The sequence below is a fragment of the Hippichthys cyanospilos genome, chromosome 14 (assembly GCF_059441005.1).
Source record: "Hippichthys cyanospilos isolate Australia breed blue-spotted pipefish chromosome 14, RoL_Hcya_1.0, whole genome shotgun sequence".
Taxonomy (NCBI): Eukaryota; Metazoa; Chordata; class Actinopteri; order Syngnathiformes; family Syngnathidae; genus Hippichthys; species Hippichthys cyanospilos.
Window position 1 is genome coordinate 10,621,966 of NC_142382.1, and position 61,539 is coordinate 10,683,504.

At 39.9% G+C, this 61,539-nt stretch overlaps 5 protein-coding genes across 8 annotated transcripts in view; 1 reads left to right on the forward strand and 4 right to left on the reverse strand.

The window, feature by feature from the left end:
* Positions 1-2,606, reverse strand: part of tmem260 (transmembrane protein 260) — a 30,269-nt gene extending 27,663 nt beyond the window's left edge. Inside the window, exon 1 of the mRNA XM_088433501.1 lies at positions 2,385-2,606. Within this exon, the coding sequence (XP_088289627.1) occupies positions 2,385-2,493 (109 nt within the window). The 5' untranslated portion in view covers positions 2,494-2,606. The remainder of the gene's footprint in view (positions 1-2,384) is intronic.
* A 10,068-nt stretch (positions 2,607-12,674) lies between these two features.
* On the reverse strand, positions 12,675-28,232 carry peli2 (pellino E3 ubiquitin protein ligase family member 2). Its single transcript, XM_088433623.1, has 6 exons — positions 27,917-28,232; positions 21,691-21,820; positions 18,568-18,669; positions 17,943-18,140; positions 17,567-17,755; positions 12,675-15,122 (listed from the first exon to the last, which is right to left on the reverse strand). The coding sequence occupies exons 1-6, from the start codon at positions 27,991-27,993 to the stop codon at positions 14,544-14,546; spliced, it is 1,275 nt and encodes a 424-aa protein (XP_088289749.1). The 5' UTR covers positions 27,994-28,232; the 3' UTR covers positions 12,675-14,543.
* Positions 28,233-30,691: 2,459 nt separating this feature from the next.
* ktn1 (kinectin 1) lies at positions 30,692-48,253 on the reverse strand. Of its 4 annotated transcripts, none has more exons than XM_088433104.1 (36): positions 48,014-48,253; positions 44,023-44,726; positions 43,498-43,647; positions 43,284-43,394; positions 43,079-43,209; positions 42,893-42,997; positions 42,101-42,241; positions 41,801-41,907; positions 41,512-41,656; positions 40,974-41,070; positions 40,675-40,859; positions 40,399-40,488; positions 40,263-40,300; positions 40,070-40,160; positions 39,929-39,997; positions 39,813-39,850; positions 39,603-39,693; positions 39,426-39,494; positions 39,223-39,260; positions 37,866-37,956; positions 37,415-37,527; positions 37,259-37,334; positions 37,141-37,181; positions 36,957-37,047; positions 36,304-36,390; positions 34,938-35,027; positions 34,775-34,861; positions 34,620-34,709; positions 34,457-34,549; positions 33,588-33,656; positions 33,431-33,514; positions 33,030-33,113; positions 32,313-32,396; positions 32,129-32,224; positions 31,501-31,605; positions 30,692-31,414 (listed from the first exon to the last, which is right to left on the reverse strand). In XM_088433104.1, exons 2-36 carry the CDS (start codon positions 44,723-44,725, stop codon positions 31,385-31,387), a joined length of 3,810 nt encoding a protein of 1,269 aa, XP_088289230.1. In that variant the 5' UTR covers position 44,726; positions 48,014-48,253; the 3' UTR covers positions 30,692-31,384. The 4 variants fall into 4 exon arrangements, with proteins under 4 accessions (XP_088289230.1, XP_088289229.1, XP_088289232.1 ...); XM_088433103.1 differs by having other exon boundaries at positions 43,489-43,647; XM_088433106.1 differs by lacking the exon at positions 36,304-36,390 and having other exon boundaries at positions 43,489-43,647; positions 48,014-48,252.
* Positions 48,254-49,433: 1,180 nt separating this feature from the next.
* On the reverse strand, positions 49,434-57,982 carry msh4 (mutS homolog 4). The gene is made up of 20 exons (XM_088433046.1): positions 57,507-57,982; positions 56,588-56,746; positions 56,349-56,512; positions 56,166-56,276; positions 55,965-56,080; positions 55,704-55,877; positions 55,436-55,608; positions 55,287-55,354; positions 54,776-54,850; positions 54,625-54,689; positions 54,380-54,549; positions 53,459-53,586; positions 53,086-53,189; positions 52,625-52,749; positions 51,235-51,435; positions 51,042-51,160; positions 50,835-50,963; positions 50,535-50,709; positions 50,374-50,462; positions 49,434-50,005 (listed from the first exon to the last, which is right to left on the reverse strand). The coding sequence occupies exons 1-20, from the start codon at positions 57,712-57,714 to the stop codon at positions 49,817-49,819; spliced, it is 2,742 nt and encodes a 913-aa protein (XP_088289172.1). The 5' UTR covers positions 57,715-57,982; the 3' UTR covers positions 49,434-49,816.
* Positions 57,983-58,079: 97 nt separating this feature from the next.
* On the forward strand, positions 58,080-60,362 carry vcpkmt (valosin containing protein lysine (K) methyltransferase). Its single transcript, XM_088433047.1, has 5 exons — positions 58,080-58,339; positions 58,454-58,567; positions 58,651-58,723; positions 58,818-58,937; positions 59,040-60,362. Exons 1-5 carry the CDS (start codon positions 58,083-58,085, stop codon positions 59,151-59,153), a joined length of 678 nt encoding a protein of 225 aa, XP_088289173.1. The 5' UTR covers positions 58,080-58,082; the 3' UTR covers positions 59,154-60,362.
* The last annotated feature ends 1,177 nt before the right edge of the window (positions 60,363-61,539 follow it).

A 61,539-nucleotide genomic window follows, 5' to 3' on the forward strand; every position in this document is an offset into this window, starting at 1 on the left:
GCATTGAGGACAGCGAGCATGCTTAACGTATTTACAGAAGTAGCTGGCGATATTGAAATGGCGGTCCGAGCGGTGGCAGAATATTGTCAATCTGTTCAATTTTAGGAGTAAATCAATGATGGGGAGGGGAATTTTTGTCATGCCATTTTGTGCAGTGCCAGCAACGTCTTTCTCACTTGTTCTGAGCGAGCAGCTCACTCGCTCTGAGCACATAAGTATTTACTATGCAAAAGAGAAAGACAGAGACTAATTACAGCATGCTCTTGCTTCATTGAGTTATCTTTGCCTCATCTGCTATTGTTTTGTTTTTTTCAAACTGCTTGCATCCTGCATCCCAAAAAAAAACATCTGAATTGCACATTAAGTCCTGAAGCCCGAGCCTAGCTAAGTTACAATTATGTTTCAAAGGTTATCGCAACAATATTTGCTGACCTAAATTGTACAAATTTGTATGCACTGTATTGCATGCAAAATAAGACATTTTACTAAAATCGATTGTTTTATCCTAACATGAACATATCAACATACAAAAAGTAAGAAAATGAAGAAAAAAAGGCCGATGGCGCACAGAAAGACACTCATATTTTGCGACCTCACTGTTACAGTGATTTAATGCCTACATCTGGTGCCACACGAGGATCCCTAACTCTTATCAGTCTAATGGAGCATGAAGTCAGAACTCCTCCACCTGCACGGCTTAAACACTTTCCAGCTCCATTTCACCTGGCACGAGCATCCGGTTTCCGCATTTGCTTGTCCTTCGTCAGCTTCTCATTTTCCCTGAGCGGCTGGCTGCATACTTTTTTCCCCCCATTCAACATAAATCAAACTGGGTGAGCAAAAGCATCTTGCAGCGAGGCAGCTCTGCATCCCGTCTCCCCAAAAACTGGAAGATATTGACTCAACGGGGGAGCAGCGAGGTTGCCAAGAGTCTTTGTGATAGTGGAGCATGGGCACCCACACCGGTCTTCCCGTAATCCCCATCATTTCCACACTCCACATTCCTAGACAACAGTGCGCCCGCGGGGCTGTGCTCAAAACTTCTCCAGGGCACATCACACCTAAAGAGATTAGGACACGGAGACGGAGACCTGGGGAATTCAGCTGGCACTATCAGAGCGGGCATCCTGCACCGTCCCTAAACACTGTGGAGAAGGGGCTGGCCATTTTTTCAAAGCACCCCCCACTCCCATTTTGCCAACCTCATTCATGAGAGCAGGCAGGCTAGTCGCTGCTCTCTCATCGTTCCGCATTCATATCTGGCTCAGCTTTTCATACCCTTGCAATGTGCAAATGTGCGTTTCTTTTCGCAACTTGTACGCCAGACCGCTGCTAAGCTAACAAGAAGCAGAGCATTCATTTGGCCAATTTAAAAGTCTGTAACTTGACAATCTCAAGTAAACACTCTTTGCAAATGTGCAAGGTATTCTTTCACACACTGCATTACAGAGAATGTTGGAAGACACGTTGGCCTACACAGCATGAAGGTAGGGAGTGAAATACTATATATGTAATTAGACATGCACAGAATAACAAATTGGTATTTCATTGTGGAATTGACAAAGTTCTCACATTGCAAATGCAACATTTGCACTTTGCGATTTCACTAATTTTTGGATTGGGCAACGTGTTTCGACTTGCCATAATGTAGGAATTTCAGCAGTTAAAATGTTATTTTTTTGTAATCTATTTTATAATTTAATTATTTTACAAACATAATTAATACCTTTCAAATTGCATTTTGCCACATAGAACTGACTCAAAATAGCGTCAAAGTTTCTCAGAGCTCAGGTAATGACAGATCAAGGATCACCTTTTTCCTTGGGTTTGGTCTTGTGATGTTTGCAAGCTGAGCTGTGATTGGTTGTTACCTGAGCCCTGAGCACATTTGGTGTACTCAGTCGACAGCAGTGGTAAAATGCATTTTTAAAAATATTAACTGTACATGAAAAATATTGATCAATTAACTTGGCCATGAAAATGGCGAGATTAGTAACGTATCCCTCAAGAGTTTTTTTTTTCTCTCTACATTTACAATTATGAATAAGGGGGGCTTAATACCTACGATATGCAAAATACTGTGGCGATCGTTTTCGATATTTTCAAAGGTTTAAGTGGGCATGAGTTGAGATGTCCATGTGAATTTTGATATCGACTGGTCGTAAATTTCTCAGCCCGACTAATTTACAATGAGCGTTTTAGACTGTCCCCAACTGCGTTATTTTAACCTATGGGGGGAAAATGTACAGTGTAAAATGTTTCCTTAAATTTGAATTTTGTTTCAGCACAAAAACGAGCAACAGGATGGGGCTATAGGAAACGCAACAGACCCACGTGACTCGAAACAAGGAAGCTGTAGGATGCTGACTAGCATTAGCACCAACCTGAATCTCCGCCGGGGACTGTTCTCTGCACACACGGCACATAGAGAGCGAGTACACAGGCGACGGTAGCACCAGTCAAAATCCAGCTCGTTTTCTCTTCCGTTGACATTGTTTACAAATGCCGACGGTTTCACTTGAATAAAAACGCGTTGCACTTGCACGCAGGAATAAAGCTATCCGACTCGATTTACTTGAAAGTCTCATTGAGCAGAAAGCTTTCAAAGCAACACCTCTTTTCCTGGTACATATTCGCGCCAGCGAGAAAATCTCGCGAGACTACAGCAATTATTTTTAAATAATGATCAAATAACAAATTGTAATTTTAAAATCGTTATTCGAATAAGTTATTCAAAACAAGCTCAAATAGAGTCATGATGAAATGTTTTTTTTTTAATTATAAATGTTTAATTGTAAACGCTTGATATTGTTGACAGTCAAACACCCAAACAAAAACGTTTTATCATATATTTCTAAATCTAAAATATTACTTGGAAATATAAAATGTGCCATTGTTCTAATACATTTAAAGTTTTAAATATGATGATGTGGCAATGACACAATGATGCATAAAAGGTGCAGAAATGTCACAAGTTTGGATGCTTAAATCTCAATGACTCGTAAAGTTTTTGGTGTACTAAAGAATCAAGCATTGCAGAGGGCTAAAAATGTTTTAAAGTCTTGAAAAAAAAAAAAAAAGAATGGCACTGGTATGGTGGTCTGTCCAATACTACTTGTTAATTGTATTTAAATATGGGGAAATGTCTCATGAACCACTTTGGATTTTTTTTTTGCGCCTACAGATGGCACTCTTAGTTAAAGATAAACTGTAGCGTAGTATCACTTCATCTTTAACCAGAGTCCCCTCTAGAAGTGGGTCATGAGCCTTCACTTTCCCATCTATATAGTTGGTTAGTATTTTATTTTTATTTAGGTGGAGCATAAAAAAATCAATATCAGGGTATATTCCTCCTCAGGGCAACCTACAACATCTTGTCATACCCCAGAATTTTAAAACAGTTGCATCATTTCAACCACACATTGTGTCACGCTGAATGCCAGTCTAAAGCAATTGGTGTCAGGTTGCAGGACTATGCTTCCAATATAGTACATACAGTACTATATCTCAGATTTTTTTCCCAATTATATTTCAGCCTCTAATGTGCTGCCATGTGTTTCTCATCTGGTGGGACTAGAAGGTGAAATAATTCTACATTGAAGGCCCGGCTACCGAGGCGATATCTGCCATCGGTATTGGCTCGGCATCCTCAAATGTCTCCATATTGTCCCCATATTTCACAGGTTGAAGGGTTACTGTAATAAAGATATGGCCCCATTGAACTGATAATACATAATCCCCGCCCACCATAAATGAGTCTGATCCGTCAGTAAATTGAGCCCTTGGTGAGGTGGAGTGGTGTCAGCACCTATAGCCAACTCTCCAATGGCTGCCTAATCCTCGCTTCCCGCTCGCTGCCACCCTCGCCGTCTAATCAGCCTCCAACACACACACACACACACACACACACACACACACACACACACACATCTGACACACACCAGAGTGCTCGGCCTTCCTCGCACTCAGCCATCTCTTCGGTGTGATGTCACAGCTAATCCATGCGTGGTTATCCGCTGGGCTGCAGCGCTGGCTGGCAGGAGGGATGCGGGGAGGAATTTGGGAGCGACGGGGATGAGGGCAGTGTAATCAGGCACGTCATAAAGTCGACTCTCCAAGCACACTTCGAGTACGCCATGCGGAAAACGACGTTCAGGCGCAAAGCAGTTGCATGTTAATATGCACACATTATTTAAGCTTTGAATTGAAGCTAAAACTATAAAAGCATGATATAGTCATATTATCAGAGTGTCTGGTGGATTAGACCTACTCTCCTCCTAATGTGGCCTTTTTATTGGCAGCTTGTCCAAAAAGAGGAATTACCTAAAGTGCCTCCCTCCATATGGCACTAAGTTATTAACACACATTAGTTGACTGTAATAGCTATGCAATTCATTAGAGTTTCAGATTAAATGTGATTATATGTGAGCCCGTGTACACATGTTCCATATAGAGCCGAGGTTTAACGCAATCCATTTTGGGAAATTGGTTGACCTCTGAGTTGAGAACTTGGAGGGAGATGTGCCGAACCAGGGGTGATCCAATTGCCGATCGCAAAGGTGGTAATCGTAGATCGCATGACAATGATGACAATGTCTGGCATGCAAAAAACAAACAACATCCCCAAAGGTTTAATTTCTTTGCTGCGCTCTCAGCACCAACCCCACCCAATCTGAGAAAACGCCGGGTCCTCGCTTTGTCCGCTTGTTGACATCAATAGCTGAGGAACACCTTTGTACTGCCTCCGTGCAGACTAAACACACCCGCGCGCTCATAGTAGTAAAAACTGGACTATGTCACGAAAGGATTGTGGGAGCCGCATGGTGAGGTGCAGGCTTCAAGGAAACTAACCGCTTCACTTCCTGATTAGAGCGAGAGAAAAAAAATAAATAAATTAAAAAAAAAAAAAAATATATATATATATATATATATATATATATATATATATATATATATATATATATATATATATATATATATATATATATATATATATATATATGTGTGTGTGTGTGTAGGAAGGCCTCCTACAACTAAATAACACTTGATGGCTGCTACTGTTTACCGTACACCTACAAACACGACACAAAAAAACACACTTACATGCAAGCATGCAGAGGCAAGTGGCTTGAAGGAAAAAGGATGAGTGAAATTCAATCTATCAGATTTAGCATTTTCCTCAGTTACCTCATATCTGTTTTAATCTTACCATAAGCATCCTTGAAATGAGGTGTAATCCACTTAAGCCCTTTTTTTGAATGTGCTTCACAGCCATGTTGCAGCCATTCATAACCCCACAAGCATTCATACCCCTTCTAGACAGAAGATTTAATATTGGGAATTTGACATTGACTTCAGCGAGTGATGAAGTTATTACATAAATGAGACACTAAGTATTGTGGAAAATTAACTTATTGGTGGGTTGCACACAAATAGAGCTGTGTTGTTTTGTTGAATGCGCAGATTAGCGTTAGCTAACAGTATTAGCTTCTAGTATTTCGGCTCTTGATTGCTTGTGAAGTTGTCCGTTGATATGGTGTATGTTTGTTTGTGTTCTGCGATGCATCTGTGTGACACACACACACACACACACACAGTTTAGTGTCTGGAGTAATGTTGAATGGCTTATTGTCAACAAAGTTACTGTAGTAGTTGCAACATAAAATTGATTCATCACATGGAACTCTTTTCCCAGTTCACCATTTATTTGCCTAGTATTTTTTAGGTGGAATCTATGCTAAGCTATTTGCACTAAATCTCACCCATTCACATTATTTTTGTGGTCTTTTTGCAACATCCTCAATGACACAAAATGGCACCAGGAACTTGGCTTATAGAAGAATAGTAATTGTTGCCAAGGAAGTATAGTTGACTTGATACATCTCCACTGAGAATCAAGGTTATGCTCAAAATTATGCATGATGCCAACTTCTGATTTTTTGACTTAAATAAAAACATGTCAAGAGTCATGCGTCTGTGAAGTAACACGCATACGCACCTAAAACGATGACATTGTTTACCAAATTAAATATGATGCAATATTCTAGTCCTGACACATTTGTTACAGATTCACTTATAGAATTGAACACCACATTGGCATAATAGTTTTTGCAATATTTATTGTATTGTTTACACCAGTGATCCTCAAATTGGGATACGTGAATGCAAATCTAATTTAACGCTTTTTTTATGCCTGGATGGGAAGAGTACAGGTTTTCTTTTCAAATTAAGTGTCAATTAATTGGAATATGAAGAGTATAATTGTTAAATAAAGCAGTTGTTTGCCTTTATTTTGCTAGGTTTTCTACTGATTGTCATTATTGACACAAACTGTGGACAGATCAGCTGAAAAAAACAGATGATATTACACAATTTATATTCTGGAGCTGCTCAATAAACCACGCTGAGAGAAACCACTACAATTGTAACTCCAATCCAATGTTTTAAGTGTTTCTTTAAAAAAAAAAAAATGTATGCTGGTTAATTGCTACTTGCCTGAAAAAAGTATTTGACAGCAGGCACATTCTTGAAAAAACGTCTGAGAACCACTGATTCATACTATCAAAATAGACAAATACACAAAGCTGCCTCCTTGAAACGAACTCATTTACAAGAAACCTAAACATGCGAATCCAATTTTGCTGCATGCTCTATGAAGTGTCACAAGGTCCTGAATGAGTCCACGTGTCTTCAGACAGATTAGTTCTCCTCTATGATCTGCTTCTCATTACAAGAAGCGGGGGACTCAAACACATCTAATAACAGGGCGGACCGCTGTTCCTTTGTAACATGCGGCTACCTAAATGATCCCGAGTCAGATAGATGACGAGGATAAAGCGAACCGTAATCGGCATTTTGCACAATGGAGCATAATGGTCCAAAGAGGGGCAACATAGAGCGCTGGTGCTCTCATGGCCCCGAGCAGCACACCTACTAGAGAGCAATTAAAATGAGAGGATTCAATTTTGTCAAGCAACAGGACGCTCAGATAAATCGTCTATCTCGATTCCCAGCAGAGGGCACTCCCTCATGCCGGACATGGCGTTTGATATATTTACTTGGAAGAACCAGCTGGCTATTGACAGAGTGTGTAAAACAGCCCCCTTCCTCAATTATGATTATCACAATCATTTCAGTGGGAGACAAACAGGAGGGAGGAAAACATTCACCGTGTGGGAGCAATGCAGTTACTTTTGAAGTGAGAAAGATTTAATTAGCGCAGACTACATAATTAAAGTAACTTGTTTGGATGAGTGGCCGCAAGAGTTGCTGTACAATGAATGCATTTCCAACTTCTCTGTTCCTGTTGTCATTACTTCCGCCAAGCATAAAATCAGAAGGGCAAGAAGTCGGCGTTATGTTTGGGGTGACTAGCTTTTCAAAAATAAAAACGATGCATTCACTGAGAATAAAATGCACCATTAATTATCATTAGGAAATAATTCAATCCTTTAGTTTGTCAAATAAATAATAAAATGTTTCTGTTCAAAAGCATCACGCTGCATTGTGCTCAAGGACAAGTCATTGCTGTTGGTGCAATGAATTAGCATATCTATTGATATTAGATATGTCCTACTGTGTGAGTGGTCATTGAACACATCTCCAATAAATTGCTGTCATTTTGCTTCTCACGTAGCTTTGCAAAACTTTGTTCATAATACTGAAATCATTTGGCACAAGATATCCCACTGTCACACATTGGAAACGCGTCACCAGAAAGGTCAACTCGTCAGATTTCCTTTCCCATAATTTGACGACAAGGAAAAAGGAAGTAGTTCTAGTTCCGGTAATGACGTGAGTGTAAAAGTAAGCAGTTTCAATCCTTTTTCAAATTGGTTTGTTGTGTAAATCAAATCACCATGACAATTGTGCGTGTTAAGAAGTTTCTGATTATACTTAACGATTTCGTGTTTGTATTGTTATGTTATTACTATTTACGTCTGGACATGTTTCTCCTGTGGTCATGTGATCTTCCTAGCAACCGCCTAGCAACCAATCACAAGTTGTGTTTCATTCCTCCAGTACCAATCAGGACTCTGTGTACACTATCATAGGTTGTTTTGCTCTTTCACCGGTCAGTCGGCAGGTATCGTTGTAACGGACAGTCATTTTTTCTGCTTTCAATCATTCTGTGGATTATCTCATTCCTTTCATTATTATTCCGTGCGTCCATGAGAATAGACCACACACACAATCAATAACACATCCACAATCAATCAAACATAGAACACACACACACACACACCAACCCAGATAAATAAATAGAACATTATATACAAATAAGAGTGGCATGAGAGTGTGCATCATCTTTATGTTCTGGCCGGACAACCTGATAAGATTGAGGATCCTCTGAATCAGTCAAATACAGTCCTTTCAAGGAGGTCACAAGTTTGGGCGCTATTCCGACACCTCCATTACAGTGCGATTGTCAAGCTCATGACCCAGACAAGTGAGTAAAAAAAAAAGAGAGAGAGAGATGTCAGGATGCAATTTACTGAAAATCATGACAAAATAGGGCCTGCGAAATCTGTCAGGACATGGAACACACGGCTCAAAATTGTGATTGTCCTGGTTAAAACTAAATATTTTATTGCTTTTGGTTAGCTCGTTGGCACGATTAAGCAAAAAAAAAAAAAAAAAAAACTACAACAATTTTCAAAAACAGGCACAAAAAATAATCTTTTCATTTTTGGTGACAGTGTAGATGGAGGAATTTATTTTCTCACTGAACTTACATTTAGCCATTCTCCTCAGAATTTGGTTAGGACTAGACGTGTTAGATTCACATACGTATGGCACATAACACCATATTCATGAACTGGAAGGTAATCTGATAACATATCCACATGGCTAGACAAACGCAAATAAAGTGTTACCTAATGTTTTTTTTTTCCATTTTAGTTTGAGTCAAGAAGCCCACAATGCGGTGCCAGTGTCAGTTCCATCTTTTCTTGAGTCATTTCATATAAACCAAGAAATAACATGATATGCTATGCTATGCTAACATACAAATAAGGAAGCCCACTGGCTATTAACTCTTCAATTTGCCAAGGTTGGCATTACCTCGCAAAAAAACCCTTGAACATTACAGGGAGCATTTTTCGAGACGGATAACACATTTGTCGTTGCCTTTTATATTCGTATATTTCAGAAACTAAATTAACATTGCAGTCAACTGGAATAAATGTCAAAAGCTTGGGAGCAGCCCTAAGTGGGACAAAGTTGATGACGATTCCAAAGGCCCATGACAGTGCCATGTGCCCTAGAAAATAGTATTTTCAATATTGGCAATGAAGCAGTGGGGTCCCTAAATGTGAGACAGACAGAATTTAACAGCACAGAGCAACACGTGTCATCATAGTCCAACTTGCCTGCAGATAGTACAACACGGCCAAGTTTACTATATTAAAATCAGAGACATAAATGCTGGGTTGTCGCATCGCGTGTACTCACTTCGTGCAGGGGGTAAAGAGCGCTATCTGTTATTTTCAGATCTGCAAATAATTAGCTTCAGCTGCATGCTGTGTAATCGAGGTAAATATCGCAGCCATCAAGTTGCCAATGAAGTGTCCTGTCGTCAGCTTGCTGTGCAGTCACCTGTCGCACATTACATGGCACAATGCAAACAACTTTCCATCCTTTAAACTTCCGATCGATTCCCTATTTTGCTCATTACAGTAGTGCCACTTCTTCTCGTAACGGTTTAATTACTAAAAAGCAGATTTGATATTAGTACCAACCACTATAGAGTATTACTTAAATAAAAATGTAGCCAAATTTTAAAAAAGTCCCGAAAAATTAAATGCCAATGGAATACACAAATAGGATACAGTTGTGACTTGAGATATAAGTGACCTGACAATGAGATATGAGCAGTTTTTTGCCTGTTTTTGTTTTTGTTTTTTTGCAAGCGCAACCTGGCAATACGAGCTCTGCAGGATGGCAGTCAGTGAACTCACCTCACACCATAATTACACATTGTAATAAAACCACATAGCTCAGCATTTAGTCTGATATCATAATGAAACGACATATGCCAATTGGCATTGATACTGTGGTGTTATAACCCTGTAAGCAACAGATATTTGAACACAAATGGAGCAATAATACATGTAGACTATATAACTGTACTCAAGTCATATATCCTTTATCCTCTGCAAAGAGCTACAATTTTTAGGCAACATTCAGACAGCAGTTGAACTGACTCTACAATTTGTTTTTGTACGTGTATCTGATCTTTAATGGCATTTTGAAGGACGTAGATCTTTTTTTAACAAATGCAATACAGGCCACATGGGTATGTAGTCTTTAAACCAATCCATATCCAATTTTTTGTCATGCGACTTCAGTTCGAACGGCCAAGTTGCATTCATCCAACATGCACGTGGCCAACAAGTGACAAAGCGACATGGTCCTTTAAGCTCAAAAAGGCAGAAGCAGCTTGTAGACCAAAAAAAACCCAAAACAAAACATAAACATAATGGACGAACAAGACACAGACAACACTATGGGGGGATTGCATAATGGTAGAGTTTGTAATTAATTATTTGGGATCCAGCATGACAGCCATTTTAGCATTGCCAGCATCTCAATCCAGTCATCCATTGTGGTACTTCCGTGAACATTAAATAAAGTGTATTTCACCCCCGAAAATCAGAATTGAGCATTAAGCCCTGCTGTGCAAATGTAGCTTCAGAGCCACACTGAGGACCTGAGAAATGACATTGCTGACACTATTTCAACCAGTCTGTCTCATACTGCCCCCAGGCGGCCAAGGTGGGCACACCAGAAGGAGCAACCCAATGGTCATTCGGTTTGCTCAAAATGTGACAAAAACAGATTACCGGTAATTCTTTTTGATTATGTCGATACTGCATGCTCTCACCACAAGTATGATACTAAAGTTATATGTCTTGTTAAAAACGTGCATTAATTTCAATGGGGCAAGATTATTTGAAATACCAGCATGCTTTAAAAAATACTCACAGCACCCTTTGCAACTGAAATTTAGTTGGGCAAATATTTTTGTACTAACCGCTAGAGGGAACCCCTACGACACTTTGAGAATCACGATCATCACCGTGCAATCACAAGCTTGCTACGTCATTATTCGTTATTGTGCATAAAGTCATGAGAGGCTTCGTTTAGATATCGAAAATGCATGTTACGGCATGATCCTTTTTATAATCCAGCAACGAAAAGCCTTTTTTTACATTCATTCTTCAACATCGACCTTCCCAACATGTCGTCATCGCCAACATCCTTTAAAAAGGCAGATGCAGTACAAACAAAAAAAAAAAAAATGTAAAAGCACTGACAAATCAATTCGATGGGTCAAATGCATTTCATGATTGCATTATTAGCATCACGATATTAGAACACCCAGTTCCTCTTTGTGTCTGCGAAAGTACTCTGGTTCCTAGTTCTCAGAAGGAACCACCGTGAATACATTAGGACTAACATCATGATTTTTTTCTTATGTGTCTGGTTCACTTCCTCCCCTGATGCTTTGATGCTGCAGGATGAGGGCAATAGGTTGACGACCAGAAACCTGAGCACCCTTCTTTGAGTCACTGTAATGGAAGTGCTGCAAATTAAGAGCTGATTTAAAGTAAAGCAGCATGAGATAGGTTAATTGGGATCACGAAGGTGAGGCTGCTCGCGCTATCATCCAAGCAGCGTCACTAAAGCACGTCAACCTTGCTTCCATCTTCACTGAAAAAAATGTTGCATCAATTCACTTTATTTGCATAACAGTGGCCTGCTTAAGGAAGGAGAGCCACAGAGATGGAAATTAGCATGCTGTCACCTTCTGTCATAAAAAAAACCGAGTAAAAACGTGAGGACTCATGAACTCCTCTTTCAGTAGGAGCGTTAATTAGGAAGCAAGGGATCTCACTGACATGGTGTGCGTTTAAATCCTTGATGCTCCCTTATGATGGAGGCCAGATGTCACGTGACCGAGAGAGAAAATTTTAAGGTCACAGCATTCCCCTTAGCAATCTTAAGTGGTTTCTTATGGCCTACAGGCTGTTATTTGGATTCTGGGAAAAAAAGTGAGGAAGGATATTTAAATTTGGTAAAGTATAGATAATAGAAGCAATATGCTAGATGTATTTGTAATCTTGGGCACGCGGCTATACACTAAGCTAATGAAGCCTACTCAGCTAATTTAAAACGTGAACAGTGCTCATTTTGTAATCATAATGATAATAATTTAAAAAAAACACGAAAAGGTATTCGGAGGTTTATTTTAACTAATGCAGGGAGTGATGCCCATTTTCTAACATTGTTGAGGAAACAGTGCCCTCCTGTGGCTCAATCTGGAAACAAGCAGCGGCAGCTCATGCAATAATTCTCTACGGTGAATTTTGAGATGAGCTCGATACGAGATAAAAAATAAAATAAATGATACATCACAGAACGTGACTAAAACAGACTTCAAGTAAATGCTTCCTCCAGTCTTATCTCACCCAAAATTCATTTTGGCAATGACGATCCCAAGGAAATACACATGAGGAAAATGATGAAACATAAATGCAAGCGTGCGTAACCTGATTGCTATGTGGTACAAATATTCCCAGTCTATCAAATTCTTAAAAGAATTCCCGTCAAGTGTAAAATTTGATATGTCAGGGCTAAAAAAAAAAAAACGGGGCGGAGAAAGACATTGCTACGGGTTACCTTTAAAATATATTTTATTTTTCTTTGCATTGAGAGAAGTACTGTATCAGCGCGTCCTATGGCTTGTGTACACACTTCATGTGGAGACAAAATCGTGAGCAAGCCCTTGAGGCCCCACCCATGTTTACCAAAGAGGAATGTTTGAGGCAGCTGTTGGGAGAACACGCAACGTGCAGTGGGGAATGCTGCTGCCTGGCAACATGGCAGAAGTAGTTCTCAGCCCCGCAAAAACTTTTGATTTCACGTGACAACATGGCGTGCCCTCTGAGCTGAGATGCTTCAACTTTTGAAGGAAGTTTTTGTTTGTTTGTTTTTGGAGAAGAGAACATTTTGGGTGAATTCAAGGTGGCTTTGCCCCTCAGTCATCCATAGTTCTGGAAGACAACTCGAATGCAGCAACTGGAAGCAAATCACAGTTTGAATGCTGGGTATTGTTTGCGAAGGAAGCAGAATCAACACTTGCCAATATTCTCCACATATGGACACAGTCTGTTAAGCTAACATCACAAAAAGAATACAGATTTGTCCCCGATTTTTTGAGTTTCACTTCATCCGCTAGTTTGTTTTTGAGTCATCCGCGCGCACAAAAGAACAAATTTGGCATCATGTGAGATAATATCATTATTCCCATGGAGCTGGTGCATGCGACTGGAATCCAAAGCTGTCAACATTGCGGTCCGGGTTTAAGGATTGTTTACAGAACCACTTTTGCTTCGTGCGTGTGGGGAGAAAATAGCTCCTCCTTATATTTGGTATAATCTCTGCAACGCTGCTGAGACGATGCCCAGGTTTCTTGGCGCTCCAGTGGCTGGAGTGACGCCAGCGCAGAATGAAGCCAACAACAGTGCAGACGGCGTACAGTACACGTGTGGGACTGGGACACACTTATCAGTGATGCATATGCTCGCTATAGTCTCGGTTCTTATCTCTCTAGTCTATCAAGAGGCTGTAATCCAGTACAATCATTGTCAAGCCCTGCAAGGTTCTCGTCGAGCGTTGGCTGGTGGGCTGAGAGATCAGAAGGGAGGCTTTTTGGGGTGAAATCATGTCAAATAAAGCCCGTAGGCACCCACAGCGTCCCGCACGCACGCACACACAAAACATTCTCACACATATTATTTATGCAGGAAAATATATTAACATTTGCATTAGAAAACAGTGCGAGGGCCTCAGTGTAGTAAAATAGCTCTTCTGTCAGAAACAAATGCGAAGATGGATCGATGTGGGCTGTCGTTTCCTTACAACAGTATGCAAAGCTACCTCCTCACTCGCCTTCAACTAAATATCCTTCTCTCATCTGTGAAATATATTCCCACTGCTTTGTGGGATTAGAGGCACTGAATTCTGACTGTGTTCATATGAAAGCCACCTCCGCGGGGTTAGGTGATGCCGTTAGGGGGTTAAGGTCCAAATGAGAAGCACCAGACCCCAGAGCTTCTCCAAGCCGACAGTCCAGCTGTCTGGCTCTCGGAAACCTCTCTGATCCACCAGCAGCTACACTGAACCTTGCCTAGACATGCACATTGTTATCAAGTGAAAAAGAGAGAGAGCGAGAAAAAAAAAACAAAAAAACAATAAAATCTTTCTACCTAAAGCGTAAAATCCACCAGCTACTGTAAATCATGTGTAGCCCACCAGTGCCGGAGCATATCTTTTTAAAGCAGTTGCATGGCAGGATAGCTGAAACAGTATTTGGTTCCGGAAAGGGAAGGGCCCTGCGTCGGCCTTTCAAATCCAAACTATCACCACCTGAGTTTTCCACGGAGGGTCTTAGCGAAAGGAAAAAGAAACACAACATAATCTCAACAGTTTCACAGCATGTTGTCACTCTTGTCCAAAGAGCAGAATCCGCCCTCAGCTCAGTCCACGGGGCCCTGGAAAATGAGCTTGGAGCAGCCCTGAGCGAGGCTGAGCTGGGTGGCGCAGAAGGGGCACGCGGCATGAAAGGCGTGGGTGCCGTGGGGCAGAGGGATTTCCGACCAGTACTTCACAGACTTCTCCGAGCACACGTGTCCGCACGGCACAAAGGCGTGAGTGGGGGCGCCCGTGTCCACGTAGAAGGCGGGCTCGCAGCCCAGCCAGAGCGGAACGTAGGGGCCCACCACCCGGCACATGGGGCACTCCCGCTGGGTGTTGGGCTCCTGCTCCGAGCGATGCCCCCAGTTGTGGTAGCCGTGCACGTGGCCGCACGCCAAATAAACCCACGGCTGCTTGTCCTCCAGGCAGGAGAGGGCGCGGCTGCGTTGCATGCTGGGGAAGGCCAGGGTGTTCAGACCCACGGGGCACTGGGGCCGCGCCGCGTTGATCTCCTGACGAAGGGCCTCCAGATGCTTTTGGGTGGGGGTGTGAAAGAGGCCCTCGGCGGTGCGCCACAGCAAGGTGGCGCCGCACAAATCCACCAGCGAGCCGTCCAGGAGCACGTTACTTTCATTCTCCACCTGAAGACGAACATTACGATAGAGGGTAAAAAGCAATTATACGTCAACAATACACATCTAAAAGTGCATCGCTGACTATGGCTCTCCTTTCCCACACATGGGATATTATACACAATAATATTATTGTTATTATTATTATATTAAATAATAAGTTGTATTGCACTTTACCTTCTTAAACTAATCTCAGAGTTTACAGTGATATTAAAAACAAGGGATCAGAAACAACAGCAATTCAATAAAATGATAAAGATATCAGTTAATCAAGTAGGTTTAAGGGTAGTTATAGTCAGTAAGTACAACGTTGATAGAAAATAGGCCAGCCCTGCAAATTTTTTAATACTTCAAACCCCAAAAATATTGAATAAGCGGGGATACACCACCTTGATTAAGGCCTCAATTTGAGCTGGGCCATAACACATTTTCTTTCACACATGCACTTGGTAGCATTTGAGCCTGTCTATATTTTGCAAAAATAAATATTAGACAGGCTTGGATGCTTTTCAATGGAAGATAAGGCATCAGTCTTGCTACCCGACTCCAAAACTCAGATAGACTTTACTCAACAAACAGTACTTGCAAGAAATTCCTGACGCTCCTTCGATGTTTGCAAAATACCTGCCCAGTTTTCCTATCTTTTTATCTATTTTGGAAGGACGTCCAGGTCTTTCGGCTTGGACCTTCTTTTGTACACTTTACCTGACTAACACTGTTAAACACTGAATTCACTTTGGTGTGATGCTAGGGCACTGCAGACCATGGCTTTTTGCTGAAAAATGCAAATAGAAAAATAGCAACAATAGCCTACCAGAACAGCAGAATACAGTAAAGGCACTGATTATGGTGGCTAGTGACGTGACTCCCATTTAACGAGTTATCAAAGTCATTCTTTAAAATCTGAAGAGAACAGTTGTTTATTAGAGTGAAGCATAGTTTGAGGAAATACGGTATACTGGTGGGCTTGTAAGTGGGGCTGGGCTATCAAATACATTTCATTCATTTGTCCTTGTAAAAATTAACGATTTGAGAGAGCTATATCTAAAAATTGACGTTTTGAACCAGTGGAGAAATTCCTGGAAGGGTGGTTTACACAATGAGTTTACAATTTTTACTAACAGCTTAAATGTAGCTTTCAACCAAGATATGCACAAGCTATGGGTGTTAAGTTTACAGTAAAGTCTAACTAGATGCCTCACAACATTGAGAGGACACAAGATTTTTGTAAAATTTGGACATGAAATAATGCCTGACATTTTTCTCCGGATTTCAAAATGTTTTCTTTTTACAAGGATGTATTGCAACAGAATTTAAGGGTGCAAATCCAAACATAAACGGAGAGTCAGGCCCGTTTTTCAGCTACAGCTGAGATTTTCCTAATAGTTAATAGTTTAACAAAATACATAAAGTTAACTTCAACTTCAAAACCAAAACATTGCCACAGGGTATTTGAAAGTAACCAGAGTATCCTGTGTTACTTCTGCAGGGCTACAGTGTGTCTATTAGTATTAATTATATCTTTTTTTTTGGCTTGGTAAAATAAATAAATCAACACAGAGGACCAACTAACCCATTTCCACTTAAATATGAATGAGAAACTATAATCCTTTTTTGCTAACATTTATTTTAGTTAAAATGAGAGTTTATACAAATCCCCATATAATTGGTCAAGACTTCAGAACCACACAACAAACATTTGAATCTGCCTGTTTTGTTAAATTGGTTAGGGTCAAAGTCAGCAGTCATTTACCCCTATTTAAACCGCCTTTGAAAAGAAATCCGAGCGCTTTCGCCAGCCAATGTAGAGCACTTGAGTGCTGCTTGCTACCGGCTGATTTATGCATGACACTGCGTTGAACACTGGCAACAGGCACCAGACAAATGCCGTAATTAAGTTTTTTTTTTCATGCTCTGAATTGGCAAGTGAACATAATTAGTGCACTAGAAAATTGTGCAGTCGAAAGATGAGCCAGTCAAGGCAGCCATTGTTGTGAAACACTTCTGGGAACAAATTAAAAATGAAAGACTAAATGTCAAAATACAAGCGATCGCATTCATACCTTATTTGGTATGGTAATGTTTATTTTGAAGTCTGGCCCTGTTTGACGGCATGCTTTACTGTCATGCCGAGTTGTAAGTACAGAAGCATTAAACGAGCAGTGGCTTCTCTTGTACATTCCATTGCAAAGAAATAGCCTGAAGAAAAGATCTCGTGCTGTGCAGGGAAGACATTTTTGTGGTGTTCAAATCAATCATTTAAATAAGTGTTTTTTTGGAGTATTACTTCAATTTAAATGGTGATCGTCCAGAATGAGTGAAATAAAAACCTCTTAAGATTTTATTTTTTGGCCATACATTATTGCCCAGCCCTATTTGTACGACCTCCCCTGGGTTGCTGAAGCACAAACTGTGTGCGTGTTTAGCAATGTGTATGTTCAGCAAACACTGACCAGTTTGCCAGGAGTCTGTGCCGAGCGTGTCTCTCGCAGGGTGTATACATCCCCACACACCGAGATCTCCCTCCATACGCCGGGCTTGGATTCCTCAGTAAATCCGCCCTTGGGGTGCATCACCAGCACTCCATTGGTTGTCAGACCATCCATGTGACCATCAGGGTTCTTCCACTTTGCAGCTTTTTCCTAGGAGAAACATTGGCACAAATCAAAACGTCGTCGGGCGTAATCTCCTTGTGCGCATAGGAATTACAACATACAAGGAGTTCATGCTGGCACGGTGACTTTTCACCAAATTTCCCACGAAATTCTGATGCCAACACACTGATTGGCAACCGATATATTAAAGTGCTATTCAGTAACTTGTAATTACCCCAAGGAATATATTCTTGGACGAATCAAACCCGGCTGCAAAGATACGAGCGGTGTAAGGAGGGTTCCGCTCACATACAACCCGGCAGGCGAAACGTGAGATGGTGCTCTGCGTGATGGGAGTCTCCTCGCCCTCCTGGCCTCCTGCTATAGTGTCCGTCACCACAAAGTCAATGGGATTCTCAGTGGATCGGCCAATCTATTTGTGGGAGCGGGGGGGAACATTGTTTAGAAATGGAACAAGTTACTAATTGAATACCAAACCATGCAATTTCTTTAAGTGGTAGCAGTTGTGCAAGAAAGAACTTTTCAACTCAAGACATGCATGCTGTTTGTGTGGTGAGCAAAAAAAAAAATTGTAGCATTTTTGTTCATAGTTTTCATACAGCTATAAAATCATGTGGCAAGTATTTTGACACTAATGGTTGACGTTGATAGGAATTTTTCAAATGAAATATTTTGACAAAAAGTGAATATTCAGGTTGAATCAAGAGTGTTGAAAACTCTGTCCAAATTTATACAATTACTGTTGTTATCTTGGTCTTTAGTCACTAATTTTAACTAACAATACATGATCAGCAAAAGATTCTTGTAATATACAAACTTTCCAGACAACGGTATTCTACCTGAAACATGTCTGTGTCCTTATCATAGCTGTACTCCACAACCACTGTCTGATTCCGGGACAGCGTGTAGGAGATGCTGTGCTGACCTTTCGAGTTGACAGCCTGAAAATATAAAATAAAATAAACAGAAGAAAATTTTAATGCTAACAGAGAGACATCAATGGTTTATTGTAAAGCACGGAAACAACCAACCATGCGGACTAGAAATTTGCAAAGAACTTCTTCAGCAAAAGACTTTCGCAACCACTGTATTGTCTCGGAGATTTAATGACAGATTTCAGAGAAGAATAGCACCACTTAAGTTTCAGTTGAGATACATGGAGGCAAAAGTGAGAAATGTGTGCAAGGTAAGCATACACCGCCCATTGGCCTGAGCTAGCTTCAACTTGCCGACCCACCAGACGAGCTCAAAGCAAGTTAGAGCCACTCAATTCCCATAGACGCTTTACCGCATGCCTCGCTAATCTGCAAATTCCACACCCCTCCAAAAACAAACCCACCCCCACCACCAACCTCCTCCCTTTGTCACGTGCAAGAGAAAAGGAGGGAGAAAGTGGGTCAACGGCACCGCTGCTTTTGGGTTAGGGACAACGGTCATCGCACGTGGGTTTCCCTCACAAACAAATGGTGTGCCACCTGTTCAACAGCAAAACCAAACAACAAAAAAAAGCAAGCAGAAAGGAAGGAAAGAAACTACAGTGAACCCCCGTCTAATCACAGCCATTATGTTACAGACCTAATATGCGAAAAAGCATAATAGAGATCATGTAAAAACAAAACATTTTTCTAACGTGGGAAGTGAAAGATGACCAATTAAAAAAAAAGGTGGGGGTGGGGGCGAGCTTCGCACTTTGAGCACCTTTTTGGCCCACACTATCAAAGTGTAAGGATAAGTTGTGCAAATGGTACCTGGCTGTCCCAACGGTAAGAGAACCAAGCCAGAGTATTTATACATGATTTACGTCAATTCAGTTTATGATCTTTCAACTGCCAGACAAAAAAGATTGGAAAGTATTTCCTCCTTCTAAGAGTTTTGTTTTTTTAAACTACAGTAGTGAAGGAAAAAAAAAAAGTTTTTACAACTCAAAACACAACATGTGCAGGCATCAAGCCGTTTTGCCACTTCCAGTGACACCTGTTTTTAGGAATTGGCCATGTGACACTCACAAGCTGAGTCATGATTGGGTGTTACCTGAGCCCTGGGTATAAGTGATGTCAAGTGGTAAAATGTGAATAGATTTGAAATGTATGTGAAAACAATTTTAGTTGGGAAAATGGTGAAATTAGTTTAGTATTTCTGTAATGCTAATGTAATATGAAACACTATAGATCAGCATGGGCTTACAGAAAAGAGTGGATATTATGGTCACTCTGAACCTTCAAACAACTGCAATTTGAACACACAAAATAGTCACTCGGATGTATACTGTACGTACAAAGAGAGCATATAATTCTAAATTTAGGACTTACTGGTACAGTGTAGAATGAGCCTCAAAGCTCATTTGTACTATAGGTGGACATCGACAGAATTCCTTCATACTGTATGTGCTAACAAGTAGTTTGCCTCTCAACATTGTGATTGTCATCGTGCAGAGAGCGACAGTGGACTGAGGAAGTGTTGATGAATAGCTATTTAAAAAAAAAGGCCAACTTCTCTCAAGTGTTTTTCTACCCCCCACTCAAGGAATACTTCCCTTAAATTAAGTTTATCACTGTGCCTTTTCTTTAGGTTATTTCTGACCTATGTGTACACAGCTGGGAGCCGAGGGTCAGTCAACTGTGACAACTCCCTTCTGTTCGTCCTCCTGATCCTGAACTTGGGATGTTAACAGTGTGTGTGGCAGAGAGGAAAAAGATCGACAATCAATATAAGTCATTAAAAAGTCCAAGACATCAACATAAGTTTAACGATGGTGATAATTATTTACAATAGAAGAAAAAGCTGGAAATTTATGACTTTAAAATTGCAGCTCCACCATAACTGACAGAACTGATACATGGATCCAGGGGTGTCAAAATTATTTTAATATAATCGACTTAGTTCCTTGAATACAATGAACAAGAATTTTGTTTTTCAAGGCTCATAAATGTTTATTTACTTGCACGTTTGTTTATATAGGTCACCAACATTCCTTGTGTACACCAAACCTCAAAGTCCATTTGAAACATAAACCGTCCAATCCAATTTCTTTAGCTGATAAAAAAAACAACAACAAAAAAAAACATGGCAAAACATTTTCAAACTACTTGCAAATATAATACCTCACAAATGTCACTGGCTTCATAGCAAAAGAGACGGAGCCCCTCAATATTGTTGCGAAAGCCGCGTTCAAAGTCATGTTAAGTCCTTGAACAGTAATTCAAGAGGACATTCTGAAAAGATAACTCATTTTACTTTGCCACAACCAATATGTGGTTTTAAACCAATTAATTTTTGTGAATAGTCTATATTGTTTGGATATTTTGTTTATTGTTATGTTTTAACAGTTTCAATATTCCTGGGAATTAAAATTTAATTGGAGTGAAAAAGGATTTGCTTGAGTTCATAAAGTCTCATAAAAAACACCAACAAAACCTTTATTTATAAGATAATTTGGAAAGGAAATATATCGTGACAGCTCTACGTGGCTCTAAATTTAATAGACCACTAAAGTTTCACAGAGGTGGATCCTCTGCATAAGGGTAAAACATCGACAGGCATTAGGAGTCAAGTTCCACATGAGAGTAACATGAGCCCATGAGCGTTCAGCCAGGGAGTTGAACTACGAGCAAACTTCTGGTAGATTGGGCCTCTGGGGGTGTAAAGGTAAGCAATTCCTCTAGCATTTTGAGCAGTAATGCTCAGAGACCAAAGAGAGGAATGCAGGAAGGCAGACGTGTTCTACTGGACCAGGCGGTTTGTAGCACCCTTTTAGGTGCAAAGATAACTATAAACTGAGGTCTTACAAAGAATGTGTTATTCCACTGGAAACATCTAGGTCTGCAAACAATAAGGGTTGATGTAGTTTCAACACTGAGGTTATTGAGAAAACAAAATGGCAACATTTAGGACTACTAAAGAAATGTGTGTCTAAATTGAAACACAGGCACGAGAATACATCGTTTTCTTTGTCAAATATGTACCTTGCTGTCTTGGGGTGTGTTGAGGATGTGCACGGCACTCGGCTTAACCCCATTGGCTTTGGTCCTCTTGTACAGCGCAAATCTGCTTTTCCGTCTACCGCGATCCCCATTGGGCAGGGAGCCATTGTACCTGTCATAGAGGAAGAAAAAGGCAACAGGACGGATAGTAAGGACATGTTCACAAAAACGGGAAAAAAGAATGGAGGAGCATCAGGATGTTGTGGGAATTACAGGCATAATTCTCATAATCATATAACAACTAAACGAGTGAATTAGAAACATTCACGTGTTTCAAATGGAGCTTTGGAAATCTAGCACACCCTATTAGCACACTAAGCATTACCTTGGATGCTGTCGCTTATTACATAATGCACTCTGTGATTTGAGTTGGTGTGCGCACAGTGCAAAGTGCAGCTGTGTTTTGCTCTGTGTCCCGCCTGCATTGGAGAGGCTTTTGGGATGCATGTAAGGTTTGTTGCGTGTCTGGATGAGACATTTATAAACATTCTCGTGGCTTTGTTGGTGGACTGGACATACATTGTATGAAAGACATCTCAACCTCAAATAGGTAATGAACTCAGATCATGATGGAACACAAGGCTCGCAGAGAAATACTGTACGTGCTCCAAGTCACAAAGCACAAAGCTGGCCTGTTGCACAATGAGATGTAGTATGGCACTGGATGGTACAGTACAGTCCAGTGGTATTCAAATGGGGATATGTGAAGGTATGTCAGGGATTTCACGAGATTTTAACAGTAAATAGATTTTATTGCTCTTTAATGTCGTGACACAAACAAGTTTTCTTTTCAAAATAAGAACAAACTAAATGGAAAATGAAGCAACTCAGTGCTACATTGTTATAGTGACTCCTTTATAAAATGTTCCATGTTTTTATTTTGTTAGGTCTTGTACGAATGTGCGTCGGCAATAGTGATGCAAGTTTTTGGGAGTCTGGCCTGAAATAAGACAGACGATGTTACACAGTATGTACCTATCTAGTAAAAGTTTGAGTAAATTATGCAAGATATCGCTACAAATTCAGTTGATTTCCTCACGTAAAAATGCTTTATGGGTGCTGCTGAAAAAGTATTACACAGGGGGAACATTGAAAAAAGTTGAGGACTACAATAGGCAACTATCCAAACAACTGAATTATTCAATACCTTTCAAGACTTGAATGACATACATTGACTATTAAAACTGAGAATCACCTTTTTAAAATTTTTTTTATTTTTATTTTTTGTCACCTGTGTGTGCCCTAAAAGCTTGGCTGGCCAGAATGCACACATGTAACGTGGCACAAAGCGCTAACGTAACCTATGCGCATATCAAGGCAAGCTTGGTGCTACTTACGCTGCACCAGCTGGAGAATTCATCTGACTCACCCAGTATTATCTTGTATAAGAGATGCAGATGAGTATCAAGTCCGAATATGTCATCACAACAATTGTTAGAGTGTGCCAGAGATGTCCCCAAGTTGATTTGTACATTTCCTTGACCGAGTAGCTTTTAAATGGGAGAAACATACTAAGTTCAATCAATAGGCCCAGTCTCTATGCCACAATGGACAGAGGAAGCTGAGAAGAAGCAAAAGCTAGGCACTGATCAATCCATCCTTTCATTTGCAGGGTGCCCACGCAAACCCAGCCCCTCCCTCCCACCCCCAGCACGCCCTCGCTGACCAGCACCATTTGAGCCAAGTGATGAGGCCAAGCAATCCTAGTCAAGGCACTCATGGCGACAAACCACCAAGAGCTGTTCTTTGTTCCACGTTGTCAGCTTGTTTGTCTGCCCCCAGTTTTTGGTATCAATGAGACGGAAGGAGGTGTCACATGAGGTGATTGTACACCCGTCAAATGTGCGTCTTTGTATCTCAGGAGCGATGAAACAGTATCAACTTCAAACGTGTCACATGTTCCTCCAGGGGCAATACTTTTTGTCTGATAAAAGAAGCAGTCTGACATGGGTGTGTAGGAGGAGGGTGAGGGACAAAAACGCTCTGTCACAACTTCATATCAGTCTGTTCAAGAAATAAACGTTAGACTACTTCAAAGCACAAAGAATATGTCACAGTATTGGTCAAACCAATCAGTGATGATACAACATTTTCTATCATGAGCGGCCCTTGGCACCTTACAAAAATAACTTGCTTGCTTAGTAACCGCATGACAAATAAGGAAAAAGGTGAGGCATGTTTAAAAAAAGGTTCTTAGATAAATAAAAGGGCCGAGTTTGGACTCTGTTTCGGATGAGATGTCCATGTCACGTTACTGTCCGAACAGATCAAAACCTCTTTATAAGTTTTTGTAGCATAGCAGTTGTCGTCATTGTGCGAATGATGAAATTAGCCACGGTCAACTGAGGCACAATGGAGTTCACAGTGGATTTGATTTGAATGAGTTCTCTGTCTAAAGATTTATCAGTCGTAGTTAAGTGATACCATATGATACTTCTAAAATTTGATCTTTTTCAAATTTCACATCTCAGATTCTGCTTGGCCTTCCAACACTCATCTATATCTCTCATCAGATCTCAGTAAAAGAACAAGTAGGAACTATAACCAGACCACGGATCACTCCAACTCTCCACGATGTTCTTCTGTGCGGTTGACTCAAGAAGGCCTTATACTTACAGGACACAGTATTGAAAGTTATTTAACAGCCCTACATATTATTCGACCTCATAGAACTGGGTTTTATAATTACATTGTATAAAACGCTTAACGTGAGTGGCAAAATAAGTAGCAATAACAGAAGCAGGGGTAGCAAAATTAAACAATACTTAATGTACAAAAAAATGACTCATAAGCATGAAACCCTAATTAAAGCAGGACCATTTAAGGACATAAAGCCCTTATCCCACTGAGCAGCAAACAACGGCGAATTGTTTTCAAAGGCAGCAAATATCGCATTATCGTGGGGGTCCGTTCAAGATCGCAAATGTTTAAAGACATTCGCCAGTATATTTTTTTTTGCCACAGTGGAATTTTGAACATGTTTAAAATTTGCAAGCGGGAAAAAAAAAAAAAAAAACATATCACTAAAACTGTTGTCAAATGTCCGGCAAACATGTTTGACCGTGAAGAAACCCTGACAAACTGATGTGAAGGTGCATTTTACTAACACTGCATGTGCAGTATTATATTAAATAAAGCTTTTTACAGACCATGTATTGGATCACAACCGTTTTAACCAGTGGGAGAACATTGTAAGTCTAGATAATGGGATATTGAGAAATAAACGTGAGGGTTGCTTTTAGGTGTAGGTTCAGGTTGTACATGAATGCATGGTGACTTAAGGGTCAATGTCAAATGTTTCACAAGCACTGTTTCCTGACAAATTAGTGTACTGTGAGAGATCACCAGGCGTGTTCTTGGAAATTACCCAATTTTAGTTTCCTCCCTTTGCCAAGCAAGACAGTAAAATACAGTAGTCATCCACTATCAACCCTAACATTGCATAAATATCATCATATATTATAAAGTGCTACCTGGCTTGACTTCTTGGTGATTTACCACATGACTTTGTATTTGTATATTTGAGTTTACTGAAATAGAGAAGGGCTGTATGAATACTGTACATCAGTAATCATATTAAGACTCAAAAAAAAAAAACATACTGCAATACCACACACTGACATCGATTCGCTAGCCTCGCATAAACTTTCTGTGCAGCAGCAGCAGCAGCAGAAGCAAGCCATGTAGGGTGTTAATACTTTGCTAGCAATCAACAAATTATGGTCTGCAAAACTGATTTACTCGCTTCAGTAGTACCTTCACTTTTGTTTTAACTTGTGGCATTTTCAAAAAGCTGTTGTTTAAGTGTGTGTAGGTACTAGGGAATCTTCACGCTACTGCAGTTGACATCAGTACGATGGCATCAGTATTTTTAAACTTATCGCCACACATTGGTTGCAAAAATGTGGTTTTCAGGGGCCAGTTCTGCACATTCAGTGGTGGAACCTCCACCGCTTTGAACACATTGTTATTTGTCTTAAAAATAACAAATGACATTTTTTGTCCCGGATGTTTTTATTTAAAAAAAAAAAAAAAAAACGATTATCAGAGGACCTGCAGTTCAAGGTAATTTTCATGCACATAATTGAGCCCTGGGAAGTCCCATACTTCCGATTATATGTATTTTTTTAACTCATAAATTATCTTCATTATCCATCAATCCCCAAAAATTATTTTTAGTCCAATACACTCATTTTTTGGGCCGTGTGTATGCCATTCACTGTTGTCATAACAATGTATACAATACACCAATTAAATATACATTTTAAACAGTTTATTTTAATTGTTCATGTCGTACCAAAACTAGGAATACTTTCCAAATCCATGTCAACATTTCATTAAAAATGTCAGACCAGAGTGAGGTGAGCTTTCTGGTGCCATTCTAAATGTGGGACAGCGAGGTAAGGTTGTGTCAATCACTTCTCCGTTTTTTGAACAAGGTTATGAAAAAAAAAGGCTCAGATTCAACGGTCGATATCTACGAGGTGAAGCAAAAGAAAGCAAGTGCTGAACTTGTTCATACCGTTGTCTGGAGATGTGTCAAATGAACGTTCACATACAGTAGTAGGAAATCTCAAACATCAAATAAAAATACTTATTCAATGCACCAAACCGCAATGACAAATCTGTGTGCACGTTGCAGGGGTACGTGGAAACTTTTTTTTGACACACCAAAATCAGAACAGCCACATGTAGGCTCAAGTTGCAGGGGCAGGGGATACAAATTTGACTACACTGGCACCAAGCAAAAGAAGTTGGATCATGATGAATGTGCATTGACCAGTTTAGTGCTGTTGAAGTGTCATCCACGTTAGCATTTCGCATTACCTAATGCAGTGGTAGACCCTGGGAGCCAGCAAGGCCTTCTCTGCTGGCCTAAACATATTTTGAAAAACACATTTATTCACAAATATTTTTAAGTAAAAGTAAAATGATCCTCCTTGGTCTGTATTCTGTATGACATATTAACAAGCTTTTTAGCAGCGCGTGAAGAGCTATATACTTGTATTATATACTAGTTCATCCATTGAAAAAGTTGGAAAAGTTTTTATCCAATCAAATTTCAGCTAGCTAGTGTTGCCAGCCTTCAGAATGGAAAGAGAAGGGCCTGCCCCGCTCTTAGTGAATGGAGACAGCTTGTTCAATTTACAGCACTTGGCGCTCTTCTCACAAATCGTGACCACAGGGCACATATTGATGTTGTTATGAGGCATAGTAATTTGGGTAGTATGAATAAATATGACGTCACTGAAGGCCAGCAACTGATTACTAACGTAATATCTCTTGACTCTTAGTAATGAATGATTACTAAACTCTTGTTATAAATAAATCTGGGAGAGAATTCATTAGTTTTTTCAATTTGAAATCTGGTCACCCTAACCAATCATACTCAAGGAGATAATTCTTGTGTGTTTGTCCAATTCACGCTTCCTTTATCTGTTTTATTCACAATTATTATTATTTTTTCAATGCAAAGTTTATTCCCGAAAATGACCTACAGTTGCCACATTTTAAAGTTAATATCTCCGGTTGTTGTGGTTCAATTTTAATAAAAGAAGGATCGTTGATCAAGAATGTTGAAGATATTTCTTCTGAATGGAAAGTAAAACAATTTAAATGGATAGAAAAAATCCAAGAACCTAGTGAGTGTGTTTTAGAAGCAGTTGAGCAAGTGGGTTAAAAAGGGGAAGAACTAAGAGGATTGGGGGAGGGTTAAGCATCGCCACTTCCGAATTCCTGAAACCCCATGAATCCAACTTCTGAGGTGGGAAGCGTGGCATACAATCCCCAGGGGTGACCTAAGTTATGCGGGCCGAATAAATCGTGTCGTTACCAGCCCACACGTATTTGGTCAGTCGAAACAACAAGAGACCCACCGAATGCCATAAAACGTGAACTCGAGAGGGGACAAGCTTTATGTACACACCTGAAATGTGCACGTGTACGGTTGGAATTGAAACTAAGACTACAATGCTTTAACGTCTTCGAGGCAAAAGAAAAAAAAAGAAAAAATCGTCGTAGTGTTTTGACTAAAAATTGTATTTTAGGAAGTCGTCGTGTTTGGTTAGCTACCGCATGGGTACTCTGGGTAAAACTTACTCAGCGTAAAGAGGTCGCTTTCACGTTCGTGAAACACTGTCCATGAGTACATTTCTAGCGTGGGATATGCGTTCATTTTTATATTTTGTATTAGTGAAACAGAACTTACCCTAAAACGACCAGCTCGCCGTACTTAACTGGGTCTTTGGATGGGGCACAGTGCTCCTCTTGACTAGACGAAAACATGAGGCTTGTAGCTTCGCAGTGTGGCGTTTACTGACTGTACACGAAAGAAACAACAGCGCAAATATAGCCAGGCTCTACCTTCAAAAAGCTCCAGCGCGCACTTAGATTATATCATATATCCTATGGCGAGTGTTGAAATGACAGGAAACACCCGCTTTTAGTCAAATAAAAGCGGCCACCTAACTCCTTTTCGGTGACATGGCAAAGCGTAACTTTTGTTGGAGGTTGAACGCGCTCTGAAGCAGATACAAAAACAGCTAGGAGCTGGGCCGGAATGTACCATTCACGTGTTCTTCACTTTGCACAGGGGGGATAAGCGATATTAGTGACTCTTTTAAAATAGGGTTTTGGATCTCTATGACAAACTCATTTTTATTTCTGTTTCCAAACATAGATAGTGTTATAAGATGAACACAAATCAGGCAACAAATAGGCAATATTGTTTAAATTAAATGTGCACGTATATTTTCCACACACCCTGACATAATCGGTGGATCGCAGTTAATGTTATGTAAACAAAGAGTACAATCTGGGGATTCTTGAGAGGATCTAAATATCCAATTTTTATTTACATATACGCAGATAATAGTTTCTCACGTGACAGGAAAATCATACCTCTTAAATATTCAACATTGTTTTTAAAATCTAAAAAGTATTTTTTATTCAGTGTTTTCAGCAACGATCACGGATGTGCATTTGGGGAATTACATTGAGAAAACGGTTATTCAATGGGACATCTTGTTTATTAAATACGTCATGTTGCAGACCCCCTCCTTATTTGACACGTTCTTTCGATGTGATGTTTAATTAAGATAATGACATCACAATTTAGCTTAGACTGACTTGCAGTGTTACCCCTTTTAATAGGCCTCATGACTGTTTTTGTCACACCGGTCTGATGAATGTGCCACTGAAACCTTTGTCTGGAAGTCTCATCTACACTTTATGGGCCCAACCTTGTTTTCCCAAGAATCTGCATGGCTGGAGCTACTCCTTCAAACCCCCTTCTCCCAATTATTAACCACCGCTTTGAACTGGTGTTTAGTTTCAAATGTAGCAGCAGCTTTCACACATTCCCCCTTATGCCCACCCTCCTGTATGTTCAAACTTAACTTCTTCACATTGCGTTATCCAGGTTAGATCCAGTTAATGGTACCAAGTTGGGAGGCTTCCTTGCATTATACAAGCAAATGCACTTTCAGACCTTTTACTGCAGGCCTTGGGGCTGACCACAAAGCTGAAGCTACAATGAACATTTACAGCTCTTTTGTTTCGTTCATCCACTGGGCATTGTCTGCGAGAGCACTCTTCTAGTCTTTTTCAGTCTGCCTACTTGGCCTCCCACATACACACAGACATAGCCTGTGTGTGTAGTGATCAAAGCTCTCGCACATACCACACTGATGGAGAGCAGATGCAGGGAGGGGACTTGCTTTGCTGAATCTGCGCTGGCGTAATGCGACTGCAAAAATCTGAGCTTGGTCATGAGGGAGGAGGAGCCAAATGTTACTAGGCGCTCATGATAGCCATAGGCCTACCATGGCCAAACTCCATTGCGTAATTGAGTGTGAGCAATGGTGACAGGATAACATACTGTTTGGATGGCCTTATTTGTCATGTTTTTCAAAGGTCATGAGTCAGTGACACGTCAAGTAAAATCCCTTACCCCGTACACAGTCGGTATGAGCAAAGAAGCACAACCTGAATTCTATTTGGAGGGCACCACGGGATGTTCAAACGTCAACGAAGATCCAGAGGCGCCAGCTCGAGAGCTTTCCAGAAAGGCAAAAGACAGATCTGCAATCAGCTGACTGCAGCATGACTGTGGTGGAATGTAAGGAATGTGCTGATCCCATGTTGCATGTGCCCCTGGCTGCCCACCCGGGCTAATCAACACAACAGTACTGTTGTTGGATTTTATTTTTTAAAGGTCTCGATTCTTTAGGTAGTGGAGTGCAAAAGAGAAATGAAAACATTCCAAAGAAAAAGCCCTATACGCTTCAAATGTGGAATACCCATTACTGCACTATGTCCTGATGTCTTCTTGTACACACACAATTTACACTATGATGTACAGTGACTAACTTATGCTGTACAGTGACTCACTAATTGTACCTCGTTAGGATTTTCTGCCCTACACAACTGAACACACTTCATGTAGCTACTGTATTAATGTACTAAACTTTCAAGGTTTTCTGACATTCGGGCAGCATGGTGGATCAACAATTAGTAAGTCAGCCTCTTGGTCTAGACATCCAAGTCAGGTCAAGCCGAGGGTGGGTTTAAGGTTTTCTCAAGATGCTTCTGCTTCTTCCCACGTACCCCCCAAAAATACATTTAGTAAGTCAAACTGTCCACAGGTGTGAATAAAAATGGTTGTTGTTTGTTTGTATACTGTGCTTGCAAATAGCTAGGGACAAGTGATGTGTGTTCCCTGCGTTTTCCCTTGAAGTCAGCTGGTAAAATTATCTATCAGCATAGGCATTCTCATGTAGTCTTTCCAACACGGAAAATGAAACAAATTTTTAAACTTGGCTCAAATTTGACTTACAAAAACTCTTTATTTTACAGTTATATGTCACAGTATAATAGCTACTACCAAGTTATTAAACTTTTAAAATGATTTCATGGAAACGTGGTGACCCCTTGTGGCAGGCTTTGACGATGTGCAGCGCGAGAAAAGCACCTAAACACTGCGCATAATCAAGCATCCCTTTTATTAACATCAGCTGTTACAAAAAAAGTCTTCAGTGTTAATGAACTTAGCCAACAATATAGCAAGTATTGGTTACTGACATGGGACACTCTTGCTCAAGCCCTTCCAGAAGAATTAAAATCTGTACACTGTTGACCTTGTCTTTAATTCCCATGTTTGTCTCCTGCATCACACTAACACTCATGCAGTGACAGATACACTTCTCTATCTTCCACCAAATGAGTACACTCAAACTGAGGTGCATTTATGTATTCCTAGGCGTCGGATACACAGCCAGTGGGGAAGAAAACAGATCAATGTGACATAACTCAGTACATTAAAACAATACATAATTTTTAATTTAAGAAAAAACAGACTTGACAAAAAACTTGCTTAGTTGTTGGTGTTCATTTTACCAGTGCCCTGTTGACATGTAACTAATGCAGTATTCGAACAGACTAGATTTAAACAATAGATTGAGTTGATAGTGCTTGATGGAAGAAGATTATGATAAAAAATTAAGTTGTGCTGCAGCTGTAGAGGAATGTGGTGGGAGTGGAGTTGTGGTGAAAGTGGAGTGTTTGGTATCAACAGTAAAACTCAGCCTGTTCCCTTGTTTTGACAGTTGATGTGACATGGTAGTGACGTCTTTGTAGAGTGCTCCCAATAGCTGCATTTCCATCTTTCCTCTGCATGCTATACCTTCAGCACATCTCTGTCAACATCCTGCGAAAAAGTCCAAACGTACATTTAAAGTCAGCACACTAACCATGTCATATACAAATTCATTAAGACAATGAAATGGGTCTTACTGCATCCTTGGTGAGTTGTCGACTGACACCTCGTAGCAGATGCTGCAACTCCCAGACTGTTTGGTTAAGTCCTGCAGTCACCTTTTCATTTCTGTCAAGCTCTTCCTGATGGACACACATAAGTGGTGGTTAAGACTTCAGACCGCAATCACTAGATAGTAAGTTTCTAAAATCGATTGCCAAATTTGTTGAACAACTGGGAATTTTCAGGAAATACAAGATAGGCTTCCAATGTTGCTCAAAACCATTTTGCATGATAACAAGCAAGACACCAGTATTATCATGTAATCCTCACAGGATTAATGCATAAATTGTTTTTTTTCTTTGGCTTTTTTTTTTTATAACAGACCCATTTTTAAGGGGTCGCTCATGCACTTCTTGAGACAACTGTGACAATGTCTAACATTTTGTTCATGTTTTATTACAGTTAACTTCTTTTTAGACTTGGATGACGTGTTAAAGTGAAACAGGTGATGCCCATTGTTCACCTTCACATTATACTTTCGTAGTCAAACTTATTTTTATACCAAATATCATCCGTTAAATTACCTGTTAAGAAATTCAACATAATGAGTAAAAAAATGACTAACACTTTGTTTCCAAGTATCTACAGAAATCAACAACTTACTCTCTGTGAGGACAAACTGCTGTTCTCTATCAGGCTATCAGAATTGTCTGTCACCTTGGCAAGCTCCCCTTGGATCAGGTCCAAAGCTTGCTGTGCCTGCATTACAAAAAAGATCCTAATGTCAACGAAAACGCCAGCAGTTTAATATCATCCATAATGCAAGTCAGACTTTCTAAATACTTACCTTATAGAGATCACCTGCAACCTGCTGCCTCTCATTCTCTTCAGCCTCCAGTTTGGATAGGGTCTTTGTGAGCTGAGTTTTTAGCTATACAAAAACACTCATTTTGTTACCAACGTAATGGTTCCCATGTCATAAAAATCATTAACATGTTGTTGTAGCTGCACTGACAATGACTTGTAGTACAATCAAATAACCATGTTACAATGCTTACATTAGAAAACGAGGTTATGAATTAAGATTGCCGCATTCACTTGTAAGCCTGTTATGACCACTACCAGAACTAAATGTGGTTAAAATTACATGACTCATGTGCTAGTTCTTTGTATAGTAAACAGTATCATGGTTTGAATGAAAGCAACCCCTAATGACGGCAATAGGCGAGAGGAAGGTGCAGCCTAAAAGGCTAAAGTAAAAACAGAATGAAGCAGAAGAACCCAGACCAGTATAAGACCAGACACCTTGACTGCTTTACAAGGGAAGTTAGTTTTGTATAGGGTAATTATGAGTCACCATTCATAGCCCCCCCCCCTTTTGATACAAAGTGACTTTTAGGTCTCTTCCATAGAAAGCAGGACCAAATGCTGACCGAATCGAATAGAATCATGCAGGTTCATTAAGATAGTGAGGTTATGAATGACCACCTAAGGAACCCATCCTCAATGCGACAGGGAAAGGTTTTCAGAAGGATCTCCAGCTAGCTGGGCAAGTAACTCTTACCAAATTCAGTTCCTCATTCTGCCTGATGGCTTCTGTATATGAGCCATCAAGTCTGGTCTGCAATTCAGTCAGCAGATCTTTGAGCTGAAATTAAGTTTAAGAGGATGTGTTTATTGGGACCTAAAAAGAGTCCAGACAGTGCAACCTCGAAAGGCACCTACAACAGATTGTGGTGCACTGAGGACATACTGGATCGTATTCAATGTGAAACTGTCAAACGGGTCTCTAAACTTAGTCTGGTAGGGCAGTGCAAAAATACTTAAGACATGAGAAGTTAAGAGGTTTCAAATATCAGCCAGGGACAAATTAACCACGTATCCCATCAACATGACACCAAACCACTGCTCATCCTTTACTAATCAAATGTCAGCTGTGACCCTAACTGCTGCTTTTTTGCTTACCTCTCGAACCTCTGTCACATATGTGGCACTCTCGCGTTCTGCCCGCTCCAACTCGGACTCCAACTGCTGCTTTTCTCTTCTCAACTGGCGATGAAAAAATATTTTAAGAACTACGCCATCAAGAACAAAGTTTTGACAGCGCTTCAAAAATACTGACATTTTCAAACTCCGCTCCATCACTTAGTCTCTCAATCTCCTGCTCCAGAGTTAGTACTTTTTGGCTCATCTAAGGTAAAAGAGAAAAATAATATTAACACATGTCAAATTAAATTTTTGGTACCACTTTGTTGTGAAATAATTTGAAACTGAATTTGAAACTGATGTTACAACACAAACTAAAACTTACTCCCACAAAGTCTACTTTGGTTAACAACGACAACAAATTGTGCACTTTGACACTGATGTATCTTGACCCCACTGTTAATTTTTAATTTCTTTGGCTGTAGCTCTCAGCTCTTTGGTTCGCCATTAATACTATGCGTCCATGTTTTCTCCAAATTTTAATCCACTTTGCAGTCATATCCAAGGTGATTGCCTTCAGTCCATGAACCTTTTAATTTCTGAATAATGTGCAACTGTTGTAGCGTAAGGATTAGCAAGATTTTGAGATGGTATTACAGCTTCAACAGTTTATTTTTAACTCCTGAGAGGACTCCTTTGCTTTCTACGGTCCAAGTTCAGTGCAGTCCACCATGTCACCCAACAGAATTTTGACTATGTTTCACTTTTTTAAATAGGCAGACTGACAGATTTTAGAAGTTGGAAGACATCAGTGATTCCAAAAGAGGACACGTTAGTGCAAAATGTCTCTATGGTTAAATAATGTATCTTTTTTTTTTAGTAGTACCATCATTTTATCCATGCTGATTTCATTTTTATTGAACAACCTGGGTTATGTCTGATTTTCACTGATTAATTTTCAATAATTTCAAAATTCTGTTTTAACAATTGTATCTTTCTTTCACTCACAGAGGTACGCAGCCAATTTTGTTTGTGTGTCTGCAATATTTGAAAGTCAACGCATACCTCATTCAGTTCAACCTGCGATTGCTCCACCTTCCCCTTCCATCTCGATTCTTCCTGCTCCACACTGCTCTGGAGTTGTTGCAGGATACCCTCCTGTGATAGCAGAAGTAATGGTTGAGTAATCTAGCAGTGACAAGAGTAAAACACTAAAGTATTAATTTACCGTATCTGCCAAAACTTTTTTGTACGTCTCACAGTCGACTTGTAGAATCCTTTGCGCTTCCTCAGCTTCTTTTAGCTTCTCAGAAAGTTCCTGTCAGAGGGACATTGTGACTCATTCTGTAATAGCTCAATATGACCGTTCTGTTGAACATTTACCTCTGAACCCCCTAATTCACTGGTGGATTGGGCAGTTGAACTCTCTTGAGCATTTTTCTCAAAACTGCGGAGCCATTCCTGATGATTCTAAATCAATGAAGGAACAGTTTGTCACAATAGGAGGCGGTGGTGTTGATAAGATTGATGTAATTAAGGTCCATACTTGTTCGTTGGGCAGAGGCACATGGGGCAAAAGTCTGTGCAGAAAGTTGCGACACTCAGCTTCAGCCAACGCGAGGGCCGCCTGGTTGTCCTACAAAGTCATTAAAGGAGAGATAGAAAAGGACAGAAAAATAATTGTTTTGCGCAAAGCGAATCTTTTATCTCACAATCGTACACATCCATTTGTTGTATTTACACCATTGGAAGAATACAAATGAAATACTTTGCAAGTATTAGCTCATTTGGAAATGGATAAACTTTGAACTCTATTGTTTCATCCGTCAAAATACGTTTGAATTCGAAGCTTGGATTTATTTTTCTTACGGAAAGCAACATCATGGAAAGAAATAAAATCCATGGCATTTCCTCAGTAAATATTTGATACCCCATGTTTATCAGAGTCACTACGAAAGTAAAAAGAAATGCATCCAAGAAGTTGGCATATCTGTTGAGTGTATTCACTTGTTTGTTGCTGTTGGAACTTTCAACTAAGAGCATTCAGCATCCAAAGTTAAATAGTGAAGAGCAGCCCCTCTCTTCAGTTTGAAGCAACTCCTCTGCAGTTCCCAGAAAACATACATATTTATGTCAGATGCAAAAGTGGCATAAAATTGAATTTGATGTCAATGTGACATCACACAAGACCTTAATTCAGCCTAGATGCTGGGTGTGTACTGCACATATGCATTTATTAAGGTAGTGAAGGAACAGCTGCAGAGTTGGTGGTTCAGCACTTGCCCTTCCTTGTTGCGAGGGGGTGGTTGCAAAAATATGCACACATTACTCAATCTCAAAATAGAATAGCTATCTACTAGCCCACACTGTCTTCTGTAAGAGAGCTACAACCGTACTTTCTGAACAGGACAAATCTAAAGAGATCCAAGAGAAAATACAATTCTGTCTTTAAGATGAAAATTTACATCACCTGTCAGTTAGGGTTTGTTATTGGTATAGAATTGGCATAATGGTAATCACAGTGGAAATGTTGACAGGACAGATGTAAGAACATGCTAGTTATGAGAAAGGACAAATACACGAGCAGGCAACACAATTATGTCTGCACAATCATGAGCTTTGCACAAAATTATTAGATTTGATGTTTTGTTGAAGTTCACAGGCAAAATCTGACAATCTAAAAGTAATTAATTTAAGATGAATAGCACAGCTTCACAACTCGTCATAGAGCCAATAGGCAACTGGAGGCCAAGCATAACATGAGGGGAATAAGGCAAGCTAAATGAGAATGCAGTTTTGTTATGGTTGGTGGGAAACGTCTCACGCGATTGATCATGGCAGATAAAAAAGCAATTTGGGGGATGCATCAGATTGGAGCTACAGAGTGAAGTAGACTGAGATCGATGTCGAACCTTGACAGCTTTGCCGAGTAATCCTTGAAGCATGGACTCGGTGGCTGACAGAGCTTCCATTGCACTCCAGTTTTTCTCCCGGAGCTCCTGTTTTGGTCAGTTCCAAAGAGATACTACGTTCAGTTTGGCCTCAGGGAAAATCCATTCAGTGAGCTTCAAATGGATACAGGGGCATAATGGATGCTTTTCTGAATTTAGCCGGGAATATAACAATTTCAGCTGTGCTCCTATCTGGAGCTGGGGCCATCACACTAGTGGGTGAAATTAAAACTTATGATGCCCAGTACACTGAATTCAGCTGGTTTAGGGAGGATATCATACTTCAGGGGAAAAAAAAAAAAAAAAAATCAGAACTCTGAATCAGCCCTCATTGGTAGTCCTAGTCAATAACGCACATAAGAGTAGGCCAGAAGTGCTGTTATGCAATCTTATACTGTTAAGCAATCTACACTGATGAATGCCATTGCACTGGTGTAAAGACAACCAAAAACGGATTGCAGTTTACAAAAAAGAAGCAAGCAAAACAACACAGGGGGATAGTGGACAGCAGGGGGTGATGGCAATGTACAGTGTGCCACTCCACAGTAGGGGTGTGTGCAAGAAACCACATCTCAAAAATCTCTTTTTGTACTTCTCTATGCAAGTAAACCTACATTGTTCTTCTTTCTGTGAAGCTCCAGAGATCCCTTCACCTCACACAACTCACTCTGCAGCTCTCTAACTTGCTTCTCCTTCTCGGACAACCTGTAAGGCATAACGAACAGCCATGTTTTAGCATTACACACTAATGCATTGCATTAAGTTTAAAAACTGATGGCAGCATGAAACCCAACTCACGCTGTTAGGAGCTCTGGGCTTGGTGCAGCACTAACAGTCCGCTGAAAGGAAGAACTGAGTTCAAAGACTAAGCTTGTGTTTTTCTAATTCATCACAGAAATCTGTTAGACTCACTCACCTGTTGATGTACAATTTCCATCTTCTGCCTGAGCTCAGCCTGTAGGTTCTGGATCTCCTGCTCTTTCACAGCAAGGCTGTGGATGAGAAGATCATTTCTGTAGTGGAACGATTAGCAAGAATGTGGATGACATTGTATGTGGAAAAGTTTTCTTACTGAGCCTGGAGTACTTGGAGCTGGTTAGATAATCTGTTGAGCTCTTCTGATGGATCCTTCTGTCTCAGTTGCTCCATCTTTACCTGCAGAGCAGCAACCTGTTGCTCCAGAGCCTGTGAGATGAAAATGGCTTCAGAAAAGAACCCTATTCGAAAAAAGGGCTGTCACTTACTAATCATTTTATACTCAATTATCCTACTATTTATTCCACCAATATAAATTCTTACTTTTTTTTAATTTACTTTTACTATTTTTTGTCGTTTTTATTTGTTTAAGATTAAGAGGATCCCCAAACGGAGTATTTCACAACGGAAGGCGACTGAGCCACTTTCTGAAACTAGCACTTGTGCAGTTAACATGGAAAATTATTTTTTTTTCATTTATTTCAACCAACAATTTTTTTTCACCAGGCCCTTGAAAATATAGTAACGGATCAAATAAAAATTCACACCTCAACCATCTGTGCTTTGGCTGAGTATCTGTCTTGTGCTGTCTGCAGACTGCCCTCTGTTGATTTCAGCTTCAAATCCCTCTCTTGGATCCTATAAAACATAATTAAACCTACAAATGACATGTGTTTTTTTGGCGCACCATCATGGATCAGCAGACCTGTTGCTTATTAACTACTAAAAAAAAAAAAAAAAAAACGGTCTATCACATAATTTCGAATAGATTCAATATCCATTCATTGATCTATCCATTATCCATTGACCACCACTCATCTGAGGAGAGCACCTTCAAACAAGGAAGCCCAGACTTTCCTCTCCCCAGTCACTTCATCCATCCTCGGGAGATCCTCAAGCGTTCCCAGGCCAGCCGAGAGACATAGTAGTCTCTCCAGCGTGTCCAGAGCCTCCTACCAGTGGCACATGCCCGGAACTAGGAGGGCATCTTAACCAGATCCCCGAATCTCATCAACTGGCTCCTGTTTCTGGGGAGGATAAGCGACTCGACTATAAGACCTTTCTAGATGGCCGAGCTTCTTACTCTCGCTAAGAGAGAGCACGGACACCCAATGAAAGAAACCCATTTCAGCTGGTGGTATCCAGGACCTCGTTCTTTTGGTCACAGCCCAACGTAGGTCAACCAATAAAACAAGGGCTTCCTATGGGCTCAGCTTCTTCTTTACCCCAACAGACCAGTACAGAGTCCACAACATAGTGGATGCTGCACTGATGCACTGTTGATCTGATGTGCCGTTCTGCACTCACTCATGAACAACTCCTTCACTTGGGACACAACCTCATGCCAGACCCGAGGAAGGGCACTTTACGCTATTCTGACTGAGGACCATGGTCTCAGATTTGAATGTGCTAATCTTCATCCCAACGGCTTTACACTTAGCTGCGAAACACTCCAGTAGTAGTAGAGCTCATGGCCTAAAGAAGCTAACAGTACCACATAGTAATAATACACAACAATTACCATATTTTTCTTGTTATAAATTTCACTGGAGTATAAGCTGCATTTTTGGGGGCATTTTTTTTTTGGGGTGGGGGGGAACTTCATTGTACAAAAGAACAAGAACAACAACAGAATAGCTAAGAAACACACCAGTAGTAGTAGAGATCATGGCCTAAAGAAGCTAACAGTACCACATGTGTAATACACAACAATTACCATGTTTTTCCTGCTATAAATTTCACTGGAGTAAAAGCTGCATTTTTTTGGGGCATGTTATAGAAAAATGCCAGCATTAGACCCCCCCCCCCAAAAAAAAAAAAAGTGCTTCTATTATAACGTGTTTCTATTTCAAAGAGTTAAACAGTTCTCACTTGAAAAACCACATTACACAAATTACATCTTACTTGTTATGCAGTTCTTGCAAAACTGACTCTGATGATACCTGCAAATAAGGAGATAAACATTACCTGATCAGAAAAAGGGGAGGAAAATGGGAGTAACAAGGCAAACTAATGACAATATTCCTGTTTTTTCTGTAATATTAAAAAGTATGTCTTGTAATTTTATTGGGGTAATCCCCCTCGTTCAGTATGTCCAATCTTCTTACCTGATCAGCGACCTTTCCTTGAATGTCCACCAATCTTTGCTTTAGCACCTCATTGTCCTGTCTTACAGCCTGAATTAGGAATAATAAATAATGACCAAGCATTCCATGAAACACAACAACTCACTCATGTTGATGTCTACTGAATGTCATTTTTTTTAGGAGCAACGAAAGTGGCACCTTTAGTTGCTCCTCCTTGTTGGCCACTTCGATCAGCCCTTTTTCCAGTAGGCTCTCTACAGTTTTTATATTCTCCTCTTTTTCCAGGAAACTGAATAAAAAAAAGAAGTGTTTTATTTAAAAGCATATCTATGAAATTATCATTAGGCTACAAACCACTAATAACTTCAGACTTTTGTTTTCTATGGGTAGATTTTGATTTGTACACACCTTCTCTGTCTCTGCTCAAAAGCCAGCAGCGAAGCTGTCTGTATAGAAGGAATAACAGCCCCCCAAAAAAAGTGTCAAAACACAGGAACAGTCACAAAGATAATTTAGCTACGTACCTGATCAACAATCTGTGCCCGCAGATTTTGAATGTCTGCCTTCATCGAGATGTTGTCATTGTGCAAAGCCTGCGGAAAAAGTATGAAATTGATTGACCAATGACAAATGAAAGAGAAAAGTTTGTCTATTTGCTGCTATACCTGCAAGTTTGTTTCTCTGCTGGCGCCGCTGCTCCGTTCAGCATTCAAAGAATCCTCCAAGCTCTTTCTCTGCAACTCCTTGTCAGCCAGTCTGGATGACATGGATTAAGTATGTGAAAATATGATCCTGCATTGAAGAAAAGCACTGAATCAAACCACTACATCTAAGTAAATATGATCAAAATGGTCTCACAGCTTCTGTAGTTCCTCAATGTGGGAGATATGGCTGGCCTAAATAAGGAAAAGACAATAATGTCATTAGCCTAATTACACTCTCAGCTGTATGAGCGGGTACATACTGACGAACAAAAGTACCAGAGGACCTATACCTGTGTTGAAATCTGGGCATGCAGGTTTTCATTTTGTGCTTGCAGTGATTCCTTTTGGGCCTGAAGACATTTGTTTTCATTCATGAGCTCCTGTTGAAGACACTGCTATGAAATGCCAATAAGTGGATGTGCATGGCCCCGTATAATAAATATGGGGGAACACAATACTAGACAATAAATCATCTTTCCCTTTAGCACAACTGTCATTTCATAGGTTCAATCAGCTTGAGCAGACTCAAAATCATTCATTTTTAAAGAAAATATTGAGTGCCTCACCTGAGCACGAGCCTGCATGGATTCATCGGGTATGCTGTGCTGGGACACCTCCAGCAGCTCCATCACTCTTTGCTCCAGTCTCTCCTTGGACACTATAGCTTCAGTCAAGCTGCTGTGGAGGGTCTGAAGCTCTTTATTCTTAATGTTCATCTCATTCTCTGCTGACAACAGCTGATTGTGTAGTTCTGCGCTCACCACACAAATCACATTGGTTTCATTATTAAATGTGGAAAAAAAAAAAAAAAAAAAAAAAAAACTTTCGGGGGAGTGTATACTATGCCACTGTGTTGCCTAATCACCTTGGTTTGACGCCTGAAGTTTTTCTTGCTCAGCATTGAGACTATGAAGGAAGTTTTGCAATTCCTCCCAGCGTCGCTTGGCATCTTGTAGTTGGGCCTGAAGGTTAAAAAGAAAAAAAAAAACAACAAAAAAAAACATTCCATTATGTTTTTATCCAGTGATGAAAATAATTCTGGACTTTCTTAGACAGTGAAGGTAGCGCAGTGGTGAAGGTAGCGCACAACCTTTGACTACAGTCAATATAAATAAGGAATGACTAATCTAATGTCAAACAGGATGTTGGTGTTATTACAAGGACAAAAGCCTCCAACATCACAGCGTCCAAAGGCAACACAAGCCTCCCTCCAAGTGTTCTGGTTCCCATAACCCACCCCTGCACTTCCACTCCTCCCATTCCCTTGGCAGTAGAGCCACACCCATCAAAGATATGCAAAGCTGGGCGGTATGCTGAGAAGCGTTGTTCTTTTGTGTGACAGAGTTGGGGGATAAAAATAATAAATAATAATAAAAAAAAAAGGTACATCAGGTTCAGCATACCTCCAACTGAGACACATTCTGCTTGTAGCTTACGTCCATCGACGTCCTCTGGTGCTCTTCCTGCTGAAGCTTGGCGTTATTGTCTGCCAACTCTTTCAGTAGCGCTGCATAATCAGAACGCAGTTTGTTCATCTCGGCGGTATTCCTGTCGCAACACAAGCGCACATGCATAAATTATCTTCATGGTCAAAACCAGTCCAAGTATGGAGGGATGTTGTAAAACAATCGATTAGTAGGGATGTTGTGATGTCATGCTTGAAGAGTTGAATTACTCTGATACAGCACTCACTTGCTCTCCATCTGGTTGGTGGCTGTGCTGACTGCATCCCGCAGGATGCCATTCTCCTGCTGTAGTCGTGTGATCTGACTCTCAAGCTGCTCCGTGACCTTCTGAAACTGCACACAGTGAAACAAAGGTTACAATGTTTAAAATTTACATCTGCACTACAATCTCAATCTACAAAACACACAGTAGGGTTTTTTTTACATTTTGTAAACTCAAAAAAGATGAATGATACTGCAGTGATAGTATGATAAACTTAAAGGAATAGATCAGTGTATTAGTTCAACGGATGCATCACACAGCCACCTTGATCTTCATGGCCTGGAGCTCCTGGAAGCTTCCTTGTGCTTTTGTCCGCATGTTTCCCATTTCTTTCTCCATTGCTGAACACTGCTCTCGCAGCAAGGCTTCCATCCGGCCCGACTTCTGCTTTGAAACCTGTAACTCCTAAAGCAGAGTGGCAGGGTGGTGAGAAATTTAAAAGTCCCGGTTTCAAATTAAGATCCACAAAATTAGTTGGTTCATTGTTTCATTTATTGCATTATTCATGGCTTAAAAAAATAAGATGTTGTCAGGACAGACATTTGATTTTGACATTTTCAAATGCTGTTTGCACAGTGTGGCCTTGATATGTTTGTGAACTAAGTGTTTCTTTTCCCATGGTGCCTGTGTGGTTTTATTTGTATTATTTTTTTAACCCAATGTCATTGTAGAAAATGTGTCTTAATAGTTTAATAGTAATTTGTTTTTAATAGTGACACTTATTACAGGAGGGGAAATTATCATCTGCACTCTTATTTTAAATGCAGGGCAAAATGTTATGTTTTCATTTCATCGCTAATCACCAGATTAGTAGTAATGTGCTGCATTAACCCCCTTACATCTCCTCATGTAACTTTTGGGATAAATTGTACTCTTGCAGAAAGGTTTTGATGTAACAAATGTTACTTTTACTTGAGTATAAAAGGTAACATAAATTTAGTTCTACTATATTGTGCTGCAATTTGTTTGCTTTAATTTTTATTTATTTTATTGCTTGCACAATCTTTTTTTTTATGATAGATGATCTAAAAAAAACTGGAACAAGGGGTAATGAACCTGGCTGAGTTGTTTGACTTTATCCTTTGCAATAGATGCCTCCTCTTGAAGGGTGGTAAGGAGACGCACTTGTTCCTGAGCAGCCGGATCAGATTTAGCAGCAGACTGGTTATGGAAGACGGCACAAAAAGCAACATTGTCAGATTTGCCTCTCATTTTTCCAAATTTTGTAATTAATTCTCTCACTTTGTGCCAGGCATCTACTGCGCTTGGGCTTTTCTCCCGGAGAACAGTAATTAAATTGAAAGTCTCAGCTTCTGAGAGGGTGATCGAGGACAGACCAAAGAGTAGATCCTTGAGCTTCACCTCCTTGTTCTCTGCAGATCCATTAGATATTAAAAATTAGCAATATTTTTTGTGAGTTTGTGAAGTCTGTTTTGCCTGCTCTGACCTTTGTCTGTCTCTTTCTTTTGTTTCTTTCCTTTCAAAGGTACAACATTATTGTGGGTGGCCTGGTGGTTGGTGGAAGCTGCTGAGTCAGTCAGAATATGGGACTCCTCAACTGAAATGGAAGGAGGGAGAAAAAAAAATAACTATGACATTTTGACTCAATTGGAGTATTCACAAGAAAAAAAAATTACTCATGAGAAATCTACCGTCTATACCAGGCTCAATCTTCTGTTTTTTGTTGCCCTTCTTTCCACTAGGAACACTTGTAGAGGTGTTGGAGAGAACATTGGTTTCGACCACAAGTGGAGCTTCCTTCTTAATTGGTGCCTGCTCTACTTTCATGAGCTCTGGTTTCTGATCATTCACTGCAAAGAGAGAACAGACTTAAAGATATACACACACACACACATATATACATATATATATATATATATATATATATATATATATATATATATATATATATATATACACATATATATACATACATATATACATATATCATTTGAATTAAATCACAACATGATTATCCGTTAAATAAAATACAGATTAATCTAAAGCCTTTTCTGGATTTCTGTGTTGCAATATATTAATTGGGGGCACAGGCGTATCATAAATTAACAACATTTCTGTTGCTGATGCACCTTTGACCAATCCTTGTTCCCATACAATGACCACAATTATTTTATATTTTCAAATATTTTCTGCTTCTATTTGAAATGTCTTTCATGGCAACCAACCTGTCTCCAACTTTTGCTTCTTCTTCTCCTTCTTCTTAGAAGCCTGCGGGGGGGTCTGAGCCACAGCAAGCGTCTGGGTAACTTGAACCTGTATCTCAGGTTGTGGAGAAGGTGGTCTGGGCTGCTTGTTGGAAACTGAAGGTGGCTCTACTTTGTTGCCCATCAGTTTGGAGCTGTTGACTTCTGTGTCCCCGGGTGGTGGAGATGTTCCTACAGCAGCGGCTGTTGCCACTGTGGCGGCAGCAGCCTTTGCGGCTTTTTTCTCCTTTTTCTTTCTCTCCCTCAAACCATCAGAAACCTCCATTGATGCTGAAACTGGCACACAGGTAGAAGATGCTGGTGGAACTGCTGCAACCACTTGTGGAACTGCTGCAACCACTGGTTCCTCAACCAACTCCGGAGTAGAGCTGTGACCACCATTAGCTGTCTCAAATTCCACCTGATCCTCTTCAGATTCCCCTCCACCACCTCCTCCTCCACCTGCTATGCTTGCACTCTCCTTCTTCTTACTCTTCTTCTTTTCATTCTTTTTACGGACATCTGGCTTGAATGGCGGTAACTTGAGGTCACGTTTCTGTCGGGCCAGCACCTCATCATAAGAAGTTTCCTTTGTGAAGAGCATGAAGAAGAGGAAGAGGAGGGCAACAACCAGTAATGGAACCAGGATGAGCAGATATTGGGAGTCGTAAATATCTACAGCCATTCTGCAGAAAAAGGGAGAAAGGTGCAAGAAAACTAGAATGAGATTCATAAAAATCAAATGTGATAAGTGAAACTTCAAAGGTTCAAAGTTGTTTAAGCTTATGCGTTTGTCCTTGTTCATGAAGCATGATGTACCGTGACCTGAGCACCACCACTCTCCCACACTTCTAAGAAACGGATTCAGATCAATGTAACACATAGGTCTCAAACTCCAGTCCTTGAGAGTCTGCATGTTTTTGATGCTGCTCTCTTAAACACATCTGATTCAAATGATGACAAACTGATCCTTTGAATCAGATGTGTTTTGAGACAGATGTATCAAAACAGGAATGAGTCTTTGTGTATCTGTAGTATTAATGTATTTTAGTACATGAAAAACTTTTATAACATGTTTAACTTTAGATAAACAGATGCCACTTCTACTGTACAACGGGTGTAATAAGACACATCATTAACACCCAATGTAAACAACTGTTTTTCCCCTTTCAAAACAAAAATATGGTGGCATCAGATTGGGGTGTGGCACTAAATGGTTTATGTGGGCAAAAACCTAGCAATTATTTAGTGCACGTGCGACTAGTTTTGAAGCCATTTATAGCAGAAATGCAGTAATAATACATACATATGAGGAAATAGAACTAGAAGCTTTGTGAAAACCTGTTCCACATAAAGGTCACCGTCAAAAATAGTTCATCTTTAAACAATCCGGGACCAAAGTTAGACAACTGATAGAGAAAACAATATATTTAAACGAAATGGAAATCCAGGCAAACAAATGGTAAAGGATGTTCACAATCTGACGTGTCGAGGGGGTAATGAGTCTTCATATGCAAAATCACCCTTGACCCGGACATAGAAAACGACCCTGGAAGACAAAGCCCTATCATGCTGTTGGCTCTCCGGAATCTCACAACTTTTCTGAAAAAGCCTCCTGACTTGGAAAATGTGCCGTGTATATAAGAAAAAGAACATGGACCACACACACAATAAATACCTTAGAATGACTCCAATTCAACAATATATACAGGGAGACCTCTGAAGCATGCACTTAAAGGAACACATTTTGTTTTTGGCCATGATATTAATTTAAATGAGATCTCAGTTAAGCAACAATCAGAATATTAGACTCACTCTGTGCCTTTCGCAGGTTGTACAAATTTAAGATTGAGATCTCAGTTAAGCAACAATCAGAATATTAGACTCGCTCCGTGCCTTTCGCAGGTTGCACAAATTTAAGATTGAACAGCATCAACAACCGGTCTTAAAGTAGGTAAGTTTAAGACAAGGAAATAATAGTAATATTAGCCTTTGAAGTTCACTATTTAAACACCCGAAAATGGAATCAAACTAACAATATGCAAATGATGCATAATTACAGCACTTAACATCCGAATATAACACCGGTTGAAATCGCTTTGTTTTAGGGACTGTATGTCTCATGCAACTGGAAGCTTTGTGACTACTTAGAACTTAGAAAAAGTTGATTTCAAAGCCGTTGCAATGGCAAGCATTCAACAGACCATTAAAAGAAATCTGCTACGTGCCAAAGTGCAACTGATGATGATATGTTATGGGATGCAAATATTAACAGACTAGCCTACCTTTGGGCCGATAAGAACGGCTTCCAAGAGTAAATAATAGCCATTGAAACTAATTATGAACGAAAAAATGTTCTATGGGAAAAGGGCTTTGCAGAAAGTGCCAACAATTGAGTAAACTATTATGGGTAAGAGTCAAGATGACACTAAGGTACCTCTAGGACGTCTTCGTTTCTAATCCCTCATTTTACATTTTTAATAAATTAACTGCAAACAGACAAAAATGATGTTTTCTTGCTGACAGGGTGGATATTTTTTTCACACTTTTTTTAGCTCTGTTTTGCCATGACTTCCGCACTCTTCCTGTCAATCGGCAATATGGTCCATACCCCTTCCAGTTTGCCTTAATTGCAATTTGTTCCGGCTTTTGGTCAAGTGTTTCCTGAAATTTGAATGTGTTTCACCTTTTGCTAATTTGTTTAGTGAAATGTTAATTTGTTTTGTCTTTTCTTAAAATGTTTTGGGAATATTTTGTTTTTTTTTATTTGTATTGCACTTCAGGACCATATACTTCATTGAAAAATATTAAATTAACAAGCTGGCTGTAATGTTTATACTGCATTGCTACTGCACTGTGGCAGTGTGGTCAGATAAATATGAAAATATGCTTAACCCTTGTGGGGAACTTGGGACAATCCTTTAATCTTTAAATCAAAGCCATGTCACAACAAAGGAAAAGTACTGAAAGACACGGGGGAGCTGAAATTTCACTCATTTGCATGGTGACAGCATGTCTAAGTTAATTTAGTTATCACACTACCAGAAGTGTGCAATCCCTGCACAAGTGTGTGTGTGTGTGTTTGTTTGGGGGGGGGGGGGGGAGAGAGAGAGAGAGAGAGAGAGAGAGAGAGAGAGAGAGAGAGAGAGAGAGAGAGAGGGGGGGGGGGGGTGAGAGAGAGATTCCCCCAGTAATCGATGGACTAGTCGAGTCCAATAATGTTTCGTTTCTAACAACCCTTGTCCCTGGTGCCCCAAATTAGATGCGACTCAGATTTCTTTCCACGCGCTCACTTGCATCATCTCGTCATGTATCTAAAAATATGACGTTCTCAGGAAATGGCTAGTGGTGGCCATGCGTGCGATTCGACCTTAAGTGATAAGTGAGTCCGCAGCTCTTCCACTACAGGCTAGGGCTGCTAATAGACACCAAGTGATGCAATCCCGCAAGCTTACTTCTGCCAAGCAGGTCGAGACAGGTACCGCTGCAAAGTGATCCGCGAAGGCCAGAGGGAGCGCTCAAGCCAAGACTCGGCGATTCGATCGAACAAAGTAGTTCGACGTCCATTGGCCCACTTTTTAAAGCTCACACGCGAGGAGTGCAGTGTTAAAGCTCAGCTCGCCGAAGCGATGGAAGCTAACGTGCTAGCCTCAAGACTAGATGGCTTACAGCCTTACACATTATGGACTCAGTCTTTAGCTGTCAAAGTGACCGAAAAGGCGTTGACAGCAAATGAGAAGAAATTCTTATTAGCCGAACAGGAGGCGTGGGCATCAGGCTCGTCTCGGCTGTTGACCCAGCCTCCTCCTCCTCTCCTGAAATGTCTGACCCGGTGTGCTACTCCCTTCTGCCGCTTCAGTGTTGAGGGCCGTTCCCAGGCCTAAGTAACTATCTTGTCGCAGCCAAGTCGCAAAACGCGGCCCACGGGAAATGAAATAAATACGTCAATACAAAATAATTCTCCCAAACTTACCTGTGATCTGACAGGCTGTTGCCCGTATAGTGAAACTGCGTTGTTCTTGGTGGACTCAAGTACCCTCCTCCTCACTTCTCAGGGCAGGCTGGCTCGCTCTGATGCGCCCACTACACCACTGTCTTCCGTTCACTGGGCAGGGCAAACTATTAAGGGTACGCTTGTTTTTCATCACGAAACACAGCGGCTGCACCGAAGGGCATACATAAACATTGTCAACTGACACAACCGATCCGCCAGGGCACCTCGTAGCTTCAATCGTGCGAACAACAAAAGTAAAAAGGAGGGGCTACATGATGTCGTCACGGCTTCATTATGATGTCCATGTCAAAGTGATAAAAAAAGCCTTTTGCAGTTCTTTGCCAAAAAAATAAAATACCAACAGTGGATTATTTTATGTGTGATTTAATATTAGTGTTAGCTTTGTACATAGCTTTTGCTTGAAATTACAGGATAAAGCTAAATTGCACATCAGTAACCTGTAAGGGTGAACTCTGTTTTACTAGTCTGAAATTGTATTCTTACACTGTGCAACTTGCTGTTGTTTGACAGTTGCATCAGCGAGGCAACATTCACACGTTTGAGCCAAGAAAGGAGAAATTAAGTTAATAAAGATCCTTACAAAAATATGTTCCCACTAGTCTTCTAAAAAACACACAATTTTGATTAATATTACATTTGGGGAACATGAATTAAGCAATAAAACCCACCCACTTTTCTTTTTCAAGGGACAACCATTTTGCCACTTGCTGTCTACTGAAATTAATGCTTCATTTGATGAACTTGGATTTATCCCAGTCCGAATGTCCCAATTCTATCCTCAAAGAGTTCAAGACAAAAACAGATTACTAATTTTGATTGGTTGCTGGTCTGACATCACAATTTCCTTTTATTATGGAATTCCTTGACTTAAAATATTTATATACATTTTGCTGCATAATTTAATGGAGGGGGAGAACAGTGTATCAGTCAGTAGAAGTACATATCACGGTCACGTCATTGGTTATCAAACTGGGGTCATGACCCATGTGGGGGAAGGGAGGTGGGGGGCAGAAAATAATTTCATCTCCAAAATGGTGGGACTTAAAAAAAGAAAAAAAAAAGGTATTGTCGCGGGACGCCGGCCCAAGCTGGTCAACAAAGATGGGGTCTTTTTTTTCTGACTTTTTTTCTGACAACTCCATTTCAAGTTGGCATTTGACTGCACTTTTCTTTGTCTGAAGCCAGAAAAGTCATGAGTTCCAACCTTCCTCGAATGCAACATCACTTCGCCATTACTCAGGAACCAATAAACAATCATGGCTCTGCTTGCGAGCGTAACATGGCCAAACTCAGCAAGCGGGTATTTTTATGCAAACCCAAGTGTGTGTCTATGAACTAAAACCAAGATGTCAGGATTGTTCTTTTTATTTAGCACCTTTCAAGAGACTCAATGGCAAACACCACAATTTATTGTGTTTTAAAATTACAAATGAAGAACAAATGCAAGTAAAAATACAAATAAAATGTATATAAACTGATATAAACCAACAGAAATACTGTGTACAGAATGTACGAAATGCTAATAGAGACAAATCATCAGAATGTTCAAATTTTCTTTTGTCTTCTAATCCTTAGTAATAACAATTTAATTAATTTGGAATTTATAAGTTTTTGTATTTTGCGCATTGTCTGTATATTACCAGTGTATATTTAACCTTCTCTTTTTGGTTTATTGTAATAACTGTCAAAAAATGCATCTTTGCAGAAAATATTCTCACTTGATCTGCGAAAGTAATTCCACTTACAATCTTGATTCCTCTTTTAGCTGTCAGAGGATGTTGGCAAGCCTGTTGCCTCCAGCTCTACATCAAAATGGTTCCTTAAGCCCTTCAGATACAAGCGTAGGCTGTACGGGTCAAGTCTGGAGTTTCTGGCAGCCTGCAGCAGGCAGGTGGCGAAGCGGTATAAAGTGTGATGCCTCTCTGTTTCAGGATCACTCTTACGCTTGGCCTTGGAATAAATGACCAAAACATATGACATGTTTAGAAACATTTGAATAGAATTTATGACACTGTTAATTAACACTTTCAGCACCATTGATGTAAAAGTACGCCAAAGGAAACCCCACAGTGGAGGGCCATTGACATCACTTGAGACCAGATTTTTGAATGGTTGGAGAAATGTTTTAGGGGAAAATAGAAACAAAATATGTTCAGTCATAATTCTCAAAATTGGGTGGAAGGTTCTCTCTCTCTTTTTAAATGACTGGTTTTATAAGGGTTAAACAGCAGGTGGCAAATTGCATAGTTACTATTTGCACACATAGTTGGACGTGCCGTAGTAAATTGTACTTCACAAGATAATTGACTGGACCCTACCAAAAGCTGCTTGCTGACTTTGGAGGCAATTGTCTTTGCTTCCTGGATTATACTCGAAGGAAGTGAGGTCGTTTCAGCCACTCTGATGCCTAAAAGAGCAATCATAGGATTTGTTGCCCTTCTGAGACATATTTCATCACAGCAATCAATAGAATGTTTACCGTAATGTTTTTCTTCAGAGAATCCTTGACTCAGTAAGTGTGTGTACACGATGCTCTCAGTGCCATTGTCACGACTGCGTGTGTGCTGAACCTGCATGTGCTGGTTTTGCACACTGGGATAGAGAGATTCTAATTGGCACAGCTCAATATCATGTGTGGCGAAAAGGGTGAAGGCCTATGAACAAGACAGCACAAAATGAAGGGATTTTTCATTGAAAGCAAGTAAAAGTTTATAATAAAAGTCTGTAATCGATTATTTTATGGAAGAAAGAAAAATCAGTCAGCGTCAATATGCTTTACCTTTAGGCTGAGCAGAAACTCGCAAACAGAGTGACATATTCCAATGCCTTCTTCAGCACTGGTGCCACGTCCCAGCTCATCAATGATGATGAGGGACCGCTCGCTGGCATTGTGGATAATGTATGACACCTTAAAGGGTCAAGGAAATTGAATAATCAAACTAGTGAGCCCTTTTTTTCTTCACAAAATCAATACAATGTACAGCACCTCCTTCATTTCCAACATGAATGTGGAAGAGTTAGTTTCAAAATCATCATCAATGCGAATTCTGGTGAAAATCTGATCTGCTATACGGAAAGACGCATACTCAGCAGGGACAAAAGAACCTGAAAAAAGAACGTGATATCTTGCAAACCTCAAATTACAGCATTGTCTTGATTCAAATGTTGTTAATAATTACCTATTTGAGCCATGATCTGACACAGTGCCACCTGTTTGAGATATGTGGATTTCCCGCTCATGTTGGGCCCTGTGATGATGATGAAGTTCGTGGCCTCGGAGATGAAACAGCTGTTAGGCACAATATGCTGGCCTGGCATACACTCTAGGATTGGATGACGACCCTGTTTGATGGCTAATGTGTCTGTGAACTCAGGTCGCACTGGCAGACAACAAAACAATAATATACTGTGTCTGAGTATACTGTATAACATTGTTTTAAGATCAGTGATAACAAATAAGAGGTGTAACAACAACATATTTTTATGGATTATTACCATCCCGTTAAGAGACATTTTTGTAACACTTAATTTTCGTATTGAGGCAGCTGGTTTTATGACTAATACCTTAAATAGCCACAAGGGGGCGTTTGAGACCAGCTTTCCTTGAGAACGCTGATAAGATTTCAATCTTTATAGTCAAACATATACTTGTCCAATTTAATGTTTGATACTGGTTCATCAATGTACGGATAAAGTAGAATTTGATAGCTCCAAAGTTATACAATTCTGAGCTCAGACCAGCATTTTCAGGAGAGATATGCCCATAGGATGCACAAATGTTTGTGGTTGAGAACATGGCTCTATAATTCAGATGATCTCGTGAAAGTCTAGTTTATAAGTCAACAAAATGAATCATTCTTTCTTTTCTCAACATGCCTCATTGTCATAGTCCAATGAATACATTTAGGCTCTTTGCTTCACAGTGTATTCACTTTTTAGTATAGTTTAATTAAGGTTGTCGCATGCTGGTTGGCTGAATATGTACTAGTTGAGTAAGCACTTAATTAGATAGGCAGCTGACCCTGCATCTTGATTGTAAATATCCCCAACAATCAGGATAATTTAATTGTGGCAGCCAAAGTTGTAAGTACGATAACAAAAATCGATTAACTGTGCAGGCCAAACTGTCACCATATTTTTATAAATATATGACTGTTAAAAGTTAAAACCTGTCAAACGTTAAATTGATTTGGTTTGAGCAACACACAGAGAAGCTGTTAAGCTTAAAGAAGCAGTGGCAACCAAGAAACAGCGCCCTCCAGTGGGGGTGATATGTCCTTGTAATAACAGCTATAAAGTGCCATGTTTAAGCACAACGACATCTGAGCCCAAGTTGGCAGGGGAAGATCAGAGCTCAGTCACTCAGCACGTGACAGTTTTAGACAGCTGAGGGTCTGAAGTTCCTACTTATGAAGAGTATCATCAGCTCACGCAAAAACCACAGAGGCCAGTAACAGTGCCATCTCATTGACATTTGCTTGGAGCTGCTTTTATATCTCACTGATTTGCCACTGGGAATCAGAAATGATCAAGTATTAAAGTTTGACATGAACAGGGCATCACACTCACCATAGTCATAGTGAGTGCATGCGTTTGCTATGGACAGCAGCATATCCAGCATTGATACAGCATCGGAGAGTTTGTAGAGACAGTGGATGTGCTCACGGATAGTGCTGAGCAGTTGACATACCACCCTTGGACGGAAACAAGACACTGTGATGTCATTACACTATAAGTGGCAAAATAGCTATCTCCTGAGATGGATACAAGCAAATGGAATTTGTTGCTTAATTCATACAAGAACAAAATTACACAAAATGCTGTGTTCAAACAAGTGGTGATATGACTTTCCCTTTAAGAGTTTATTGTTTTTGTACAGCTTTAGCCTGCTTAAGGTGGGTCTGGAAGAAAAAAAATCATTTGAAAAGGACACAAAGAGGAAAAAACTCCATTGAATAATAATGTAATGAATCATGTGCATAAAATCTAAACAAGCTTATTCAGAACAAAAATGTGACGCTCCTACTCACACGTAGGACATGTGAATGATCTCCCTCAGGGCCTCATCACAGCGGTCGTTCAACTTCACCAGGTCTGCGGTGGTAAAGCCATAGTTGTCCTTATGTTTGACGACCTGAGGGGACAGACACCGAATACCAACAATTATACTCCTTCAACAAATCATTTATGTTGCCGCAAATTAATGGGACTGTTAAAGGCAGAAAATTGCAGCTATTAAACAAACAACTGTGAAAGTACATAAACGGCACTATCACATAAACTATCTGAGAAAAAATTACTGAATCATTTTATTCTTTTTTAATTTATTGATTTGTTAAGACAACATTTTTACTTCAGTAAATTTAAAAAAAGACTTTTCATTGTCAGTTCCAGCATTGATACCCTGATGAACTCTGAAGGAAGTTTCCCATCAGGCAACAACAGCTTCATCTGGATGAAGAAACCTCGAGTGGTGCTGAAGCTTGTACGCATGGGGAAGCCGTAGTTCTCTGCCATCTGGTTTACTAGACCTGAAAAACACAATTGCTATGCTACGAACACTTCCAAATGCAACCAAGCAATATTTGCTACTTTTGACAAAATAGCTCCAATAAAGGATGTGGATGGCTAAAACATTCATATCCAGATGTTTTTTCATAAATTTAAAGACAATCTAGTAAATTTGTACAAAGCATAACAAAATCGGAAACTGACAGGATATCACAGATGAATGTGATTTTTACTGATTTAATTGGTTTCCTTTTGCAATATGGATCCAATATGGATTACATTTGTTTGGCTCGCGGTACTTTCACTCAATGCATAACAGAACATTTTACTGAAATTGTGAACAGCTGAGATTCACATTTTTTTTCTCAGCCGGTCCAAAGTCATAGTGAAAGTTATGTTTTTATTTGTGTGTGTTTTAAGCTTGAAATTACAAAAGACAGTGGTAAAAGATTCTATTGAGTTGTCGCTCTATTGATTATTACTTTATCTGAAAATGTATTTACAGTATATCCTTTTCTCGTGTAAGTTTTGAGGACATGTAACATTTTTCACTATTATAAAGGACCTGACTTTCTAATCATCATCAAGATTAAATATGTCCTTATTCAAAAAGGAGGACAGAAATTTGACATAAAGTAAATGTTGTCCAGGTCATGGCCCTTCTTTTTAGGTTTTCACCTACTATCTAGGATACTTATTATTTTAATGGTGTGTATCATACATTATTATCAGATTTCAAACTAATATCTTTGGAAGCAAGGAAATATGTACCTCTCGACTAGAAATTGTGAACAAATAGACTGAAGTCCCCACCTGCAATGTCATTCACTATCTCAGTATAAGCTCGTCGGGCAATGTCCAGGAACTCGTTGATGTTGGGTCGCACGGCATAGCATTTCTGTGTGCGCATGTTGAGGTTCCCCCTCAGGTATGTGGTGTCATCATTTATCACAGTGAGGATCTGATTCAAGATAATGTCAAATCTGGATGTGTGCATAAATCACTGTATAAGTAAAAATACAAAATAAAAAGATGAAAGCTGCCATAATAATAAAGACCTGTTGTCCTCGAGTGAAGTGCTGTATGCTTTAAGGAGAGCCGTGTTGCAATTTTTTAACACCAACTGTGGATGAAATTATAATAAAAAAAATAAAAAAAAAACACAACAAAACCTTCAAATCTAACTTGTGCATATTAGCAGACACTAACCCTCAATTGTGACACCAAATCCAAAGTGTGTTTCAGCTGAATGACATGTGTAATCTTCGATTCTGCAACCTGAACCTACAAAAAGAGTATAATGCAACACATTAAAGAAAGCTAAATTGCTGCATAATAATTATAATTATAATAATCATAATTATTTGATCATAATTAATCTGTTAATCAGAGACCCTAGTTTAAACGACTTGATTTTGGGTTGGGAATTCTATCCCATGGAAATGCAGAGTATCACTTTTGTTACAATGACCAATAAAAGGTGGGACGAGAGCATAAAAAAAAGCAACTAAGCAAATATTACGACCTGTGTAGAGGCTATTTGTGGTGTTGTTTGAGAATGTGGAGACATTGAGACCCTGTTCAATCAAACAATCAGGGCAAAGGAAAACCACTGCCTAATTTGACTATCCTTGCTGTTTATGGTCTGTTTTATTAAGTTAGCTAATTAGGGTATTACAGCACACTATTAAATGAGAAAAAATATGTATATTTCACATACTGTCTCTTGTTTTGGGACCTGGACCAGAACAGAGAGTAGCTGGTCGATGTCTAGGAAATGGCCTATAGCTGAAAAAAAGAGACACATGTTTAGATAATATTCTCATTGTATTGTTAATACAAGACTCAAGTGTGTTTTTTTTCTGGTACCATTCTTTAATCCATAGAAGAGCTCCTCATTCTGCAGCATTTCTTGTATCGCGTCCAAGCGTATATTGATGGTATCCACATCTATGAGAGGCTCCAGAATATTAGAACGTAACCTTCTGGCACCACCAGGCGTTTTTGTGTAGTTAAGGACGCCGAAAAGGGTATGTTCGCTCCTGTGTGCATGCATAGTATATATGCAGTATACATGGCAAGGGACTATACAAGCACATTAAAATGAGTCTTTGGTCAAGGCTTGCTCTTACTGTACCTGTGGTCTTTGTTGTTGACCACTAGCTCCATGTTACTGGCAGATGTTGAGTCAATCATTGCCGTCTGTTCGCTTCCTTTAAAGCTCACTTTTAGCGACTTGGCAGCATACACAGAGTTCTGAATGAACTCCAAGTATTTGAGCAAAGCAGCTGCCGCTGCTAGGCAATAATACCTGCACAAATTGGAACAGTTGGTAATAAAATGGTTGTCACGGTTCATCTGTGTTTTTCTTGATACATAATTGATTGCAATTGCATACTTAGCTTGAACCTCCATGAGGACAGTGCTAAATTCTGGAGCACAGAGCTGCTGGATGTACTCCAATCCTTTCTTCTCATTAAAGTATTTCCTTTGAATTGCAGTGAAAGCAGCAGTCTGACAAAAAAGAAAATATTTGCACCAGCTTGTAGGTCCTATAATATTGACTGTTTTTATGCTGCATATGTTCTTGCATTGGCACCTGAAAGTTCTCTGTGATAAGGCTGAAGAGCTTAGTCCTTTTTTCCTTATCACAAGCAGTGTCTGGCATCAGTATTTCCAACGGGAACAAGATATTGATCTTGGTTATTACCTTAAAAAATGTAGAGATTGAAATCATTCTATTAAAAAATATTACAACAGCCTTTAAGAGTTTTTTGCTTACTTTGGCATATGTTCCAGTGTCCGCAAACTGAGAGAGTATAAGCTCAGGATATTTCAAGTTGAGACTGGCCATTCCAATCTCTCCCCTGGCCAAACCACGCCCTTCAACCAGGGCAACAATCACAGATGTACTACAAGCTGTGGTAGAAGAGGAGCAACTTGTAGCTGAAAATAAGAGAAATTAAAGTAAAAACATGTGACACAAGGTATTGTTCAAAGTAATGTTTTGGGACAAAGTACCAGTGTGATCAGTCAACGGAGTCCGTGCAGGGGGTGTGGCCCTCACAGAACCCAGAGTCCTCCTGAGCCTTGGTGTTCCTCCACAGTAGGAGCTGTCTGAGGTATAAGGAAGATGGAGTGGATTGGTCCTGCCTAACTGAAAGCTGTTGGGGAATTGACCTTTTTTACAAAAAGGAAGATATTTGTTAATACATTTTAAACACTGCTCTGCCACAGATTATGCAAGTATGACAATGATTTGCAAAACTATTCCACAGATGTACCCCTTTAACAAAGACACATCCTTACTTTGTTAGACATTGTAGGGTGCTTTTTGAGAACCCCTTCAAGTCATAACAAGTATAAATGTTCAAACAGATTCTTGATATTCTGGTACAATTGTGTCATATTAAATGCCAAAAAAAATATCAAATAATTTCAAAGTATTTGAATGAACAAATAAGTGTATTAGCCCATAGATATGTAGGTTGAGGAGGGCCATTTGGGTGACTAACTAAGATCATCAGACCGCACCACTGGTAGATTTCTTTTTATGGAATGATGTGCTTACTTTGTATGATGTTTATTACCGTATAATGTTATCATTTGCACTTGAAAGTAATTATTATTATTATTACACCCCCTCCCAATTAAAATTTGCATACCTCATTTTGCATTCTGTAAAACCAAACAAAAAAAAACACAACTTTAGAGGCTTCAATGAATTACTATAATAGCTTGTTGCAGCCCTGGCTCCAAACAAGATTTACAAATGGAATCGCAGAACGGGATGTCAGACTTACAAAGTACCTTGCACCCACAATACGAAACCGGACAATACAATACAATAGATCATTTTTTGTGTTCTTTACCTAACTCAATTTTTTGGGTGTGTGACATAAAAAAAAGGGGGGGGGGGGGGGGGGTATCCTTCAGTCACCTGTTGCTGAGCGAGGAAGTGATGGACCAGTGCTGGAGTGAGTACTCTCTTCTTCCGAACTTTGATAGGAGCAAGCAGGGGAGGCTGACGTCGGATTACAAGAAGTGGTTCCATTTACAAGACTTCTTTGTGCTGGAGATACCTCTGTGTTATGTCCACTTTCTGAAGTATCACTAGTTACTATTTCTTCTGTGCTGCTTCTAAACATTGCTAAACGTTATAAATTCACACTATGCAAAGTCTGTTTCCTAATTGAATTCTAAAAACAATAGCACGCCAAAACGACATTTACAAGAAGCTGCTGTTTGCTAAAAAGCTAACGCAGACGCAATGTAAATAATAAATTTCTGGACAAATATTGGCGCCAGCCTAACTGTCCCCTTTCTTCTAAAGCCTCCGTTACTGAAGTGTTTTGCTTGACGGACAGACTTATTTATTAGGAACAACCTGCCTAAAACACCACACGTACACGCGAGAATGCTTCAAAACTACGAAGGGAAATAGGCTATATGAATATTTTATATTATTTGGAAACGTCAACAGGTGAACTTCCGTTTCCGCTACGTCTTATCCAACATGGCGGCGGCGGGAGAGCACAACAGTTACTTCCTGAGAGAAATAGAGAAAAACGACGGTTCTGTTTTGACAGTGAGCCAATGCTACATGGGGGACGTAGGCTGCGTGGTGTGGGATGCGGCCATCGTCCTTGCAAAATATTTAGAAACGAAACAATTTTATGATCCATCCTCAGGAGTAAACTTATGGGCTGGCCGAAGAGTTGTAGAGTTAGGAGCTGGGACTGGGGTTGTTGGTTTGATGGCAGCAACACTGGGGTGAGTTCCCTGATGTGTTTTTGATGCAAATATTTACTGTTTATGTACAAAGCGGATTATGTTACCTTATGGATGCAAATGTTAATTCATGCTTCATTGTGTTCGCTTCTGTAGCGCTTATGTTAATGTGACAGACTTGGAGAATCTCCAGACCCTCCTTAAAGTGAACATTCAAGACAATCAGACTCTCATCACTAGCGGATCCATAACTGCTAAGGTACTGAAATGGTTTGTACTATTTTCTATTTTTAACACGCTTGCTTGTTGACGAATTTCTGTGGCTACGTATTTATGGTCTGCTCTTTCTTCAGGGGTGAAGATATAGCTGATTTCCTTCCACCCCCAAACTATATTCTTATGGCGGATTGCATTTATTATGAGCAGGTATGGTTTCTTGTTCATGTCTAAAAAGAGGTTTTGCATGTTTTGATCATGTCCATTGGCAACATTACAATAGATTTCTCCTCTGTGTGCACAGTCGATTACCCCCCTAGTGGAGACCTTGAAGGTGCTTAGTGGCCCAGAGACCTGCACCATTTGTTGTTATGAGCAGCGCACCGAGGGTATCAATCCAAAAGTAGAGAAGCAGTTTTTTGAGGTAAGAGCAATGTTTTTTTTTTTTTTTTTTTAACTACTGTAAATGTTAAAAAGAAATATAAGAAAGGTATTTCTTGGTCATGTTCTTTGTTTCATCTTTTAGTTGCTGCAACAAAGCTTCGACTGTGAGGAAATCCCTTTGAGCAAACACGATGCAGAGTTTAGGAGTCCAGACATTCACATCCTGCATGTGAAAAAAAAAAGTTTAAGTTTGTAAAATGACTTATGTGTAAATACAGTATATGATATTTCCTTGCGGAATACGCCGTGAACTGGATGACCAGCCAAGCTCTAGCCACAATGATGGCGAGCCAGCAACATCTCCAACAATGACTGTAACCTAAAAAACAAAAAATACATAAAAGGGCCATAAAAGCACAATTGAACTATCTGCTCATGGAGGTAAACAATGTTGACAGTCAATTTCAGTGCAAGACAAGATGATCACATTTAACTAAGAAAATGTATTTGTTTCGCCATTGAAACATGAAAATGTACTGTATTAGAGCAGCTTCATCATCGTCATCCTTGTGAGTTGACAGGACACTATTGCATTTTTTTATAGATGTTGCATTGTTTATAGATGTTGATTTCAAAGTGTGTTCAAGAAACATCAAGTGCTGCTATAGTAACATGCCTCAGGTGTATTTTTTTTTTTTTTAAATCACAGATTACACTTACTGGTCTGGAACGCAAATCCCAATGTGGTGGAGGGTTGATACAAGTAAATTAGTAATAAACAAAAATAGCTACCCAAAAAAAATGACAACTGATCTTTATTGGTCTGGAACGCAAACCCCAAAGTGGAGGAGGGTTGATACAAGTAAATTAGTAATGAACAAAAATAGCTACCAAAAAAAGTTACAACTGATCTTTATTGATATCACTTGTTTTTCGCAAATTAGGAAAAATACTGTATAACGTTATGAGTATAATATTAAAGCATAATATTATTGTCATTTTATAGCCAGTATCGAGCAAAATTGGAAATACGAATTTTCTGTATATTTTATGTGTCTGTGTTACTACTGTGAGGTAAATGTGCTATTGCTCACCATTTACCAGTATATCATTTTGCTGCCCTAAATGCGTGTGAAAAATCCCCATTTTACTGTACTCAGTTCATGGGACCTTCAACGTTTTGTATTTACTTTTTCACATTCACCTCAAACGCTGCTACGAATCAATATGAAAATGCCATGACTTTGTTGTGGAGCTAAAGCTTTCCCTTGTTTAAACGTTAGGGGGCAATAGTTTCCATTTAAAAAAAGACACGTGTTTGAGTCTGAAATAGAGCTTTAATTGAATCACAATGTAGATTGATGGCTCTCTTTAGCCTTAATGTCATTTCAATAATTTTAGTATAAATCACTGGCTACTGGTGGCAGTCCAAAATATGTACTCCGTACTGTCTTACTGTCTTTTGAGCTAAAAAAAAAAAATAAAAAAATCTAAACCTTCAAGTCTTGTGTTGCGAATACTTGTGTGCCACTCACACTTCTGACATTTTTTTCCACGTGAGGGGAATTCCAACCAAAGTCCCAGATGAGGCACAAGATTATGGCTCTTTTACAAGCATAAACCAAGAAGTACGCCCCACTCTCCCACAGGCATGTGGAGCCCTCTTTTGCAGCCTTTTAGTCTCCTCACTGTTTACACAACATCCAAGGCATACTCCAATGTCCTAATAAAGTGATTAATGCTGACATTGGGTAACCACTATACATTCCAATTTATGACAGTACATGAGTTTTTTTTTTTTTTTTTTTTAAGGGACCGGGGTGATATCACTCACTAGGAACATAATGTCCTTGGGCATAATTTTCCATCCATTTTCTAAAGTGTTTGTCCTCATTAGGGTCCAGAATGAGTTGGAGCTTGTTCTAGGGGCCTCAGGGTGAGAAACAGGTTACACCCTGGAATGGTCCAGCCAATTGCAGGCCACATAGCGCCAATCATTCACAACAGCTCTTATACGGAAGTTGGTGAGATTGCTTCATTGGTAATAATGTTATTGACCATCTGACCTACACTAATGGTTTGAGATGACTCAATCATTTCTCTCATGGCTCTGACTGTCATATGCTCAGCTAATTAGTTTAACTCACAGGCATAGTAATAATAAATCCTGGAGCATCATGTCTAACCCAAGGGGGATCATTTGGAGATCAAAGGGGAGCGCCGCTATTAAGTGCAGAATGCTGCTGCATGTCTACCGACTCTATCAGTGAAATTATTTATCTAAAATCTCCCTGGCGTCCTTGCCTCCATAAAAATTCCCAAAATAGTTCCAATAGTGTTGTGATTTGCTAATTAGGTGAGCACTGCTGGGGGAACACCGTAAATGAGGGCGGCTTACTATGAAGCGACGACATGTGTGTTGTCAGCTTTGCTTTCACTAGAACCATAAACATTGTTAAACATGTGGTACATTGGAGGCAGAATAAAAACAAACATATGGTGCAATTAGTAGAAAGTTTAGACAATTTAACAGAATAAAATGTCAGCCCGGCTCAAACCTTTGAACCAAATAAGAGCTGGGTGTGCACACTCATTTAATATAGACTTGAGATTCCTTTGATGCAGGATATCGTCTATGCATT

Coding starts and splice junctions, on each gene's coding strand:
- vcpkmt (XM_088433047.1), top strand. CDS start 58,083: ATGGCGGCGGCGGGAGAGCACAACAGTTACTTCCTGAGAGAAATAGAG. Junction 58,568..58,650: donor ACTGCTAAGGTACTGAAATG/GTTTGTACTATT, acceptor CTCTTTCTTCAG/GGGTGAAGATATAGCTGATT. Junction 58,938..59,039: donor TAGAGAAGCAGTTTTTTGAG/GTAAGAGCAATG, acceptor TTCATCTTTTAG/TTGCTGCAACAAAGCTTCGA.
- peli2 (XM_088433623.1), bottom strand. CDS start 27,993: ATGTTTTCGTCTAGTCAAGAGGAGCACTGTGCCCCATCCAAAGACCCA. Junction 18,141..18,567: donor AGGACACAGACATGTTTCAG/GTAGAATACCGT, acceptor TCCCACAAATAG/ATTGGCCGATCCACTGAGAA. Junction 15,123..17,566: donor CACAGACTCCTGGCAAACTG/GTCAGTGTTTGC, acceptor GTTCGTCTTCAG/GTGGAGAATGAAAGTAACGT.
- ktn1 (XM_088433103.1), bottom strand. CDS start 44,725: ATGGCTGTAGATATTTACGACTCCCAATATCTGCTCATCCTGGTTCCA. Junction 40,161..40,262: donor ATTGAGGAACTACAGAAGCT/GTGAGACCATTT, acceptor CATGTCATCCAG/ACTGGCTGACAAGGAGTTGC. Junction 37,528..37,865: donor CCAAAGCACAGATGGTTGAG/GTGTGAATTTTT, acceptor TTCATCTCACAG/GCTCTGGAGCAACAGGTTGC.
- msh4 (XM_088433046.1), bottom strand. CDS start 57,714: ATGTTTAGAAGCAGCACAGAAGAAATAGTAACTAGTGATACTTCAGAA. Junction 53,190..53,458: donor TTCCTTCAGAGTTCATCAGG/GTATCAATGCTG, acceptor CTGTCCCCTCAG/GTCGTCAAACATAAGGACAA. Junction 51,436..52,624: donor ATGCACTCACTATGACTATG/GTGAGTGTGATG, acceptor GTTGTCTGCCAG/TGCGACCTGAGTTCACAGAC.